Source organism: Schistocerca piceifrons, chromosome 2, assembly GCF_021461385.2.
Source record: "Schistocerca piceifrons isolate TAMUIC-IGC-003096 chromosome 2, iqSchPice1.1, whole genome shotgun sequence".
Taxonomy (NCBI): domain Eukaryota; kingdom Metazoa; phylum Arthropoda; class Insecta; order Orthoptera; family Acrididae; genus Schistocerca; species Schistocerca piceifrons.
The window spans coordinates 968622768-968694856 of NC_060139.1; the positions used below are offsets into that span (position 1 = coordinate 968622768).

Below are 72089 nucleotides of genomic sequence, written 5' to 3' on the forward strand. Positions count from 1 at the left end.
TGCGGATTAATTGCTGCGGATGCGGATACGGTTGCGGATTACGACCTTGCGGATGCGGTGCGGATGCGGATTGCACTTTTCTTATCCGCGCAGACCTCTAGCCATGGGGCTGAGAAGTGACAGACCTTTACGATGAATCCCACTCAGGGGCGTAAAGCAGGCCACACTTAAACTCATGAAATATATTCCTTCCTGCTTTAACATCGCCGGTGTGTCGTGTAGTTATCATAATGGTGGACAACCGTGCACATGCTCCGCACGTTACCAGGAGGGTCGTGTTCACTCCAGTTGTTTGTAGCGCCGGACCACGCAGATTCCGTCAGGTGAAGCAGAACACCATGCTCGTTCTTCCGTTCTATCACTTACTTATGCTCAAGTGACGACGCCTACAACGTGTTACTGTGGGGATCGGTATAAGTTACACTATTGGCCATTAAAATTGCTACACCAAGAAGGAATGCAGATGATAAACGGGTATTCATTGGACAAATATATTATACTAGAACTGACATGTGATTACAATTTCACGCAATTTGGGTGCATAGATCCTGAGAAATTAGTACCCAGAACAACCACCTTTGGCCGTAATAACGGCCTTGATACGCCTGGGCGTTGATGGCGTGTACAGGTACTGTCGCCCATGCAGCTTCAACACGATACCACAGTTCATCAAGAGTAGTGACTGGGGTATTGTGACGAGCCAGTTGCTCGGGCACCATTGACCTGACGTTTTCAATTGGTGAGAATTCTGGAGAATGTGCTGGCCAGGGCAGCAGTCGAACATTTTCTGTATCCAGAAAGGCCCGTAAAGGACCTGCAACATGCGGTCGTGCATTATCCTGCTGAAATATAGGGTTTCGTAGGGATCGAATGAAGGGTGGAGCCACGAGTCGTAACACATCTGTAATGGAACTCCACTGTTCAAAGTGCCGTCTATTCGAACAAGAGGTGACCGAGACGTGTAACCAATGGCACCCCATACCATGACGCTGGGTGATACGCCAGTACGGTGATGACGAATACACGCTTCCAATGTGCGTTCACAGCGATGTCGCCCAACACGGGTGCGACCACCATGATGCTGTAAACAGAACCTGGATTCATCCGAAAAAATGACATTTTGCCATTCGTGCACCCAGGTTCGTCGTTGAGTACACCATCGCAGGCTGCGGAGCCATGGTCACCGAGCTGATAGTCCATGCTGCTGCAAACGTTGTCGTACTGTTCGTGAAGATGGTCGTTGTCTTGCAAACGTCACCATCTGTTAATTCAGGGATCGAGACGTGGCTGCACGATCCGTTACAGCCATGCGGACAAGATGCCTGTCATCTCGACAGCTAGTTATACGAACCGTTGGGATCCAGCACGGCGTTCCCTACTACCCTCCTGAACCCACCGATTCCATATTCTGCTAACAGTCATTGGATCTCGACCAACGCGAGCAGCAATGTCGCGAAACGATAAACCGCAATCGAGATACGCTACAATCCGACCTTTATCAAAGCCGGAAACCTGATGGTACGCATTTCTCCTACTTACACTAGGCATCACAACAACGTTTCACCAGGCAACGCCGGTCAACTGCTGTTTGTGTATGAAAAATCGGTTGGAAACTTTTCTCATTTCAGCACGTTGTGGGTGTCGCTACCGGCGCCAACCTCTTGTAAATGCTCTGAAAAGCTAATGATTTGCATATCACAGCATCATCTTTCTGTCGGTTAAATTTCGCGTCTGTAGCACGTCATCTTCGTGGTGTAGCAATTTCAATGGCCAGTAGTGTAGTACCGCAAATTGACGGAAACTTTATTGAAGAGGCACATATCACCCTCTCGCTGGAGAAGGAGTCGCCAGATAGCCCTGAACAGAAGCTGCCACTGCAGGGAGATGTATCCGGACACGTGTCGTGTCAAGCCATGCTTTCCTCTCAGAAAGCGCGGAGAAGTAGGATCTACACACACATTCTGAGAAGGAGACGTACGTACGGAAACACCTTTCGTCCCGTTAACACGAGAAACGCCAGTGACAACGATCTACGAGGGTCTATTGCGCACAGATAAGGACCATCTTGGTGTAATCACCCTTGTTGCAAAGAAGCCGACCAACATTGCTCCCCCTTTCGCAATTACCACGATGGATACTTCACTTGGAAGTCCGCTCGCAGTTGGAGGGGGCGGCGGAACACCGTCGTAGCCGCGAGGAAGCACAAGGGCCTCCTTCGTGGCCGCTGAACACACCTGCGGCCTGTCTCCAGTGATTTGTGGGTGGACGACGTGGAAGAGGACTCTCTGGCTGGCACAGAACTTGTCTCAGATTGCGCGGGCGCGCGCCCACCCATCATCACCGTCACCATCACCATAACCAACAACACCAACACCAACTGATCGCTCGCGAAGCTGTCATTGTTACGCGACAAATTCTATGCGGTCGACATTGACGGAGCCCTATTGCAATCGGTATACGATCCTGACTTGCCGAACATTTGTGGATACCCGACACGCATAGCTTATGCATCGGATACGAGCAGTGGTACCGCGGTTCTTATCAACAACGTTTCATCAGCCGCCGATGTAAGGTACCTATCGAATCCCAGGGCCATGGCACTTACGGTCCGAAGGTCACATCTCGTCAACTTTTACGCCCGACGGGTATCAGCAAGAGGCATGAACGTTCGCTATTCTTTGCTGAGGAATTAACGCAATTATTCCGTGGAAGAATAAACGGTATGTTGATCGAGACCAATTTTAACTGCACACAGCCTCCCAAGTGCTAAATTCCTCAGCACTCACCATGCCCAGCACTCGGCGCTGTCATTCGCGAGCTTTGCTTGGTAGACACTTGGACATCGTTTATGCTGATCAACGGGGTTTCACAAACTTCACGGAACATTCGTCTAGCAGAATGGACAGGTTATATACCTACCGCTCTCTCAGGGATGCGGTATCGTCCTTTGGGCCCAGGGCGTTAAGCAAGTGAAACTGAGACGGGGTCACGTGACCAGGCAGCCTCAACGTCTCCTTCCAGCCCCCTGTACTGCTCTCTTACAGAACACTAAACACTACTACTTTTTAGTAAGCGGTGCCACACAGATTGTAGATACTTACCCGCCTGAATAAAGAAGCAGTAATAGCAAATGGGTCGGTCGGGAGACCTCAGTGACTTCGAAAGTGGACTAGACAGTGGATTCACTTGAACAACAAACCTGTCAGGTACATTTAACCATTCTAAAGCTGCCCACGTAATCATCTATTGGTGATGTGACTGTGAAGCGGAACGTTAAGGAACAGCCACAGCTAAACCAAGACCAGCCAGGAGGCCTCATGTCCTGACGGACAGGAATCGTCGAGGATTGCGATGGATGGTTGTGGAAAATCACGTGAAATTGCTAGTGAGTTTCAAAATACTACCAGCAATCCACCTAGTACAATGACTGTGCATTTGGATTTTCGAAGAATGGGGTATAATGGTCGAGCACTCCTCATAGCCCACACATATCCGTAGTCAGTTTTAAGTGTCGCTCTAGGTGCTGTGGGTAACGGCCTTGCCGCAGTGGATACACCGGTTCCCGTCAGATCACCGAAGTTAAGCGCTGTCGGGCGTGGCCGGCACTTGGATGGGTGACCATCCGGCCGCACATGCGCTGTTGCCATTTTTCGGGGTGCACTCAACCTCGTGATGACAATTGAGGAGCTACTCGATCGAATAGTAGCGGCTCCGGTCAAAGACAACCATCATAACGACCGGGAGAGCGGTGTGCTGACCACACGCCCATCCTATCCGCATCCTAATCTGAGGATGACACGGCGGTCGGATAGTACCGATGGGCCATTTGTGGCCTGAAGACGGAGTGCTAGATGCTGTAAAGGGAGACGCCACTGGACAGTAGATATCTGTAAACGACTGATTACAAGTGATAGATCACGCTATGGATATTTTTCACAGCGTTGGGTACTGTGTAATGTAGAGGAGCAGTTCAGATATGATGAGTATTTTAGCATGACAATGCTCCATGTCATAAAGCAACATCCATAAGGCAATGACTTGTGTACAATAACAGTTCTGAAATGGCCTGGCATGCTGAGTCCAGACCTTAACTCAACAGAACACCTTTGGGATGAGTTCGGCCATCGAATTCGCTTGAGACCCACGGTCCAACATCACAACTTTTTCTTATTTCAGCTTATGAGGAAAAATGGGCTGCTGAGCCGTGGCGGCTGGCCAGAGGGTGTTCGAATTGCGTCGCTGATATCGATATTCGAATGTCCTGCTATCTTTGACTGCTCACCCTACGGGTTTTCCGGGTGAACGTGTGAGAAGTGAGTCTCCGGTCGGCGTTCAACGAGTCAACTTGTGTTGAAAACAAGCCCGCTTCCCTAACCGTGGTGCATGGGCCTCGCCGTGCTCGCCGCCCTTGCCTTCTGGCGGGCGCCGAATGCACAGTGCCGATCATTGGGCGCCTTGACGTGCAAAATTATGGTGGGTTCGTCGTCTCACGATGAACAGCTTCCAAGCTCGTAATTTGCGAGCTCCCAGTTACGTATGAATTTTATTATGTGTTTAACTAAGAAGACTGTTGAAAGTTATTGTGGCATGGGTAGCTGCCGGAGATGGTTCTGAACTTGGTTCCTCAGTGGCTATTTTAAGGAGGCTGGCGTTCTTCATTCCGTTTTCGATCATCCGTGGAGTGTGTGTTTTAAGTGGTTTTCAAGCGAATTTTAACTTGTTTTAGGACGTATTGTACGTTTTGGGAATGGCTGCGGTTGTGTAAGTGCCCTGCAGCTGTAGAGTTAATGGTCTAATAATTTGTCACGGCCGCATTTGGTATGTTTATTTAATGTTATGCTTTAAGGCAACTGGAAAAGATCTCTAAGTTTCCTGCTAATTTACTGGGAGACGGGTAATGCTAGAGTATTGCTCCATAATAATTTGTGACGTGCTTATTTTATATTCCAGTTTGGCTGTGATTTGACTTTGTCTTCATTGCAATCTATTTGTGCTACAGGCCATTTGTTAAGACTGCTCGTTCCCTGTCGTCGGCACGGTTATGGATTCTTGTCACGACCGCTCATTGTGGGGCCGATCGGATTATATATAAATATATACCGCCTGCTTTGTGACCTGGTGCGCAAGTCGTGGGGAGTGAACGCTCGTATTGCCTGCTGGCCGTAACGTTATTGCTTCCAAACAGTGCTATGGGCCTTAACGCTGTTCTCTAAAGTTAAGTGCAATTTGGGAATCATTCTGAGTCATTATGTCCGTTAAGTGAGACCACCTTGTTAATATTGGCGTTTCTGTAAGTCATTTTATTGCTTATTACTAGCCCTTCTTTTTTAACACTTATGTTAATCATTTGTGTATCTTTAATGAAGTGCAACTTGTCATTATTACTGTGTGCAAGTTTTGCGACCTTGGTTGGCCCCCTTTGTATTTTTAGTATAAGCATGCTTCATTGTGGACCTTTATGTGGGCAGTTCAGTTTTATTAAGCTTTAAGAACTCTTTGTTCTTTATGAAGTTGTAGCATTATGTGGCTGTGTAGCTTTCGTTGGAAGTATAGTGTTATTAGTCTCTTGGGATATGGTTAAACAAGAACAATTGTTTGTGATTGATTATTCATCGTCCCTACTGTCAATGATTTTCGTTGTGGACGCAAAATAATTTGATCCTTATTCGTGTTTATGTAATTCAATCAAAGTGAAGATTTGTATATTGCATCAGTAAGAGGGCAAATGTCCGAATTGAAGTTTATAATAAAGTCTGTTTTGAGTCAAATTAAAATTGTAAAACAATCGCAAGGTTGTCCATCACCAGTGATCCCGGGCTTCCTATTACCTTTAAATAACTGTGGTGAGATTGTAATTTTGATTTTCTAAAGAATTGGGTAGTACCACGGTTCAGCTGCTATTCCTCCACAGACATATAGACACCTTGCTGAAACTGTTCCCAGAGTGGTTCGAACTAACACTAGAGTGAAAGTTGGACACACCCCGTATTAATGTCCAGAAATAGGGTGCTGGATACTTTTGATCAGGTAGTGTTTTATTCTTGTAAGTCTCTAAATAGTTATCAGGCATTGCTTTTTATAAACAAAACATATCATTTTACAAACATAATTGTACATAATCGTAAATTCCGAATAATTCATATACATAAAGTGGTAGTGTATGGCTCAGTAGCTGAGTATTTCGTCCTGGGCAGGAGCAAAGGACAAACACCACGCGCTTCTAGTAAATATTATATCCTTTATATATTTTGCCACAATCTGAGGTTGGATGAATTCCGTTTGTGTGTGTGTGAATTCCTAAGGGACTAAACTTATGCTAACAACAGCACACACACCCAAGGCCAAGGAAGGATTCGAACCTCCGGTGGGAAGGGCACCGCAGTCAGTGACATGGCGCCTCTAACCACTCGGCCACTCCGCGCTGCAACTCCGTCTGTCTGAAAGTCAAGTTCAGCGGCTAACCTGTTGTAATTCTGTCTCTTTTATACTGTTTTCTCATTATTAAATACTTATTCTTTTTATGATTACACTAGCACATCTTTCCGTACGAAAACAGTAAGATCTGCTATTATTGCTTTCGTGTTGGGTTAATGGAACATAGTGGTGAAAAGTACCTAGTTCATTCCTTGTTTCACGCATATTGTCGGTGCCGTAATTTTTATAGAGTGTGTACTTCAGCAACTGGTATATAAACTGAATAAATTGTTTTAAATATTAAGAAAAGAAAATCTTTAATTACGACACTACAGTCTAAAGGTAAAGTCCGGTCCTAACATTTTTTTCTGTTAGCTATCGTTTTCTTTCACCTATGGCAATCATTTGTGTATCTTGAAAATTCCGACTATCACCGTGGTTCCGAGACCATGTAAAACTATAAGTCTAAAAGTCCCCTATGAGCCATTTCGAATGTCAGAGGAAGAAAAGGACGTGTCACTTCCAGCAATAGGACCTAGCCTACAAAGCACTCTGATATTCAAGCCAGTCTTCGGGATGTGGCTAAAATAACATTTTACTTGCATATATTGGTTTGGTGCACAAGTTCGTGGCGTTTCTGTTTTGCATGCAGGTATTCAGGTCGTTAGGTATGCGTTTATTTACCTACTGTCATTTTTTTGTTTGTAGATTTCTGTTGCTGTTTGAGTTGATGCATCGTCATTTTGTCATTTGGAGACAGAGTGGAAGTGTGGACGCTATAAAATGAAGTGCCAAGTGGAGAAATCGGAACATTTAAGACATATTCTCCTGTCTGATTTGAAGAGAGCGGTGAAAGCTACGGAGGAAGCCAGAAACGTTTGAAACGTGTATGAGGATAATGCCATTGGACAGTGGAGACAAGAAAATGGTTTCTCCGTGTTCAAAGAGACCTTCAGGGATTATGAACATCGTTCAGACGCATTAATTCACACTGATCCACGTCAGTGTACACGAATATGATCAACTTTGATCATTCCACCATAGTGCGACATTCGTATCCAATGGGAAAGGTTAAAAAATCGGGTGTATGGCCCCGAATGCACTAAGCCAAAGTCACAAAAATCGGCGGGTGCCCACAAGTGCATCTCTGCTTGATCATCAATTAGCTCGTAAACAATACAGACCATTCCTATCGTGCTCTGTTGCTGGTGACGAAGAGAAATGGTGTCTTTATGTTAACATAAGGGAAAGAAACGGTTGAGCCAAAATAAAGCAGCAACTCCCTGTACATAGGCCGGCGCGCAGCCACTAAAGGTGATGGTATGCATCTGGTGGTGTGGTGTACTACGGACTGCTCCTCCGAGGTGTACGCATCACTGCTGCCATGTACTGTGAACAACTGAGACGTCTTGCAGGCGCAGTCGAAGAACAACGACCAAGAAGACTGCTTGAAGTGATGCTACTCCACCATAATGCCCTCCCGCATTCTGCTAGACTGCCGAAAAAGACGATACGGGACCTCGGTTGCGATGTCACTCCGCACCCACGTTATTCACCTGACTAGCTGCGGTACCCTACTTCGCTCAGGGAGTTAATATAAGATTGTGTAGTAGTAGGAATAAAAGGATAAACTTTAAAATATAAGAGGTAAAACTTTTGTATTGAAAAATAATATTCCAATTATTTACAGTACTTGTTACTAAACATTTTTTTTATTTTGTTACAAATTTTCGAGTTTTCTACTCGAGAGCAAGTCTTTGAGGTTAATGCCGCAATATTTTAAAGTTCGTTCTTGCGCTTTGTTAACTGTAAAACCGTAGGCTAATTTGATTGGACATTGCAGTCTTTAAAATTTGAAACGGCAGTTCTATAGAGATCAGTAGTATTCCGGAGATAAATAGTGTGTGTTCTTTGTACTTTCCAGTCATAAGTTCTGCTTCGATGTTCTTATTCGATATCTGTTTGACGATTATCGTTGGTCCATTTCATAGTTTTGGTGATTTGAGATTTCTGAGTAGTACGATCTGAATCCAATTTTAAATCGAAGGCAGTGTAATGGCATTCCTGGTACTTGCAGAGAGTTTAGAAACTCTGCAGGGAAGTTCACATTTTCTTCAGCGTTTACCGATTTATATATCCTGTCTTCACCGGAAATTTTCTTTTGAATATTAAAGTTGATGTATCCGACAATGTTATTTTTAGTTGCCAAAATTGCCCTTTCAAATATCCAGTCCGGATTCGTATAGTTGTGGATAATGTTTGGATAAATTTGGTCGAAGAGACGGTTTTCAGCAGTGACTATGTTGCAGAAATCACTGTTGTGTTCAATGAGGCCGGTTGTCAGGTCAGTAGGATATGTGCCTTCACCTATTTGTAAAAGCTTTTGAGAAAAATGTGCAGTTGTTTACTTTTACGATAGTTCAACTCTCGCTTTTTTTTAGCAGCAGTATTTGTTTGTGTGGCCAGAGATGTAATTTTTTTAAGCATGCACTGAGCACATCTGCTGGTGTTGATATAGGAACAACTCGAAGTTTTGTCGAATATCTGCTGTGAGTATGAGTAGAGTTCCTCACATCACTTGAGAGTTTCCTCCCAAGTCTTGTAATATTCTGTCCATGCTTTCGAGTGATTTCCTTTCGTCCCAGAAGTTAATTTTAGAGTGCTTTAAAAGTTCATTCCGTCCAGGTACTGCAGTGCCGGAAGACGCCAGTGCAAGTGGGATGTGTTGCTTAACACATATTTCCGCCAGTAATATATTTATTAGAAACTTTTTTCCCAATGCCGCCTGGTGCGTCCAGGTAAATAATTCCGCCAGTGTTTTCGTCGATACAGTCCATGATAACGTTGAAAATTCCCTTTTCATTGTCACTGAGGAGTGGTTTGTTGTGAACATTGCACTGAAGTAGTTCATTGATATAACTTTTTTACTCTGCAATTTCGATGTTTGGCACACTGATAGCGTCTTTTCGTGGTGTTTGCATCCCAAGTTGTACTAAGGTCTGGTTGCCTACAGCTGAACGCCTATCCTCTAGGCGAATGAGTGTTTCATTGAAGATAGCGCCATTTATTTCGGTGGTCAGTTCAGGATGAGCTTGTCGGATTTGGTACACTGTCATCACTCACTCTTTCTGAAGGGTTTCTATACCAGTTTTGGATTCGATGAGTTACATGGTTTTCTGTTTTCGCCGTTTCTCATGATAACTCAAGATCTCCTCCTCTTTCACGTTTGGGCATTGTCTAAAATATAAATCAAATCAACTATTTACTAAAAAATGCACTAAGTACACTTTACACACTTTTCCCACTTTATTTTCGATTCACGTTCAGTGACTGTACCACTTTCATTACTCACATTTAACTGTTTGTTTCTACTCACTCACTGCACTACTTCGGTTCCACACTTCGCCACTCAGACTGAACGCATGACGGGTCTTGCTTAATAGACTCCTACCAATGGCTAGCCCCACCATTGGTGAATTCCATAACATACCAAAAAGCTTCGAAGAGCAACAATGTTCCAGAACATTACACAACATTAGAGAGGGTTCTGGAATGTTTTACAATGTTCTGGGATGTTCCGAGATGTTTCTGAGCATTCTGTAACCTTCCCGAATGTTCCAGACTATTCATGAACATTTCAGAACATCCCGGATCACTGTGAAAGATTTCGGAACATTCTGGAATGTTTTCTCCTCTGCCTGTCATTATTCAATGCATTCCCTTAAAACTACTATTTACATGTAGTTATTCTGTTTGTGCTTTTTAATGTCTTTATGCCGATATAATCCTATAACCTTGTCATTTCTCCCGTTCTTTAGCAAGTACGCTCCTGGATGCGGTATCCCGTGGATTATGTATGGACCGTCGTAGACAAGTCTCCACTTAGTATTCCTATGCATCAGAGCTGAGGATTTGTGCTGAGTACGCAAAAGTTTGCTTGAAGTTTAGTCTTTTCTTAGTTTGTTTACTGTAGTGTCCTTTTCTTATCTTACTTTCCCTTTCCAATGTAATGTAGACTTCTCTTAGCTTGTCTTGTAATGGGATTTCTTCGTGTTTCAACTTCGGTATTGGATTACTCCATTTATTTCTTTCTGCTATATTAAACACGATTTCCTTAGGTGTATAGGTAGTGTCATATATGTTTAGATTGTGCACCTCCTCAAATAAGTTCAATAGGCTTACCAATTAGGTTTGCTTATTTTGTATGTAAATCCTGATAAACCGATTGAGCTCCCTAAATACTCTTTCTGCTGAGTTACCTTGTGGTGCAAATTTACTAATGAATATGGGTTGTATGTTGTTGTCGGATAAAAAATTTCCTCCAACAAAAGCCTGTATAGTATGTGGCATTGTCTGATAGGATTTTAACAGGTTTTCCTACATGTGGCATGTAATCGTTCTTAAATCTCTTGATAATGGCATTTGCTGTTGCAGATTTCAGTGCAAATAAATTTACATGTTTGCTAAAAACATCATAAAATAAAAGTATATATTTTGCTCCTCCAGAGATTGTAGGATGAGGTCCAGATATGTCAGTACTAATTATTTCCAATGGTTTGGTAGGCAGTATTGAATGTAGTTCTGTTCTGTGTGACTGATTACTTGCTTTTGCTTTCTGACATATGGTACAAGTTTTGAGTGTGCTATGTACTTTTCTCCTCATGTTCGTGAAGTAACAGTATGAGCTTAATTTAGAAAAACATTTCTTAGATCCATAATGACCAAAGAGAAAATGTGTATGCCCAATAAAATATCCTTCATATTCCTGGGGAATACAAACGCACCAGTTTTTACTCAAATTTGTGTCTTCTGTAAAATAATACTCCTCTATCTAGTTTATATCTACTACACAGTGTGTGTTGAGGCTGATCTGTGATAACTTTCCTAAATTTTGACCAGTGAGGGTCTGCCATCTGTAGTGTTTCCATGTTTGTACACAAGTCTTTGTAATACTGAGTATAATTGCTATTCTGCTTTAGCAAAATACTGTAATTGTGTAGGTTCTCTGGTTCTGTTGTATCCTTACTTAATCCTTGTGGAAGTCGTGATAGTGTGTCTGCTATGACATTATCTGTACCTTTAATGTGAATTATTTCAAATGAATATGCTTGAAGGGAAATCGCCCACCTGGCTAATCTGGGGTGTAATAATTTACATGATAGAAGAAATGTCAACGCATGATGATGATCTGTGTATACCATTGTGTGCTTGCCAAAAATATAATAGTTACATTTCTTGAAACCCCAGACTATGGCTAATGTTTGTAGTTCTGTTGTTGTGTAAGATCTTTCACATTCAGTCAAAGTTCTGCTAGCAAATTCTAAAAATCTAACTTCTTCCTTGCCATCTTTATTTACAACTTGGAAAAGACATGCTCCTAAACCATAGTTGGAAGCATCACAAACTAAACAGAATTCTGAGCTTAAATCTGGGTGGCATAATATGTCTGCATTCATTAGTGCATGTTTAACTTTCTCAAAGCCTTCCTGACACTGCTTACTCCAATGATAAGTCTGGTTTTTCTTAAGTAGTTTGAGTAGATGTGGGTTGTTTAGAAGTGGGTGAGGTAAAAATTTTCTAAAAAATGAGAAAAACCCAATTAGTGACCTTAGTTTTTTTGTTCTGGGTGCTGGGAGGTTCTTCAGTGCATCCATCTTCATGGGATCTGGCATTATGCCTTGTGCATTTATTATGTGTCCTAGAAATTTTATTTGTTCACAAGCAAACTTAGACTTATATAGATTCACTGTAACACCGCATTCCGATAATCTGTTTAATAGCTTGTTAAGAATGTATGAATGTTCTTCCCATGTGTGGGTGGCTATCAAAAGGTCATCCACATAGTGTGTGACAGAATGTTTTAAGTCTTCATTCAGTACCGTCTCTAAGGCTGGGATGAAAACATCAGAGCTGATATTCAAGCCAAAAGACAGTACACAAAATTGATAACTCTTTCCATTAAACGAAAAAGCTGTGTATTTTCTACACTGAGGTTCCAGTCTTGTTTTCCAGAAGGAATTGACCAAATCTAAGGAACTAAAATATCTTGCATCTAGAAATTTCTGCAGTTGCTCTTCAAGGTTCTCAGGCTTAGTTCTAGCAGGTAGTATAATCTGGTTTATTGTCCTAGCATCTAACACAAGTCTAATGGCACCATTAGCTTTCCTTACAACTAATAGTGGGCTGCAATATGAAGATGTGCTGGGCTCAATAATATTACACTCCAGCATCTCTTTTAACTCTTTCCAAACTGCTGCTTTCTGTGAGTGTGGTACACTATATGATTTGTGGTAGAATACTGTATGAGGCTTCACTTCAATGTTATAAGAACATGTGTTAATTACTCCTGGTCTATTTGAGAAAACGCTGGCATATCTATGCAATAGTTCTGCTAGTTCACTTCGTTCATCCTCAGATAAGGCCGATGATTGCTGTACCTTACTCTGTATAATTGTAGCTGTCTCAAACATGTCTTGCTTAGGTACTGGTGTGCATGTCTCTGTATCATCATGTTGATGTATTATCTGTAACTTGTATCCTGGACAGTGTTTATCATGGGTTACTTCTCTAGATTCTAAGTGCATGGTATACTGACTGCCAAAAACCTTAAAACTACATGTTTGTGCAGAAAAGTCAATTATAGCGTCCTTTTCACACAAGAAATCCAGTCCCAGTATAGCATCACATATTAAATTAGATACAACTAAGAATGCCCAACTGATCGATCCATTCTCTACTTGAACTGGTATATAAACTTGCTTCTTAATACTAATAGGCTTGTTACCTACAACAGTCAGTATATTGCATCCTTGCACTGGAAACACATCCACTTGTCCATGTTCTTGCATTAAATTGTAAAAATTCTCAGATAATACGCTTACAGCTGCACCAGTATCTAATGTGAGACTTGTAGTTATACCTCCTACTTTTGCTTTAGTGGAAGCAAGTACTACTATTTTGTGTGATGAACGGCAAATATTGTCATTACTTTCAGTGAGTTCATCTGATAAATTTTGACCATAATTGTAACGTAAGAATAACACAGGTTTATATTTGAAAATACTTCTTACTTTTTCTTGTTCAGTACTTACTGTGTCAGTCTTAAATAATTCTTGTAAATCAAAGTCGCCCCCATAGTATTCCTCAGCCACAACTTGGGGTTTAGTAATGGCTGTCATTAGTTTAAATGTCTGTCTTGTGTTCCGTCAGTCTGTCTTGGTGTAGGTGGGTTATTGTCTACCTCTATTATGTTTACATTCGGATACTGTCTATTCCAGTCACCTGCATTCCTTCCTTGTTGCTGTGTAAAAGTTGCATTAGGTGTCTGTTGTGTTTTGTTCTGTACTGCATTGCTGTAATTCCTTTTCGGCGGTGGCTGTGATTGAGTTTGATGTTGCCATGCGCCTTTCTTTACATTCTGAAGCTGCGGATATGCTGGATATTGCATTCCGTAGTTTGGGTTACTGTTGTTGTTGTGGTCTTCAGTCCTGAGACTGGTTTGATGCAGTTCTCCATGCTACTGTATCCTGTGCAAGCTTCATCTCCCAGTACCTACTGCAACCTACATCTTTCAGAATCTGCTTAGTGTATTCATCTCTTGGTCTCCCCCTACGATTTTTACCCTCCACGCTGCCCTCCAGTACTAAATTGGTGATCCCTTGATGCCTCAAAACATGTCCTACCAACCGATCCCTTATTCTGGTCAAATTGTGCCACAAACTTCTCTTCTCCCCAATCCTATTCAATACTTCCTCATTAGTTATGTGATCTACCCATCCAATCTTCAGCGTTCTTCTGTAGCACCACATTTCGAAAGCTTCTATTCTCTTCTTGTCCAAACTATTTACCGTCCATGTTTCACTTCCATACATGGCTACACTCCATACAAATGCTTTCAGAAATGACTTCCTGACACTTAAATCTATACTCGATGTAAACAAATTTCTCTTCTTCAGAAACGCTTTCCTTGCCATTGCCAGTCTACATTTTATATCCTCTCTACTTCGACCATCATCAGTTATTTTGCTCCCCAAATAGCGAAACTCCTTTACTACATTAAGTGTCTCATTTCTTAATCTAATTCCCTCAGCATCACCCGACTTAATTCCACTACATTCCATTATCCTCGTTTTGATTTTGTTGATGTTCATCTTATATCCTCCCTTCAAGATACCATCCATTCCGTTCAACTGCTCTTCCAAGTACTTTGCTGTCTCTGACAAAATTACAATGTCATCAGCAAAACTCAAAGTTTTTAATTCTTCTCCATGGATTTTAATACCTACTCCGAATTTTTCTTTTGTTTCCTTTACTGCTTGCTCAATATGCAGATTGAATAACATCGGGGAGAGGCTACAACCCTGTCTTACTCCCTTCCCAACAACTGCTTCCCTTTCATGTCCCTCGACTCTTATAACTGCCATCTGGTTTCTGTACAAATTGTAAATAGCCTTTCGCTCCCTGTATTTTACCCCTGCCACCTTTAGAATTAGAAAGAGAGTATTCCAGTCAATATTGTCAAAAGCTTTCTCTAAGTCTACAAATGCTAGAAACGTAGGTTTGCCTTTCCTTAATCTTTCTTCTAAGATAAGTCGTAAGGTCAGTATTGCCTCACGTGTTCCAGTATTTCTACGGAATCCAAACTGATCTTCCCCGAGGTCGGCTTCTACTAGTTTTTCCATTCGTCTGTAAAGAATTCGTGTTAGTATTTTGCAGCAAACTGATTGTTCGGTAATTTTCACATCTGTCGACACCTGCTTTCTTTGGGATTGGAATTATTATATTCTTCTTGAAGTTTGAGGGTATTTCCACCTGTTTCACACATCTTGCTCACCAGATGGTAGAGTTTTGTCAGGACTGGCTCTCCCAAGGCCGTCAGTAGTTCCAATGGAATGTTGTCTACTCCGGGGGCCTTGGTTCGACTCAGGTCTTTCAGTGCTCTGTCAAACTCTTCACGCAGTATCGTATCTCCCATTTCATCTTCATCTACATCCTCTTCCATTTCCATAATATTGTCCTCAAGTACATCACCCTTGTATAGACCCTCTATATACTCCTTCCACCTTTCTGCTTTCCCTTCTTTGCTTAGAACTGGGTTTCCATCTGAGTTCTTGATGTTCATACAAGTGGTTGTCTTATCTCCAAAGGTCTCTTTAATTTTCCTGTAGGCAGTATCTATCTTACCCCTAGTGAGATAAGCCTCTACATCCTTACATTTGTCCTCTAGCCATCCCTGCTTAGCCATTTTGCACTTCCTGTCGATCTCATTTTTGAGACGTTTGTATTCCTTTTTGCCTGCTTCATTTACTGCATTTTTATATTTTCTCCTTTCATCAATTAAATTCAATATTTCTTCTGTTACCCAAGGATTTCTACGAGCCCTCGTCTTTTTACCTACTTGATCCTCTGCTGCCTTCACTACTTCATCCCTCAAAGCTACCCATTCCTCTTCTACTGTATTTCTTTCCCCCAATCCTGTCAATTGTTCCCTTATGCTCTCCTTGAAACTCTGTACAACCTCTGGTTCTTTCAGTTTATCCAGGTCCCATCTCCTTAAATTCCCATTCCCACCTTTTTGCAGTTTCTTCAGTTTTAATCTACAGATCATTACCAATAGATTGTGGTCAGAGTCCACATCTGCCCCTGGAAATGTCTTAAAATTTGAAACCTGGTTCCTAAATCTCTGTCTTACCATTATATAATCTATCTGATGCCTTTAATATCTCCAGGGTTCTTCCATGTATACAACCTTCTATCATGATTCTTAAACCAAGTGTTAGTTATGATTAAGTTGTGCTCTGTGCAAAATTCTACCAGGCGGTTTCCTCTTTCATTTCTTAGCTCCAATCCATATTCACCTACTACGTTTCCTTCTCTCCTTTTTCCTACTGACAAATTCCAGTCACCCATGACTATTAAATTTTCGTCTCCCTTCACAATATGAATAATTTCTTTTATTTCATCACACATTTCTTCAATTTCTTCGTCATCTGCAGAGCTAGTTGGCATATAAACTTGTACTAATGTAGCAGGTGTGGGCTTCGTGTCTATCTTGGCCACAATAATGCGTTCACTATGCTGTTTGTAGTAGCTTACCCGCATTCCTATTTTCCTATTCATTATTAAACTTACTCCTGCATTATCCCTATTTGACTTTGTGTTTATCACCCTGTAGTCACCTGACCAGAAGTCTTGTTCCTCCTGCAACCGAACTTCATTAATTCGCACTATATCTAACTTCAATCTATCCATTTCCCTTTTTAAATTTTCTAACCTACCTGCCCGATTAAGGGATCTGACATTCCACGCTCCGATCTGTAGAACGCCAGTTTTCTTTCTGCTGATAACGACATCCTCTTGAGTAGTCCCCGCCCGGAGATCCAAATGGGGGACTATTTTACCTCCAGAATATTTTACCCAAGAGGACGCCATCATCATTTAACCATACAGTAAAGCTGCATGCCCTCGGGAAAAATTACGGCCGTAGTTTCCCCTTGCTTTCAGCCGTTCGCAGTACCAGCACAGCAAGGCCGTTTTGGTTATTGTTACAAGGCCAGATCAGTCAATCATCTAGACTGTTGCTCTTGCAACTACTGAAAAGGCTGCTGCCCCTCTTCAGGAACCACACGTTTGTTTGGCCTCTCATCAGATACCCCTCCGTTGTGGTTGTACCTACGGTACGGCTATCTGTAACGCTGAAGCACGCAAGCCTCCCCACCAACGGCAAGGTCCATGGTTCATGGGGGGGTTTGGGTTACTGCTGCACCAAATCTGCCCTGTTGGTTTTGGTTACCATTGTAGCTAAAATTTTGTCGGTTATTTTGCCAGTTTTGGCCATTTTCATAATTGCCGTTTTGTTTATTGTTCCGCCTGCGCTTGTAGCCATTGTCGCTAGGCGAAAATGTGGGGTTAGTGTTCAAGATGGGTGGTTGCATATTAGGTACACTGTTGCCAGCATAATTTGCATTCGCTGCAGGGCCAAATTGCGGCGCAACATATGCTACGGTAGGTGGTGTTTATTGATGAGGTTGGCTATACTGCTTGTTTTGGTTGGAATTACGACTGTCATATTGTTTGTTGTCATGTCGGCTGCTACGCTGATCTTCAAATAACAGATCAACAGTATCTAGAGCTTGGAGAAAATATTCTATGTCGTATTCCAGTATATGTAACAATTTCTCTTTGATATAGAACGGTAAGTGTGCTTTCAACGCACGGAACAGATCTATAGACGTGACAGGTTCTGACAAGAAATGCGTCATATTTATGTACTTCTCAAAGTAACGTCTCAGATTTCCGTACTTTGGATTAAATGGTTCGGGTTCTACGATCTGTCTCCTTATTCTCTCCTGCACGGTATGTGACCAGAATTTTGACAGGAAAGCATTTTCGAATTGCTCAAAAGTTTGGCTTCTGTCTACCTCATTACAGGCCCAAATAGGTGCGTTTCCTTGTATATAAGATACTGCAAAATTAATTTTCCTCCTCCTCACTCCACGTGCGAGGAAATGCGTCTTTGAAAGCTTGAATGGGTGAATGGTTTACTTGTCTGAAGTAAAAGGTTGACAGGTTCGGTGTTATATAAAACTTTCTTGCTGTCTGTCAGATTGATCTATGTTTCCTCTTCTCGTCCTTCATCTGATACATTTCAGGACAAGAAGACTGTAGGTCAGAATCATTTCCGAAATTTCGGTTTTGTTCTACTTTTCTGTATTTACATCTGTCTGAGTTGTCTGAACAAGTTTCTCTCTTATGTCTGTTACGTCTCGACAATTTATGTCGGTTGTGTGTTTGAATGTAACTATCACTGTGATCTGAATTGTCTGTACTGTCAACATCGTGTACACGTTTGTTTACACATATTCTTGTGTGTGCGGCATCAGGTACTTTGCTCGCTTTCGATACAAAATATTCATCTACAGTCTGTTTGACTACTGCCGGTAGGTTTTTCCTAATGCATTCGTCAAGATGTTTGTCTTTTCTGTCAATCCGCTCATGAAATTCTTCATTAATTTTAGAAAAACGTCTGTCTCTAATTTGACTGTCTGGTCAATTGTCTTTGTCACGGTTTCTAAATCTGTCTCTACTTGTGTGACACGCTTCGTGATGTCATCATGAGCAGTGACGCACTTTTCTACTTTTGTCGTCACGGTGTCACACGTGCTACTTAACTGTTTGCCATTGGTTTCAAGAACATTGATTTTGGTTTCATTATGTTTTCTAAAACTGTTAGTTTTGAAACTTTCGTGCCCTTTTCATCGATCCTTTTGTTTAAGCCAATACCAATTTTGGTTAATTCAGCGTCATTATCGTCAAGTTTTTGTTTATTTCCTCAAATTTTTCCGTAAACTGTTTGTCATTGTTCTGTAAACTTGTATTTATCTGCTGAAATTGTTGCATGACTGCATTGATAAATTGTGAGAAATTTATTGTTTGAACATTATCTGCCCTCCGGTAAATCGTGAGAATTTACTGCTTGTGATTCAGTTTCCATATCTTGCGACTCTGTGTTACTGTCTGTTGCTACGGCTGGATTGTTTAGGTTCTGCATTTCATTTACTGTTTCGCTTGTTTGAGCATTAGTGTTTTGAGCAAGCGTAATTGGATTCTGTGCTTCTTCATTGGATACAGAACTTGCAGTAGGCGAACTGTTTGTTATTCATTCTGTTTGCCATACTAAGAGTCGTGACCGTATCAATAGCAAAAATGTAATAATTTTTTTTTGAAAATTCAGTAAAGTAAATGCGTGAAATATTTTTAAACTCGTCTCTACAGCAAATGAGTATCTACAATGTTTAGATTGTATGTAACTGTTATTCAAACAATGCATAGAGTTGATCTATTATTGACGATGTATCTACACGCCATGTTGTCTCTACTAAGCTGTGTATCGGCCATATTGCAATAATTATTGTCGTACTTCGAAAACCTGCATAAAATTTTGAAAAACTAATCACACTCAGTAGTGAAAATAACTTTTTTTAAAACTTTTGCAAAACTTCACTATATATCGTGAGTTAATGAAAGATTGCGCCAGAGTCAAATGAGGTAGATATGACAAGTCTGTCCTACCTTCTCTGTTGTGGTGATTGTTGTCACAGTCTGACCAGATTTACCATTATGCTTTCTGGATTTAATATTCTTTCCATTCCTTCTTGGTGATTTCTCAGAGTAATGTTTGCGATGAAACATGAAACAAAAAAAAGCATTAGCTCACAAATAACGTCCTGGCCAACGTGTCGCCAATGTAAATAAATTATGTATATGTATATATTATTATTATAACGATTGTTCCCCTTTAGGAGAGTGATTGAACTTGAATTAGTAATTTCATCTTCGGATGTTTTTCTTCTTTGCTTCCCAAAACCTCCTCATCCTCTCAGAATGCTCCTTCTTCCGTTCCTCTATCCATTTTTTACCAGGCTGACGCGATGTTCTTTCCCCAAACTTCACACTTATGATTTTATGCCGGCACTCGGTGCGATCTTCGAGATTTTTTATGTTGATCTGCTGTAGATCCCTCTGGACTTCTTTCAGCCATTCTGCGCCACATTTACTCCTTGTTATAATATTGAATAATTTCTTTGCTGTTCTGGAGTCTTCCATCCTGTTGACCTTTCTATAGAGTTCGTTTGGTGGTCTCTTCATCCCAATGCCATTTTTGTTGATTGGACCGTAAATCTTCCTGAGAATTTTTCTTTCCTGCTTTTCTATTTCCTTAATTTTTGAATGACTATCAATCACCATTGTTTCAGCTGCATAGATTGCTTCTGGAAGAATCACTGTTGTATAGTGCCTTAATTTTGCGTCTGTCGAAATGCACTTCTTGTTGTAATGCGTCCTTGTTAGCTTGTAGGCCTTCCGGAGCTTGGTGATTCTTTATTCATTGGCAATTCGGTTTAATCCTGAGGACTGTATAGTTTCACTGATGTATTTAAAATGGCAGACTTGGGCAATTTTACCATATTTTGTTATTAAGGGGGATTTATTTTCTGGCTGCCTTTCCATATATTGGGTTTTTTCATAAGATATCTGTAGTCCGGTTTTTTGTGAAATTTCATGTAGTTTTTCCACTGCGTGAATCGCTTCTGTTCTGTTGTTGGTGATAATTGCAATATTGTCAGCGAAAGCAAGGCACTTGACTTTAATTCGGTTCTCTTTCTTGATACCAATTTGGATACCCTTTACATGAGGTTCCCATTCCCTGATTATCTTTTCTAGAACAATATTGAAAAGGATTGAGGATAGTCCGTCCCCCTGTCGGACTCTAGATTTGATTTCGAAGGGTTCTGATACTTCGTCCATGAATTTCACTTTGGCCGTTGTTCCTGTAAGTGTCTGTTCTGTGATTTTTCGTGTCTTTCGGTCGATCCCAAATTCTTCCATGGTTTTAAACAGGGTTCCACGGTCCACTGAATCATATGCTTTCCTGAAGTCGATGAATGTAACTACTGTGTTTCTGCATTTCCTCATTTGTAATATTGTCTTTAAGCACTAGATCTGTTCCGCACATGAGCGTTTTTTCTGAATCCGGCCTGGTATTCACCAATTAGTGTATCTGCTTGGGATTCTATCCTGTTTAAAAGCGCTTTGGAAAGGATTTTGTAAGCGACTGGGAGCAGGGAAATTCCTCTGTAATTGTTCATGTCTGTCTTGTCGCCCTTTTCGTGTAGCGGGTGAATTAGAGCGCATTTCCAGTCCTCTGGTATCTGCTCCGTTATCCATATGTATGACATTATGTGGTGTAATTTCTGCCTAAGTATAGAATCGTTTAGTTTCCAGAACTCAGCAATGATCCCATCTTCTCCTGGTGCTTTATTTTTCAACTGCTTGACTATCTCCATAATTTCTTCAAGATCCGGGGCATGTGAGTCTGGGTTTGTGAATACTGGAGAAGAGAAGACAAGTTTTTCTTGGGGTGGTTCGCAGTTGAGGTGGGAACTGAAATATTGGGCAAAAACTTTGCAGTTATTTTTCGTGTTGGTTTCCAAAGAGCCAGCGGGTTTCTTGAAGCACAAGCTAGGCGCTTGGTATCCCTGTAAGTTTTCTCTGAAAGTCTTATAAAAATTTCTTGTATTATTTTTGATGAAATCCTGCTGGATTTCAGTGTGTCTGTTGTTGTCATATCCCCGTTTTTCTTTTCTACTTATTTTTGAGGTCTGTTTTTGAGTTTTAAGAAAGTTCTCCCAGTTTTCTTCAGTTTTGTGACTGCTAACTTTTTTCCATGCAGTTATTCGGTTGTCGACTGCCTCATCACAGGTTGCATTCCACCAGCGATGTTTCCTGTTGCGAGGGGGTTGTCCTAATTTGAGGGCTTCCTGAATTTTCTCTGTTAGTTTCTTACAGTCTGTTGATTTTTCCTGATTAATTTGCATGATGATTTATTCTCTGTTGAGTTGCAGATATTCCGGATCTGGTTTGGTACTTTTGGGTGGCCTTTTTAGCATTCTGTTGGGTTGGAATTTTGTTTTTATTTGGAGAAGATGATGATCTGATTCAAAGACACCTTTGCGGGTTCTGATGTTTTGAATCTCTTTTGTTTTCTTTGGAAATTGCGACATGGTCTATTTGGTATTCACCCTGTCTAAGACTGGGTGATCTCCATGTGGTTAATTTATGTGCAGGTTTTTGAAACTGGGTACTCATTATTTTAAGTCCAAAGTTTCTGCAGAAGTCGATTAGTTTTTCACCATTCTTGTTGGTACGTTTGTGTTTGGTATGGGGTCCAGTGGTATCTCTGAATTTTTTTCCTTCCCTAATTGTGCGTTAAAATCGCCTACTAAGATTTTCACATGGTGCCTAGGTACTTTATATGTTGTTTCTTCTAGTGTTCCCCAGAAATTGTCCACTGTTTCAGGGTAGATTTTATTGTGGTGATTTGTGGGGGCGTGCACATTGATCAGAGTGTATGCTTTATTAGCTGATTTTACTGATAACAGGGAGACTCTTTCATTGGGAGACGTGAAGTCAATAACTGAGTCGAGTACGGAAGTGTGTACGGCGAATCCTGTTCCGAAAAGTGGTAGTTTGTCTCTTACTTTTATGGCAGGTTTGCCCTTGTAGATCCTGTAATTCTCTGTGTTAAAGTGTCCTTCATCTGTGAATCTTGTCTCTTGCAGTGTAGTGATTTTCAGGTTAAATTTTCCCATTGCGTTGGTAAGTTGCTTTAATTTGCCTAATAAAATTTTTACGTTCCGTTTTGAGAGTGTGAGGAGTTTTTGAGAAGCTCCTATTCTTCTCCGGATGGTGTCCCTGATCCCCCAGAATCCGATGATCAGGTGAATCCAGTCTATCGACTGGTGCCTAGGGTAGTGACTCTGTGGCCGTCTTTTCCATCATGCGTTCAAGTTGAATTTTAGTTTTTGTGGTGGTCTCTGTTGAGACCACAGGTATACGACTCGATTTTTGAGTTCGAGAAGATTTTGTGCAGCCGCCTCAACTAGAGGAATAGACGCTGGCCACTGGCCGCCAGATGCTGAACAGACACCACTGGGTTTATTGGATTTTGGTCCGCCCTGGGTATTTCATTTCCCCAGTACCACCTATATCTAGGAAGCTTTCCCCTATCCGCCACCCGGGGAGGCGCCCGATGGGGGTACAAACAACCCCACACGGGATATATATATATTTTTGTTGAACTGAATTGAGATAGATGGAAATATTTAAAAAATCAGTGAATATATTTTTAAACCATGATAAGGTGGCATCGGACATTTACTTTGAGAATTTTGTCTCCGTGAGGAGGTTCGAGGGCCACGTTATTTCTGAGCTAAAATGAGATAAATACTGAAAATACGGTTTACATATAATGTTGAAATTTTAGGATCAGGGATTAAACAAATAATGAAATCACAATTAATCATAACTATAATTACTGAAGTGCGCTATGCTACTTACATTGGGAATACAATATTAATCACTAGTGATATGTTGATTATCCGCACGTCGGTATTTCGTCCGTGCGCAGTGGAAATTTCCTTACATAATAACTATTATGCGCGAGTATGCGCCCTGCAGTAGGCAGTGACTTTTTATAGAATTAAAGAGTTTAAAGCCGGCCGAAGTGGCCGTGCGGTTAAAGGCGCTGCAGTCTGGAAACGCAAGACCGCTACGGTCGCAGGTTCGAATCCTCCCTCGGGCATGGATGTTTGTTATGTCCTTAGGTTCGTTATGTTTAACTAGTTCTAAGCTCTAGGGGACTAATAACGTCAGCAGTTGAGTCCCATAGTGCTCAGAGCCATTTGAACCATTTTTGAAAGAGTTTAAATTAGAGCGGCCAGTCTAACGCGCGAGGCTCTCCCTCGACTCCATTCCAGAAAAGATAACAGAAGGAGTAATAAACAAAAGACTAGACATCCTTTCTGTGTCTCACCAGCGATCACATGCGATCGCGCACAAGATAACTTGCATTGGCTTTCATGCTTTATTAAACGGGGTTCTCTGATTTAAAAAAATAGATTTACATGTTATGGCTAAAAATGTGTCTTTAAAGGGTATTCCTTTCATTGTAAAAAAATTATGACTACCTCCCTAATAGCATGTTGGCAAATTTTTGGAATACAACTGCGATTCTGTGTGGCGTCAATTCAAGGATCGTTACGAAGTTTTTTGAGTTGTATGGCGCTAGATGTCTATCTACACGTCACACAGTTTCTGTAACTCACGCCTCCCTGTAGCGTCCTAGATGCGTTTTATCGACTTAAGAACAGATGCTAAAAAAATGGCTCTGAGCACTATGGGACTTAACATCTATGGTCATCAGTCCCCTAGAACTTAGAACTACTTAAACCTAACTAACCTAAGGACATCACACAACACCCAGCCATCACGAGGCAGAGAAAATCCCTGATCCCGCCGGGAATCGAACCCGGGAACCCGGCCGTGGGAAGCGAGAACGCTACCGCACAACCACGAGCTGCGGGCGTAAGAACAGATGCATTCGGTGGCCAAGATGTAAACATTAGTTCAAAGACATGCCCCTCAAACCACTGTAATACGGTTTTGTCCCTTGTGACACGGAGAGTTATCTTGAAAGAAGATGATGCAGCCGTCGGTAAATACATCTAGCATGAAGAGTTCTCCAAGTGATCGACGACAACGTTCTCGTAGTCCACAGTTGTCATTACGATCACAAGTCCCTTGGAAGGCAGAGTGCGACCTCCCACCTACCACGGGCCTGTCTGTGTGGCGCGATGCGCGTTACGAGCACCCTTTCGAATGCACAGTGGTGTTTCCGAGCACAACCATCGACCAGGCGTAATTCGATTGGAGTTACGACAAAACGGATTTTTCCAACAGATAATGAGGGTTGCTACTTTTCTGTAAAAATGTTGTTGTTGTTGTGGTCTTCAGTCCAGAGACTGGTTTGATGCAGCTCTCCATGCTACTCTATCCTGTGCAAGCTGCTTCATCTACCAGTACGTACTGCAACCTACTCCCTTCTGAATCTGCTTGGTGTATTCATCTCTTGGTCTCCCCCTACGATTTTTACCCTCCACGCTGCCCTCCAATACTAAATTGGTGATCCCTTAATGCCTCAGGACATGTCCTACCAACCGATCCCTTCTTCTAGTCAAGTTGTGCCACAAACTTCTCTTCCCTCCAATTCTATTCAATACCTCTTCATTAGGTATGTGATCTACCCATGTAATCTTCAGCATTCTTCTGTAGCACCACATTTCGAAAGCTTCTATTCTCTTCTCGTCCGAACTATTTATCGTCCATGTTTCACTTCCATACATGGCTACACTCCATACAAATACTCTCAGAAACGACTTCCTGATACTTAAATCTATACTCGATGTTAACAAATTTCTCTTCTTCAGAAATGCTTTCCTTGCCATTGCCAGTCTACATTTTATATCCTCTCTACTTCGACCATCTGCAGTTATTTTGCTCCCCAAATAGCAAAACTCCTTTACTACTTTAAGTGTCTTATTTCCTAATCTAATTCCCTCAGCATCACTCGAGTTAACTCGACTACATTCCATTATCCACGTTTTGCTTTTGTTCATGTTCATCTTGTATCCTCCTTTCAAGACACTGCCCATTCAGTTCAACTGCTGTTCCAAGTCCTTTGCTGTCTCTGACAGAATTACAATGTCATCGGCGAACCTTAAAGTTTTTATTTCTTCTCCATGGATGTTAATACCTACTCGAAAATTTTTCTTTTGTTTCCTTTATTGCTTGCTCAGTATACAGATTGAATAACATCGGGGAGAGGCTACAACCCTCTCTCACTCCCTTCCCAACCACTGCTGCCCTTTCATGTCCCTCGACTCTTATAACTGCCATCTGGTTTCCATACAAATTGTGAATAGCCTTTCGATCCCTGTAAGTACATGTCGCTTTAATTCTGAGTAATAAATTTTAACTACTATGGAGAGTATAGTAAAACTGTGCAGTCTTGTTAATTATTCTTTTATTAATAGTGGGTCAACTGTCCATCGTACAACTTTCTGTCGCATCTTAACTCAGTCAGAGCAAAAAAACGTACCTCACTATGGAATTAGATTTTAGCCAACACTAGATATGTAAAATTCGTATTGCTGAACTGAGAGAAATTCTGAGTTTAACGAGTGGAAATTAGTTACTAAGGATGGTATATAAAGATCGATAAGAGGCTCCAGTGTGCACCCTGTGAGCAGTCTATGTGGCAACTGAACTACATGATTCGGTTTGAGCATAGAGTAGGTCGTCCAGCTGAACCCAACAAGGACTATTTGCTCACTTTCCAGATGTGGTTCTATATTCAAAGACTTGTGACTAACAGGAAATGACGCAGTTGACCGTGTCATGCGTGCTCCGCTTTCGTGAGGACCGGGAAGGTGATGTCGTCGCTTTATCGAATGACATGTGCGTATCAAAGAAACAAGAGTGTCTGCTAGTGACAGCCAGAAAATTACGTGTTACGCAGAGGCGTGCGTTCCGAGAATAACCATTGTAAAACAAGCGAGATTATTTTCATGAGGTCGTGGTAAGAGCACGCAATGTGCAGACGTATAAAAGGTGTACGTCTGCAGGAATCAGGCACACATCTAACAGCATGAGGGCCACAGTAGCAGCTCTTGTCTTGTGCCTTGCGGTGAGTAACTTTGTCCGAATGGTTTCGTATAAGGAAAAACTAAAGTAATCGTAATAGTTGTATGTTTCAAGAACGCCTATAAAGGAGTTCTGCCATTAGCTCACGTTAGTTTGATACAGCCGAATGTGGTCTCTTAACTCTGGAAAATTGTGTGAAGTCAAACATACAGGGTGATTTTGCTAGTCCGCAGCTCGTGGTCGTGCGGTAGCGTTCTCGCTTCCCGCGCCCGGGTTCCCGGGTTCGATTCCCGGCGGGGATCAGAGATTTTCTCTGCCTCGTGATGACTGGGTGTTGTGTGCTGTTCCTAGGTTAGTTAGGTTTAAGTAGTTCTAAGTTCTAGGGGACTGATGACCATAGATGTTAAGTCCCACAGTGCTCAGAGCCATTTGGACCATTTGATTTTGCTAAATGGACATAAACTGCGGGAAACTATTACTGTGAGTATACGGAGGAAAAATTGCATCTGGACATATGGCTGGAAATTTACATCAAGGGATGTAGAACCGCTTGAAGGTGGAGATAAAAAAATCTCAGACAGTGTCGGTTTCAGCGGCTGAAAGCACACACAGACCACACCAGGAGAGATAGCATGTTCTGTCTTCTGTACTAGTGTTTTAGTGGTAAGGTGCCAGCGAACCATCAGCATCGGTTCAGCCCAAACCTGTGGGCGGAGATTATTGGCGACTGCCTCATGCGACGAGGCATCCTTCCATGTATCACAGGCGAGGCAAATCTTCTCTTTCTGTGGGTGACTCCGCCTCCTCTGATAAAAGATGTGAGTTTGTTGGTACGAAGGATAACGTAGCTGTTACAAGATGGTACTCCAGTTAACTTCAGCATTTCCGTGCAGAGTCATCGCGTCAACGTCTACCCCGCCCACACACTGAGGCTCAACATGTGCTGATGGTTCGCTGCCATCAAACCACAAAAGTACTTGTACAGACAGGACATATCACTTACCTGAACTGTTCTTGTGTGTGCTTTCCACCATTGAAACTTACACTGAGAAACACCTTTTATCTGCACCTTCACGCGGCTCTCGTACCTTCCTTGGGACGTATCTCCGTCTCTGTTCTCACATGACATTTTTGCTGCTTATATTTTAAGACATAGTTTCCTGTAGTTCGTAGCCATGTAACAGAATCACCCCGTAGCATGGCACTGTGAAATGTCATCAAAGTATTTCTCTAGAGTTCAGTTCTCTCCAGCTCCTAGTGCATTCTTCAGTAATCGATTTCTGATCGGATAAGAAAATATTGTTGAAACTATAAAAATTGTTTAATTTCGCCTTTAAGGCCTTGACATATTCAGGTTTCCCATTGGTCCGTCCATCTTGTCCATGTCTTTGTAGACTGACTATCAAACTGTTTTGGCATTGTTTTATTCAAGCGTTCTTGTACGCACCGAAACTGGTTGTTGGCGATTTTTATTCTTTTATCGATGATGCTTTCAACTTTAAGCTATTCACTTATGACTTCGCATAGTTTGGAGTCAAGCAGCAAATAATCCGCTACGATCACAGGAAAAGTAATGCAGGTGGCTATATTTGTTTCAGTACGGTAGATATTTTCCCTCCCGTAAAGAAATGTAGGTACACCAATTATATTCTCTAGCTTACGTAGAGTTTCATCCAATTTATGGCCCAGCGTTCGTTGCGTTAAACGTCTAAATCTCTCAAGTATGATACAGGAATCCTGTGAGCTACTATATTTTATGGAAGCCCAAATACAAAAATTTCGAGACTTCTCAACAACAAGTTTTCCCATTATTAGGATTCCACCATTGAACAGTATTGTTTAGCTTTGCTTCATAAATGTTTTCACCATATATTCTTTGACGAAGTGGTGCGTCATGATATTCATATTTCGAGCTATATATAATTTTCACTATAATTTTTATTCAAACCGTTAATGACATCTGCTTCAATGAGATTAAAGAGCTGTTACTGCCCTTTGACCAGGATACGAGGTGTCTTCTTTTAAGTACGTAGCGTTCTTATACGAGCGCTGATCATACAGAATAAGACTTTTTTTACAGATGCTTATTTTCCATTTCAGTTTTTACATGATCTTGTTCAAAGTACTTGCCTATTACTTAAACGCACTTTTCATAGCGCATGTGCCGGCCGCTGGTGGCCGAGCGGTTCTAGGCGCTTCAGTCTGGAACCGCGAGACCGCTACGGTCGCAGGTTCGAATCCTGCCTCGGGCATGCATGTGTGTGAAGTCCTTAGGTTAGTTAGGTTTAAGTAATTCTAAGTTCTAGGGGACTGATGACCTCAGATGTTAGTCCAATAGTGCTCAGAGCCATTTTGGAACCATGGCGTGTGTGCCAGTCCTAGTACACATGGTGCATACTATTCCTTGTCTTTCCTTGAGAATCGCCTCGCTCTTACTGAACACTGCTTCAGAGTTCTCAAATCGAATTCCCCATAGCTTTGCCTTTAGTGATGGGAATAATAAAAGATCGGGGCTATAAGTCGGATGCCACACCCAGGTAATGTTGAATTGAGCCAGAAACTCCATGACTTGATTTGTGACCTGAGCCAGCGCATTGTCATGTTGAAGCCGCTACCCAGTTCGAGAAACTTCTGATCGTTCCACTGCAATACGCTTCCTCAGGTTAGCCAATACTGACGTGTAGTATCAGGCTGTAACCAGTGTGAGGGGAAACTACATGGGGATGAATCATACCGTTGCTCACCATTACTTTCCCTGCGGATAGAACAACTTTCGCCCTTTTTGGTATTGGAGAATTTATGCTGGCTCGTTTTCCCTCAGGATCATAATGATGCAGCCACGACTCATCACCGGTGGTAATCGATTCCAGAAAGGCACCTCTCTATCACTAAAGAGAAGCAGCACATCACGGCTTGTCTCCATTCGCACACCCTTTTCTTCGGGAATCAAAAGACGTGCCCTTGACGACGGGCAGTAACACGCGATATACACTCCTGGAAATTGAAATAAGAACACCGTGAATTCATTGTCCCAGGAAGGGGAAACTTTATTGACACATTCCTGGCGTCAGATACATCACATGATCACACTGACAGAACCACAGGCACATTGACACAGGCAACAGAGCATGCACAATGTCGGCACTAGTACAGTGTATATCCACCTTTCGCAGCAATGCAGGCTGCTATTCTCCCATGGAGACGATCGTAGAGATGCTGGATGTAGTCCTGTGGAACGGCTTGCCATGCCATTTGCACCTGGCGCCTCAGTTGGACCAGCGTTCGTGCTGGACGTGCAGACCGCGTGAGACGACGCTTCATCCAGTCCCAAACATGCTCAACGGGGGACAGATCCGGAGATCTTGCTGGCCAGAGTAGTTGACGTACACCTTCTAGAGCACGTTGGGTGGCACGGGATACATGCGGACGTGCATTGTCCTGTTGGAACAGCAAGTTCCCTTGCCGGTCTAGGAATGGTAGAACGATGGGTTCGATGACGGTTTGGATGTACCGTGCACTATTCAGTGTCCCCTCGACGATCACCAGTGGTGTACGGCCAGTGTAGGAGATCGCTCCCCACACCATGATGCCTGGTGTTGGCCCTGTGTGCCTCGGTCATATGCAGTCCTGATTGTGGCGCTCACCTGCACGGCGCCAAACACGCATACGACCATCATTGGCACCAAAGCAGAAGCGACTCTCATCGCTGAAGACGACACGTCTCCATTCGTCCCTCCATTCACGCCTGTCGCGACACCACTGGAGGCGGGCTGCACGATGTTGGGGCGTGAGCGGAAGACGGCCTAACGGTGTGCGGGACCGTAGCCCAGCTTCATGGAGACGGTTGCGAATGGTCCTCGCCGATACCCCAGGAGCAACAGTGTCCCTAATTTGCTGGGAAGTGGCGGTGCGGTCCCCTACGGCACTGTGTAGGATCCTACGGTCTTGACGTGCATCCGTGCGTCGCTGCGGTCCGGTCCCAGGTCGACGGGCACGTGCACCTTCCGCCGACCACTGGCGACAACATCGATGTACTGTGGAGACCTCACGCCCCACGTGTTGAGCAATTCGGCGGTACGTCCACCCGGCCTCCCACATGCCCACTATACGCCCTCGCTCAAAGTCCGTCAACTGCACATACGGTTCACGTCCACGCTGTCGCGGCATGCTACCAGTGTTAAAGACTGCGATGGAGCTCCGTATGCCACGGCAAACTGGCTGACACTGACGGCGGCGGTGCTCAAATGCTGCGCAGCTAGCGCCATTCGACGGCCAACACCGCAGTTCTTGGTGTGTCCGCTGTGCCGTGCGTGTGATCATTGCTTGTACAGCCCTCTCGCAGTGTCCGGAGCAAGTATGGTGGGTCTGACACACCGGTGTCAATGTGTTCTTTTTTCCATTTCCAGGAGTGTATGAAGATAATCATGCATAATCGTAAAGACGCTGCATATGAAATTGCCAACAGTTCACTGAGGTTAAGTAATGTTATCCGCTGATCCTCGCGGACAGTCACAGCAGCTGTGTTGATGTTGACTTCAGTCACCGCAGAAGCCGAAACGCCAGGCCCACTTGCTTAACACAGACAAATCAGCCTTCTTTGAGGTCCTTGAATCACCTAAATACTGTTGCACGAGGTTGTGCATATTCACCGTACGTTTGCTACAGCTTTTCGTAAGTCTATGTGACTGTAGCGAACATAGAATTTTATTCCGCAGTACTGATCATCTTACGTCTCTCCATTGTTTGGTAAGCGAAATACAAATAGCATCTACAAACTGGAACACTATACGAGAGTGCTGTCGCATTTGGATAGTATACATAAAAAACACTCTCTTCAAATATACGTTGTACAGATAGGCAACTAATATGGAAGCTACAGGAAAAAATGAGTCTGTCTTTGCTGATCAGCCATCGCACTAAACAAACACAAAAGAACATATTATCGCATGAACAGCAGTACCTTAATCTTTACTCATACTCATAAATTAAGGATAATTGCAGAATGTGGTGCCACACAACGTGGCAGTAGCCCACATGCCGCACAACGGGCTGGCATACTCTCAATCAGGTGGTCGAGCAGTTACTGGGGTACAGCCTCCCATTCTTGCACCAGTGCCTGTCCGAGCTCCTGAAGTGTCCTAGGGGTTTGAAGACGTACAGCGAGACGTCGGCCAAGAGCATCCCAGACGTGCTCGATTGGGTTTAGTTCTGGAGAACAGGCAGGCCACTACATTCGCCTGATATCTTCTGTTTCAAGGTACTCCTCTACAATGGGAGCTCGGTAGGGCCGTGGGTTATCATCCATCAGGAGGCTGGTGGGACCCACTGCACCCCTGAAGAGGCGGACATACTGGTGCAAAATGACGTCCCGATACACCTGACCTGATACAGTTCCTCTGTCAAAGTCATGCATGGGTGTACGTGCACCAATCATAATCCCACCCCACACCATCAAACCACGACCTCCACACAGGTCCCTTTCAAGAACATTAAGGGGTTGGTATCTGGTTTCTGGTTCACGCCAGATGAAAATCCGGCGAGAATCACTGTTCAGACTACACCTGGACTTGTCCGTGAACGTAACCTGGGCTACTGTTCCAATGACCATATACTGTGTTCTTGACAACAGGCTTTATGGGCCCTCCTGCGACGAGGATTAGTAGAATGCACCTTGCATGTCTCCGGGTGAGTAAACCATCTATGTTCAGTCGTCTGTAGACTGTGTGTCTCGAGACAACTGTCCCAGTGGCTGCGGTAAGGTCCCGAGCAAGGCTACCTTCACTACTCCGTGGCCATCTGCGGGCACTGATGGTGAGATATCGGTCTTGTTGTGGGGTTGTACACTGTGGACATCCCGTACTGTAGCGCCTGGACACGTTTCCTGTCTTCTGGAATCGTTGTCATGATCTTGAGATCACACTTCGTGGCACACAGAGGGCCCGTGTTACGACCTTCTGTGTTTGACCAGCCTCCAGTCGCCCTAGTATTCTACCCCTCACAACGTCATCAATATTTCTTTGAGCCACTTTCAACACACAGTCAGCATTAGCACGTCTGAAAATGTCTGCACACTTACTCGCTGCACCGTACTCTGATATGCACCAACACACCCCTGCATATGTAGACTGCTGCCAGCGCCACCGTGCGACGACTGCAGGTCAAATGCACCTCATGGTCATATCCCGAAGTGATTTAAACCCGTAAACCGCCCACCAGAGCGTTGTTTCACCATGTATTAGCATTATCCTTAATTTATGAGCAGGAGTGTATCTTACAATATATGTCCATCAATATCATAAGGACCAAACACCTACCCAAATGTTTTTTAAAGTGCACGATCTTGGCTTTATTACTGTAGTGCCCAGGGAAATTCAAATCATTAGCTAGTCGATTGTTTTTGTGCATTTCAGTTAGCATTTTTGGTCCAGTGTGAAAGGAATTTGCAATAACTGAAGTGTAATGTAAGAATTCCACAAAGGACAATTATTAGAAACTCATTTGATAAAAACAAAATCTAGAAGTGTCTGTTTTCTTGGCTCTTACATCAACGTCCAAGTCTTCAGTACCGCCACATAGTCACTAACTTCACAGTACATCTTGGACATCAGTAGGTCACGATTAAATACTCCATCTTCTCGCTGAGCAATCGTAGTGCTTTATCCATACATTTACAATCCGCATATGAATTTCGAACCCTTTTTGCGTCTTCTACGTACAGGAAAGGAATCACTACACGTATTTCCTCCTCCTCTAGATTTTAATTAATAGAAGCATTTTAAATAACAACAAACAAAAGAAGACTCTGACAAATACTCCCGTTATAGCGTCTATGGGCAGCCAATCAACGCATATACTCACCACACTTGCGCGTATTGCCAAACACAAGGCTCGGTTGTGTAGAGCTCACTACTTCTTTCTCTTAATTCGTATTTGGTTTATCTGTCCTTCCTTTAAATATTTTTTTCCTTAACAAACTGTGAAGCTTAGGAGTACAAAATTTCAGTACCAACACAGAGGCTGAAGAGATTATCTGCGATCACTCTTCGAAATTCTTCGGTAGTATGGATGACATATAACGAGCGAAATGTTATCCATAGTTTTACAGAAAGCGCGTTGCACTTATAAGAATCTAAGGTCATGAAGAGAAAGAAGTTACTGAGAATTGAGTGAGACATGGCTGTAGACTATGATCGAGGCTTTCGACTGTACACTGAGAAAGCTACCAAGGAAAATTGCAGAGGAAGGTCAAGGTTCCAATGTATTTAACTTTCATGATATTATTATTATTTTTTCTTCGTCCAGTGTCATCCTTTTCACATTAGAGTAGCACCTGCGAACTACATCCTCAGTTACATGCTGGATATATTCTAATACCAGCATTGCTCTACAGTTTTTACACTGTACAGCTCCATCTACAACCAAGGAAATTATGTATTATCGTCCTGTCCCTCCTTGTTGTCAGTGTTTTCACGTATTCCTTTCTCGCCGGTTCGATGGAGAGCCTCCTCATTTCATACCTTATCAGTCCATCTAATTTTCAACATTCTTCTATAGCACTGTGAAATGTCACCTTTCAGGGTGCGGCTTAACCAGACCAAGCACTTGAAAAGTCTGTCCAAGGTTTTAAGTACACATCATTCACCATTTGACAAATTTACTACCATTAAGAAAACGCTATGTATACCAAGAGATGTAATTTATGAGATCAGCGACAATTACCTTAAAGACTAATTAAAAAATGAACAACAGTTTCGATACCAACAAGTGTTATACAATAAAACAGTACCTTTTATCAAATTATAGCTCTTTACAGGCAAGCCCATAAATTGGAGACCTCTAATGTCAAATTACGACCAAATGTTATCGTTTATAACCACAGACTTGGGAGAATGATAACGGTCTCAGTTAAGTTGCATACAATTTTCGATTGCCTTTGACAAGAACGTTACAAACATTCCGCACTGGGTTGACTCAACAGTTAAACAACTATGAAACCGGCGGAAGACCGGTCACAGTTAACAAAGCGCGGCTAGAATATTCGGCAGAGATAAATCCTTTGAGTACGACGCTTAAGGCACGCAATGCAGATTACATGCCTTTCTTCTTACAAGATATGAGCGGTAACATCAAACTCAAAAGAACCCAACAGGACGATGACTAAAAACCACCTGTTTACATCTATGCACCACGCTGACGAAATACAGTCAGCTTTGGCCAAACCAAGCACAAAGTTGCCAAAGTCAGTGCCGTTACAGTGCCCGACATTAAGGAAGCAAGCAATAGGGGGAGGGGGCACCTGTCACATTAAATAGACTACTATCACAAAAGACTGAGCAGTCTACAACAAGAGTAGCTTCCCATAGTAATTTTAAAAAATGTTGCGCAAGTTGAAAAACGCATTACACTGTTAAAACAAGGGGTACCAAACTGGCATAAAATAACTGCCCATTTAGTCACTTAGAATGAGAAAACAGCAGTTATGTAAAAGAGCTACTAGATTACAATTAAATAAGTTCGCGAGTGGCGACCTCCACTGACTGCTTAGGTCTTTAGAATGAGGAAAACAATAGTTACATGAAACAGTTAATGGATTACAATTACATAATTTGTCGAGCAGCGACTTCCATGGCGGAGATGGTACAGTCTGGCGTGGTTTGTGGAAGCACAGATGAGAAGACACTACGGTCGAAGAGTCTCATAAGGTGGTGACGCTGGAACAGACTAAAGGCACCTCTAGGTCCAGGGAACCACTGCACGCTCAACACTGCCTCACTTCTTGTGCTCAGTGCTCAGTGAGTAATCACTATAGGAGACATGCACTGTGGTCACATCACAAATAATGAGTGAATAGAAAAATAATTCCAGAAATACTGCCAGGCGTGGACTAAGAACTTAAACAGCCAGATATTTGCAACTCAGCACGGCTCCTCTACTACACTACTGGCCAATAAAATTGCTACACCAAGCAGAAACGCAGATGATAAACGGGTATTCATTGGACAAATATATTATACTAGAACTGACATACGATTACATTTTCACGCAGTTTGGGTGCATAGATCCTGAGAAATCAGTACCCAGAACAACCACCTCTGGCCGTAATAACGGCCTTCATACGCCTGGGCATTGAGTCAAACAGAGCTTGGATGGCGTGTACAGGCACAGCTGCCCATGCAGCTTCAGCACGATACCACAGTTCATCAAGGGTGGTGCCTGGCGTATTGTGACGAGCCAGTTGCTCGGCCACCATTCACCAGACGTTTTCAGTTGGTGAGAGATCTCCAGAATGTGCTGGCCAGGGCAGCAGTCGAACATTTTCTGTATCTACAAAGGCCCGTACAGGACCTACAACATGCGGACGTGCATTACCCTGCTGAAATGTAGGGTTTTTCAGGGATCGAATGAAGGGTAGATTCAAATGGCTCTGAGCACTATGGGACTTAACTTCTGAGGTCATCAGTCCGCTAGAACTTAGAACTACTTAAACCTAACTAACCTAAGGACATCACACACATCCATGCCCGAGGCAGGATTCGAACCTGCGACCGTAGCAGTCACGCGGCTCTAGACTGTAGCGCCTAGAACCGCTCTGAAGGGTAGAGCCACAGGTCGTAACACATCTGAAAAATAATGTCCACTGTTCAAGTGCGAACAAGAGGTGACAGAGACGTGTAACCAATGGCACCCCATACCATCATGCCGGGTGATACGCCAGTTTGGCGATGACGAATACACGCTTCCAATGTGCGTTCACCGCGATGTCGCCAAACACGGATGCGACCATCACGATGCTGTCAACAGAACCTGGATTCATCCGAAAAAAATGACGTTTTTCCATTCGTGCACACAGGTTCGTCGTTGAGTACACCATCGCCGGCGCTCCTGTCTGTGATGCAGCGTCAAGGGTAACCGAAGCCATGATCTCCGAGCTGAGAGTTCATGCTGCTGCAAACGTCATCGAACTGTTCGTACAGATGGTTGTTGTCTTGCAAACGTCCCCATCTGTTGATTCAGGAATAGAGACGTGGCTGCACGACCCATAACAGCCATGCGGATAAGATGCCTGTTATCTCCAATGCTCGTGATACGCGGCCGTTGGGATCCAGCACGGCGTTCCCTACTACCCTCCTGAACCCACCGATTCCATATTCTGCTAACAGTCATTGGATCTCGACCAACGCGAGCAGCAATGTCACGATACGATAAACCGCAATCGCGATAGGCTACAATCCGACCTTTATCAAAGTCGGAAACGTGATGGTACACATTTCTCCTCCTTACACAAGGCATCACAACAACGTTTCACCAGGCAACGGCGGTCAGCTGCTGTTTGTGTATGAGAAATCGGTTGGAAACTTTCCTCATGTCAGCACGTTGTAGGTGCCGCCACCGGCGCCAACCTTGTGTGAATGCTGTGAAAAGGTAATCATTTGCATATCACAGCATCGTCTTCCTGTCGGTTAAATTTTGCGTCTGTAGCACGTCATCTTCGTGCTGTAGCTATTTCAATGGCCCGTAGTGTACTTAAACCTAACTAACCTGTGGTTCCGGACTGAAGCGCCTAGAATCACTCTGCCACCGCGGCCGGCAAAAGATGATTTCCAGGACTTAATTTCCGCACGATTTCACAGGGAAAGAGGAATCGCTGAGCCAATTTACTACAGTAACATGACTCTTCTTTTATGGTGAGTTCTGGGTTCCACACAAAAACTCGACCTCCTATTTTACATTTACACTCCTTACAGCCACGACTGTAACGCCACGTTTCTGGAAGATCTCTACCTATTCGATACCGGTGAATAATTTCCGTAGTAACCTGTTGTGAAAGAAGGTCATTAATAGACCATAAGTTAGCTGAAGGGTACTTCATCTGACACTGAACACAAAACTGAGCAAGGGTATCGAAAGATCCGACTTCTTTTGAGAACTTCTATGAAAAGTGATCAGTGCTGCCTTCAGATTACGATTGACTTCCCCTACAAAGGAGGGCTCTGAGCACTATGGGACTTAACTGCTGTGGTCATCAGTCCCCTAGAACTTAGAACTACTTAAACCTAACTAACCTAAGGACATCACACACATCCATGCCCGAGGCAGGATTCGAACCTGCGACCGTAGCGGTCGCGCGGTTCCAGACTGTAGCGCCTACAAAGGAGGGTAAGCATAGTATAGGGTGGTGACGATTTGTTTAATGGCATTCTCAAAACAAAACCTTTTAAACATTTTGGAAGTGAAAGCTGGAATGTTATCACTCACAAGAGATCTAGGTAGTCCAAAGGTGGAAAAAATGTGTAGAAGGTGGCAAATGGTCAAAGGAGCCATAACCCCACTGCTCGGAATCAACCAGCAGAAACGGGAAAAAACACCAACAACCACCATAACGTACCTATTTCCAGCACGATTACGAGGGAGGGGTCCTTTCTAAACAGTGAAAAGTTTCGCCATCGGACTATTCTCCCAGGTCTACAGTAAAAGCCTCTGAAGCAAGTCAGAATTGGGCTTAGCACTCTGGCAACTTTCATACTCCTCACCAATATCGTTTTAGAGGTTTTATGAATACCCAAGTTACCACCCATCACTGTACAATGAAAGTACCAGAATACGGGACCGACAACTTCCATGGGCAAACAAATCTTACGTTCGCTCTCGCTGTGCCAACTATAACGAAGTAGGCCTTTGTTTAGGCTATACCCAGAGATCTGTTCCTTTTGTTATAACCTACGTTTAATCCTGGCAATTCTAGGGTCAAGCTTCCACTTCAAATTGGTAGAGTTCAGAGACCTCCGTCAACATCCCTGTTGGTCAATGCTTGGAAGAAACATCCTCCCCCCCTCCTCTGCTCCATGTGATCAAGAACTTCGCCTTATAACATGCGGCTTAAGGCATCCACCACCCTGTTGGGGCCCCCTCATATGGCTAACATTAAAACGAAAAGTGGAAACCCAAATCGCTCAGAGCGCTATTCTCCCAGTTTTGCAGGGATGTGCCACAAGCCAGCTAAGGGACTGATTATTCGTCTATAGAAGAGATTTCCTGTGCTCAAGATAAAACTTAAATTTTCAAGGGCAAAGAGAACTGCCAGTGTTTCCCATTCATAAACGTAATGTTTAGTTTCAGGTGGTAACAAGTTCGTAGAACCGTAAGCTATGGGATGCCGCTCCCCGTTTTGTTCTTACAGAAGAGTAGCCGCTCTTCTACAAGTAGAAGCATCCATTTGGATACAAACAGGTGGTCAAAGTCGTGGATAGCCAAACCGGGGGTAAGGGCCTCTTTAATTGCCTCAAAGGATGCCTGATGAACCTCGTCCCCAAGGAAAACAAATTCTTTCTTACAAAGGTCAATAAGGGACCCAGGTAACTGACCAAAATTGGAACAAACTTCCGAAAAAAATTGCCATGCCTGTAAAATTAGCCACAGCCTTCTTATTTCTGGCCGCAGGAGTTCTATGGAAATCCTAGGGCAATCTTGATCGATCCTAATACCATCGGCAGACATTAAATGCCCCAAAAATGATCTCTTCCGACATCCCAACGTAATTCTGGCTGATTTGACGGTCAACCCTGCTTCCCTAAGAAGCAGAGTAGCCTCCAGTGGCTGGCTCTGAGCACTATGGGACTCAACATTGTAGGTCATAAGTCCCCTAGAACTTAGAACTACTTAAACCTAACTAACCTAAGGACATCACACACACTCATGCCCGAGGCAGGATTCGAACCTGCGACCGTAGCAATCCCGCGGTTCCGGACTGCAGCGCCAGAACCGCTGGACCACCGCGGCCGAGCCTCCAGTGTTTCAAATCATCAGCGAACGTGGCACTATAAACCACCACATAATCTAGACAGTTATACACATTTAAATTTCAGATCACCCACAACACAGTCTAGAAGGGGGTACAAAGCAGCTACACTAGTGGACAACCCAAAATGAACACATATAGGTTCCAGTTCTTACAGAAGCTGGTAATATGTTTAGAGTCCTTGGATAACGGGATCTGATAATATACCTGACTAAGATCAAGAACTGTAAAGAACTTGGTCTCAGCAAATCACTTAAAACAATTATATAAATCAGACAAAAGTACAGATTCTAAAGCAACCTTCTGGTTAACTAATCTATACTCAACCACCGTACGAAACTTCCTACTCTTGGCTTTGCGTAGTACAAATATGGACGATGCATACGGTGATATACGGGGTCTGATCACTCTGCCATGTAACATGCCACCAATCAAGTTCTTTATTTTCGGAGGGGATAGCCTATATCGAGTTTGCCAAACCAGCACCTCATCAGTAAGGAAGAACTTATACTGAATCTTATCCGTTATGCCCAGCTTGTCGGTTAGGATCTGTGGGAAACGACTAAGAAGCTGCAAAAGTTATTTTATACCCACACGCCACCGTGAAAGGCTCCGAGAACTCAACTGTAAATCTACATGACCACTTTGCAGTTTACATTTAAGTGCATGTCCGAGGGTTCAACAACAACCTTAGGACTATTTCCCTAACGTTCCACTCCCGGACGGCGTATGGGAAACATGGACACTTAATACCTAACGTACAAGCTGTGAATTCTCTTACTGTATTACCATTTCTCTTTATGTAGGGTAGCACCAATAAAATATTTTCGCATTCAGAGGAGAAAGTTGCTGATTGTGAAAAAGTCTCGTCACAACGAAAAACAGCCTTGTTTTAATGATTTCCATGGCAATTCGCTTATCGTGTCTGTGACACGCTGTCCCCTATTTGTCGACGATACAAGATGGGCTGCTCTTCTTTGGACTCCTTCAAAGTCCTTCTCAATCCTGTCTGTTAAGGATCCCATACCTCACAGCAGTACTCTAACAGAGGACGGACAAGCATAGTGTAGACCTGTTGCACCTTCTAAGCCTACTGCCAATAAAACGCAGTGTTTGATTTGCATTCCCCACCATATTATCTACATGATCGTTCAGATGTAAGCTGTTCTTAATTGTAATTCCTATGCATATAACTGAACTGACAGATTTTACACGTGAGTGATTTATCGTGTAACTGAAATTTAACGGATTTCTTTTAGTACTCGTGGTATGACTTCGCACTTTTCCTTATTTAGAGTCAGTTGCCACTTTTTTCACCATACAGATATCGTGTCTAAGTCATTTTGAAGTTGATAAAGGTAGTCAATGTGGCCCAGCGTACATCAAAACGACTGAATATTGTTTTTAGAGGTAGTGTCACCAACGTCTTTCGGAAAGTGTACTGTATGTAATTTACAAACATATTCATTATACTCATTGCCTGTTGAATAGCTCGTCCTTTGTCTAACAGTCGTTTCCGACCACTGATTCTGTACTCCAAAATACACACTTTACAAAGCACTACTTCCTGCATAATTATGACGCTAACGATTGGATGGCACACAATTTTAAACGTAGACATAGATCTTCCATGAGAACGTAATTGAAACATAGAAACTAATAATTAGTTAGCGATTTATGTGGGAGTAATATGGAACCAGTAACTGTTCTCAATTTTGATACGACTTATTTTTTCCATTATTAGGTAATTGTCAAGCCACTGCAAGCTCATCATCAGATGGAGGTGTCACACGAACGTTATGTGGACCATATGCAGCTAGAGGCTATAGTCATGGTGATTCCACTGCCTTGTGGAAAATGACAGATTTTATGTATATAGACGGAAGCGGTGAGTTAAAATTTGTATCAGGCCGAGAATCGAACCCAGGTCTACTGCTTACGAGGCAGGTGTGTCAGCCACTAAGCCACCTTGGCCCATCAGTTTACACAGCTGAACCGAATAGCCGCCACCTCATCACAGCAGTTTATACAGCTGAACGGAATACCCTGGCACGCCTCTCTCCTCGATCGAAATTCTCACAGCCACCCCAAACTACTTAAAATTTCCCCTTACACACGAGCAGAATTGTCGAGGTTCTCCAGATTAGTGGCTAATGCACCTGCCTAGTAAGCAGGACACACAGATTTGATTCCTGGCCTTAGTACAAATTTTCACTCGCCGCTTCAGCACATAAAATCATATCTGTATGGGACCAATAAAGTCTCTGAAATTGTTGTCATTCCATTCGTTTAAGCACATGCACCTGGTTTTCAGGGTGCACCCCTGAACCGTGGATTTATTTTCAAAGAATATTCTTAAAAATTTATTCTACTTACTAGCAATTCATCAAGAACATTAGCACATTTAATCAGGCTATGTGAGCGTGGAAGTAGTTGCCAGAGAGTAACTGATGAAATCATAAGCAAATTCCTTTTTAACAAATGGTAATTTATTCACATTAATGAAGCCTAAAGCATTTTTTGAGAGAAATAGATTTAAAATTATAATCAGAAAGCAACCTCTAAATATCAAGTTACAATTTATTCAGAGGCAGAAAGAAACAAATTTTTGACCTAATGAGCTTTCGGGCTGAGAACCTTGCCGCTCCCTTTTGGCACGGTCGCAGTTACGACCGCTCAAAACAACCTCTGAAAGGCTACTCTGGTGCAAATCTGCAACACACCAGATTACTTTAAACTAAAAGTTTTAACAATTCACACAAACTATGCACCCCGTAGAAGGGATGTAAATGGTATAAAACACTAAAATTAAAATATTAACTTTGCCACCCAAGGTGCAACTTGATTTTAACTTCTAAGAAAAGCCTTACGGTGAAAGGGTGGTAACTTTATATACTAAAATGACCATTTAAATAAAATCCCATGAAATGAAATCTTATATAAAATTATACAAGTTTGGCCAAACACGTTAACATGCTCTACAGTACACAGATACCACCTCTCAAGATGATAGGCAAGGTCAAAATATATTTCAGAAATTAGGCCGTTACACTCCAAGCAATAAATTCGTTAACACCAAATCCGACAAACATGACAGAGGCAGCTGCTAACGAATGGTATATTGATACGGAGATTACCAAACAACCCGAACCGCAGGTTGCCCTAACCCACCCCTAATCCACAAAGGAAAAACGGACCATACAATTCATGAACAACCACCTTCCCGCGGGTGGGCAAACGGAGAAGAATGGTGGGACGACCCCAAAACAAGATGTCTGGTGACCTCACCAAGAAAACAAGTAGAATTTAACAAGTAAATGAAACAACATATCACGCATTACTTAACTTCTAACAAACTGCGATTTCTGGAGAAGACCTGGCGCAGCACCCCCGAATCGCTCTCCCGAACCGTCCGCTGCCAGTCGCTTCAATGGACGCACGAAGGCGCGCCGATCTCCCGTTTCACGGCGTCGCAGCTCGGACCGGCCAGACCGATGTCGTGGGTTGACTCCTGTTGCTCTCGTGTCGACCGCGAAGTCACTACCCCTCGCTATACGGCGCGGCCCACTGGAATCACGTGGCGACTTCACATGCGCCGATGCTCAAGACGGACAAGTCATCTTGTGTCTCAGTGCGCGACCGACCGACCGATCGATCCATCCGCCTTGACCATTGCCGGAGCAGACTGGCGGCCTAACGCGCAGACTCAGATGCAGGAACTAAGCCCTGACCGAGCGACCACTCGCTGAGTTCTCTTACTGGCGTAGTGGAAAGACTCTCATTTTGCCGGCTTTAAAGGTTGATCCGAACGAAAGACATACTACGAGTAGCACTCCGGACGACAGACCGACACTAACTGCCTCACAAATTCGGACGAGAGACAGACTAGCAAGCTGGTGACGAGAGACAGACCCAGACTGACCCCAGACTGACTGCAGGCGAGCTCATAGCGCCCCTTAAATCCACGTGAACTGTCTACCTTTCCCCTTTCCCACCAATGGGAGACACTAAAGATGCGATTGCCACAGCGGCGCCACCACTAGAAACGGAGGGCGACTGCTTCACGCTACGCGCTGTGGCGCGCTCTTCAAAACGCAATTTTTACCACGGCTCAACCCCCATTTACGTTTGATGCTGAGGTGCTATTCCAGAAGATGGAGAGGTTTGGCAATTCTGTTAATGTATACGGAGGAATTTAAATTAGGGTAAGGCGGCAGTGAGAATTTGGATCTAGGAGGTAGGTGTGCCAGGGTAATCTGTGCAGATGTGTAAATCACTGTGCCAAGGTAGCTTAGTGGCTAACGCACCTGCTTAGTAAGAAGGAGATCGAGGTTCGATTGCTGGCCTTGGTACAAATATTCAGTCGCCACTTCAAATGGTTCAAGTGGCTCTGAGCACTATGGGACTTAACATCTATGGTCATCAGTCCCCTAGAACTTACTTAAATCTAACTAACCTAAGGACATCACACAACACCCAGTCATCACGAGGCAGAGAAAATCCCTGACCCCGCCGGGAATCGAACCGGGGAACCCGGGTGCGGGAAGCGAGAACGCTACCGCACGACCACGAGCTGCGGACGGTCGCCACTTCACTTTATAAAGTGTATAAAGTGTATCTGTATGAGATCAGTAAACTCTGAAGCTGTGCCATGTCGTTGAAATAACGAATTCATTTTTATAATGAACATTTTGCAGGTGTTTCATCCACACAAACTCACTATTTACTTGTTTCCTGTTTCATATAGCCCTTAAAATCGGCACATGGCCGATATAATGTTCCTGTAACTCCTCGATCTGATTCTGAGCCTGCAGTAGCTTGAAAACTACTTCGCGGTACAATAGCATGGAAAAATGCACCTGTCACAGACGTTGACACACATTCTCCCTCATGACAACTGTAAACATTCGACATTCCATAGGTGAGGTTGTCTGCCTTCAGGCGCTGGAGCAGCGCTGAAGCTCCACTCATCTAAAGGGGTGTCCGGCTTCTGACAGATACGTTTAAAACGTGTTTAGGAAAGGTGCATGAGAGTCACCGCAAGTGTTTGCCGAACAAGGGGTTGGGAGAGGGCAGGGGCTCAGAGGGACCCTTGGCCGTTTTGTTCATGCAGATGATAATTTTGCATCCCTTCGCCAAAGGAGGAAGTAAAACAGAGTGATCACCCTTTGCTGCTTTGGATCAAGTTCATATTTCATCGAATAGTTTTGAACGGTCCTTAGTAGTTCCATCCTGAGACCGCACTACACACCAAAGCGCTTACATTATTTCAGTGTGGCTGCAGCCTCACTATATCGTTAGAAAAAAAAATGGTTCAAATGGCTCTGAGCACTATGGGACTCAACATCTTAGGTCATAAGTCCCCTAGAACTTAGAATTACTTAAACCTAACTAACCTAAGGACATCACATACACCCATGCCCGAGGCAGGATTCGAACCTGCGACCGTAGCAGTCCCGCGGTTCCGGACTGCAGCGCCAGAACAGCTAGACCACCGCGGTATCCTTAGACTATGGTTGAATCGCCCAGATGGTGACATCAGTGTCGAACATTGTCAAGAAAATTGTCGTGTTGCTCGTGGCACAGCAAACTGTAGTTTCGAGTGCGAAATGTATAGGAATTAATGCCCCAAGGGAAAGGGTGGTTTCACTGACGCCCATTATGCCACCACCTGAGGGCTTCTAGTGGCGATTCTGAGAGTCGGTGTGCCTGAAATGTTGTCCTTGGCAACGCATGAGAAAACCGCGTGATAAGAGGGATGAGTGTCGCGGTTCTGACCTCTACCACAGAGTCATTGGAACGAGGGGTGAAATGTGAGTAACAGTGGGTATGACCTTCCCGTCGTGTGACACGTCTAGATAGCGTTGGGCAGAATTGTTGTGAAATTTGTTGCCAATCTGACATCATTAATTCACATTAATCCTCACATGAACTAATGTGTGACCTATCTTCTGCGTCTATCGACAGTACGCTGTGTGAAGCGTCCTCAAGCGCGAGGGTGTCGACGCTGAGCCCCACGCCTGCGCACCACTACAGAGGACTGTCGTAGGCACCTTACAGCCAGGTTTCAAACCTAGGCACAGAAATGGGAAGCAATTACAACGATTCTAAAAAGCGATCATTAAATTTTGTTTTACAGTATACACTGTTATGAGGAAATGAAAAGAGCCGGTTTTGACGAAATAGCTGAGATAACAGTATATATCTCAGTTATTTCGTCAAAACCGCCTCTTTTCATTTCCTGACTTTGCTTAGTGCCACTACCTGCTGCCACGCCGCCATATTGTGCACACTCGTTCATACTGACTGCGGGATGTAAATGCTCGGAGGTGGTACAAACAGTTAACTGACTTAGTTACGTTTTGTAATTGCAAACCACTAGCAATAAACACTATTTCTTTTTATGAAATTAGATTCCAGATGAGGTAAGGTGAGTCGTTGGCTGCAGTTATGGACGTTTGCTGAATGTACTGCAGAGTGACCTGGTATGTTAGAGAGTTATATGTGGAGTACATATTGAGGGGCTTTCTAACTACAATATTTGGTGGAATTCATGTTATTAACTTATGTTCTGATCTTAATTCTTCAAGAAAATGATTTCATATTCGAGGGAGCATCCTTAATTGCACTACTTAGAGCTAGAAGCAAAGAAGTTACTCAATTTTCTGACAGTTTCTTGGCGAATCATGACTTATTGTTTGATATATGAACAGTAAGCGATGCAAAATTCATTTCAACTGAGCCTAGTTTATGTATAGTTTAGGTAAACTTGTGTGTCAGCGACTATTCCGTTAAATATTCTAGGTCAGAAAGAGTTTCCAGTCTGTTTTCTGGGGCATAAAGTTTCGTATATTACCGCGTATCTTGATTGCTCACGTTTCTAATCATTTTTCAACACACTCACTTCACAATATGTACCATGATGTACTCCTCTAGAAGTTTATTGAAAGTATGTGCCTTTGTTTACAGGTGTCCAAGTGCACCAGCCAAACAACAGAGCCAGTTCCGCCATCGACTGATCTGCCGCCCCCTGCGCCGACTGGTACTGGCCTGCCACCTCCAGAACCCACTGGCACCGGCCTGCCACCGCCAGAACCCACTGGCACCGGCCTGCCACCTCCAGAACCCACTGGCACCGGCCTGCCACCGCCAGAACCTACTGGCACCGGCCTGCCACCGCCAGAACCAACTGGCAGCGAGCAGCCACCACCTCCTGCCAGTACTGAGGCCCCCGCACCTCCCGCAGAGCCGACGACGGCGCCTGCAGCTCCTCCCCCACAGAGAACCCCTACTGGTGGGCGCGGCCGCCGTCCATCTGGTGACCACTTTGGCTTTGCGCCAGGTTTCGGCACCGGCTTCTTCCCAGGATTCCGCCAGCGCTTTCCTTCCTTCAACACTGGATTCTTCCCAGGATTCAATGGCATATTTCCAGGCAACAGGCCGGGTTTCTTTCCTGGCTTTGGACGCTAAAGATTATTCCATCGACTACTGAAGTTCTGTACACAATGCTGTTAAAAATTATGAGTCATTAAAGAAGCAATGAAAAATTAACATACACTATTTCGATCGATCTGTTCTTCTTGAATCCATATATTACTAACACTGTCATAAGTGTAATTCAAAGACAACTTAGATGTAAAGAAAAATTTATAAAAATGATATAAATTTCGTTTTCAGTTCGTTGCTCCTACGTTTAACCGTCTAATGACAGTGAAAAACACACCGTTCGTTATACATGTGCTGTATCCGTTATTTCTGATATGTCTCAAAGAAAAAGACACAATTTTGATCCACTAGTCACTGCCAATTAAGGCACAAAGGAATTACAGATCTTGGTTGCTAGTGGGTGTTGATTTAAATCAATGGGTCATGTTGAAATTTTGTGCTAACCGAGATCCAGTGCGGATGCACCTCAGGGTCGAACTGTACGGGAATTCTTGGGTATTGTGCTTTTTCTCCGCTCAAACAATTAATCGAAAAAGGACCGTATCAGTTCTTGAAACTTTTGATGAAAAAGGAGTTCAGTGAGCAGCAGATATACGTTGCTGGCCATTGAAATAGGAACAACAGGAAGGGTAGTGAATTATTGTGTGTATACATTGCAGTACAAAGAATTCATGATTAAAATTATATGCTACTCTCAGGTGCGCAGGGGGCAAAATTTATTACAGAGCTGCCACCTCAGGCAGCTACAGTTTTTCTGATTCTTCTGGGTATCGAATCGAACAGCTTCGATGGGTGAATACCATTCCACGCTGCCTCAGCTCTGTGCCATCGAGTATCAATCGCATTAGCTAAAGGGTGGTTCGTTCCATTCTCTCGGAAACGCATGACTAGTGGTTTTAAATGGATGGTGGTGCTGCCCAGGGCAGCAATCGAACTCTCTCTGTATCGAAGTAGATCAGCACAGCAAGGACAAAATTCAGGGTTGTGTTATCTTGATGGAAGATAACGTCACGGGGACCTCGAAGATATGGCACGACTACTAACATCAATACACAGCAAATGTAGCGTCTGGTGTTCGAGTTGTGTACCCACTGGCCCCCAGTACAGTTGTGACCAGACGAAACTACAACTGTACAGCCATGACTGTGGGTTCCTTGGTTATTTAATTGCTCTGAGAGAAGGCTCATCAGACTGCGACACATGAAATATTAGTTCAGTTCATTACGTTTACACACGTCTTTGCCACAACAGCACTGTTTGATTTACGACTCTGATTGACTACCAAAGCGTCACTTGATGCGCTGATTAACAAACTGTCCACTTGAGGTAAAATGTTCCACATTTACGATAGTACATCTTCCTATCAAACTGACAATTCGTTTGTCTTGCACAGTGATGTTAACTCCTTCAGTTGAGGTTACGAACTGCGTGAGCTGTTGCATGCTTGACACTATGTTCACCTCAGCGTGAGGGTACTGCTGTACTGAGGGGGAGATATGGTGTTTGAGTGTGCTTCCCACTAGCTGTTGAGAATTGCAGCGGGCCCTCCGTATTGTCTGTGGTTTTGATTCATGTGGCCGACTTTGGTGTGGCACCGCGAAATGCTTCAAATGGCTCTTGGCACTATGGGACTTAACATCTGTCAGCAGTCCCCTAGAACTTAGAACTACTCAAACTTAACTAACCTAAGGACATCACACACATCCATGCCCGAGACAGGATTCGAATCTGCGACTGTTGCGGTGGCGCGGTTCCAGACTGAAGCATCTTGAACCGCTCGGTCACTGCAGCTGGCGGCTCAGCGATCTCTGGATATCTCACATAAAGCCATATCAGGTGCTCGGGCCTCATGAGGACGCTGCATATGGCGACGTCCGTTCTCTTAGGAGCACTCACAGATGGATACACCTATCACTTACGTACTCAGAACTAGAATTAGTATGAAAAGACTACGTGGAGCTACTCCTCTGTCGAGTGCCGTCTTGGGCGCATCATTGTCGGCACGCCACTTTCTGCATCTGTGTCAGGACAAGCCGCAGCGATGATCGCCATGAAGAAAGTCCGCAGCGCTACAGGAGTCATCGTGCTCCCCACATAGATAACTATAGTCGACACGGCCTAAGAATATGCCTGGGAACTAGCAGCGATTTTTCCAGCGAAGAGCTAACTGTTGCAGGAGAAATCAGAAGGCCATCTACAGAGCAGTGACAATAAAACGTGACCGTAAAGACTTTTATAAAATCGCGTTGTAAGCCTGGTTGAGGTAGGCCCGAGAGGGTGGTACGCGCAGCCTACTGCAACTGTAAGGGACCAACGTACGACATCGCAATTATAACTTTGCTATTGCAAACCCATTCCTTGATTCCAACTGCGAGACGTAGCTGTACGATCCTGCTCGACTGAGCAATCAGTATGCCTGTCGTCTCGCGCACTAGTCGAGAACAATGTGGCCAACCTTAACCCAGTGATTCGGCATTAACGTCACAGTCTTGGGCTCTTGATCAGTAAGAGTGTCAATATCGCAGAATGATAAACCCTAATTTCGATAGGGCTCGACCCAGCTGCTGTCGTGCTCGGATGCATACTGGCTGGCGTTTCTTCATTGTACATGTAGTACCTGAAAGTCAGTTAACATTTGAAAGTGTACTAATTCACGAAATAACGTAGGCACAGAGGTAAAAGTTGACATACATGCCTGAATTGATGTGGAGTTTTTTTGAAACCAAAAAACGAGTGTAAAAACTGGCCAACAGACGGCCCTGGACGGCAACACGTCAGTGACGCCGCAAGAGAATCATGTATAAAATAATCTGCAATGACAGAGGGCGTCAGATCACCCCTAGCCTGGCTGATAAACACCTGCTGGAAGGCATAGCTTTTATGTAAAACGGAGCTCCACCCATATTACTCAAGTATGAAAGATCTCTTGCGCACATTGTTTGGCGTGGATCGAGTGCTGAGCTACCGCGTCTGTCATGCTTCGTCTCCCAGGTCCCCAGACGACCTAAATCTGTGTGATTATTGGTTGTGGGGTTACCTGAAGTCGCAAGTCAACCTCGATCGTCCGATCTGATTGAGAATACTAAAAGACAGCATCCGACAGCAAGTTGTGGCCACACCTGCTAATATGCTGTACAGCGTTGTTCGCAACATTACACCTCGACTACAGATGTTATTGATGAATGACGGCCGAACTATAAAGCATTTGTTAGAAATAACATCTGTTAGAAAGAACATCGTCTGTGCTAAAGCTCAGTTGATTATTGCTTTTGAATCTTATGAATTGCCCTATGTTGGCCATTATGTGCACTTTTTTTTTGCTTCAATAAAACCCCATGTCATCTCAAGCATGTATGTCAGCTTTTACCTCTCTACCAACATCTTTCCGTGAAGTATTGGATTTCCAAATGTTAACGGACTTTTGCTTCAGCCTATACTTCATGCTAATTTCGCGTCTGCAGCATGCCGCCTTCATAGTATTACAATTTTAACGACCAACAGTACAAGCAGTTGAGTGAACACTAAACTAGAAGAGTGTGAAATAATCCATACCTAACACTCTTAAATGTTCAGATTATAGCCCAATAATAAACCGCCTGCTACATTCCACTCAGCCAAAAAAGGAACACTTGTCTTATCAGAGCATAAAGTGCATTTATTTGCAATCTGTCTTGCTGACAATGAGTTATGTACACCGCACTTCCATTGAGGAAATCGACCCTCAAGCCGTTTGAAGGAAACCAAGCAAGAACATACTGTGCCCCATACGAAGACAGCTGTGAGCGACCTCATCATGGCTCTGTGTTGCAGGAATGAGGGACGATTTGCTTGGATCATGGCTTTCAGCATGATGTGCAGCTCATCGTACCTCACCTCCAGTTAATCATTCAATGGATGCATCAACATTGCGCATCAACAACGAGATTTCCGTCAGGAGGGAAGCAGCATTTCGTTCAACTGTACTGATTTCGCCCATTAATACAAATAAGATAAAAACAGTAGTGCTGAACTTTACTGTCGCACATTCCAAGTACGACAAAAGCGCTCTGCCTGGTGTTTAAAACACACAAATGTGGCACTTAGATAATTTCAAACAGAGGCACCACGAGGTAATTTAGCACTTGGGACAGAGTGGTGGAAAACCACAGGCAATCCAGCATAGGGGGAGCAACTTCAACATGGGAGCACATGTGTCAATCAAGAAACGAGTACCTTATCCCAAAAGGTCAGAACAGACGGCACCAGAAAATGAACGGCACTCCAACACCATCAGCAACTATGTCTTCATATCCAGGGCCCAAGTATTGCCGACCAACACAACTCTACCGACCCCCGGCCGCTTAGACATTCTCCGTGAACAGCTCACCGTACGTCACATGTACCTCTTGTCTTTGTCTCCCTGACTGCGACCAAATCACCTGCCCCTGCGCACAACAACCTGCTCCAAGGAACTACAGTCAAAGACTCAACTAACAGGCGGCCGAAGCGCCACCCAGCGACTAAACAGAGACAGCTAGGCAAAGATGTAAAAACATAGGACAAGCCGACACGGCTCAGGTAGCACATCTTCCTTGTAAACGGGAGTCCTGGGTTCAAGTCCCAGCCTTGGCACAAATCTTGAATTATTACTTCAGCTTCTATCGATGATAAACTTAAGACTCAATATGTCTCCAGGAAATTGCAATTCCGTTCTTCGGCTCGCATCGTTGATGAACTTGATATTCAGCATCTCTTCAGGAAATTTTGATACCATCCTTTCATTGTATCCCATAATCAACGAGTTCGGTGTCTCTTTTTTAGGCAACTACTCAAAAGGGCCTGCAAACATTTTGTTTAACATCATGTACAAGCTCTGTTGCGCTAAGTCAGTGCTCGGCAAACTCACTATCCAAAAGAGCGAAACACAAACACTGCTCCGACTGAAATTTATTTCGACTGACAAATAATATATAGATAAATATATAGTTATTAACTGAATTAGCGTACTTGTAAGCTGTGCTTCGCTGAAAACGTCCTCATTCTGATTGCGGTACGTTCGCGAGGTCGACCTCTTACAACTCTCCCATCCACACTTGTCTTGTACACTTGTTTCGCGTATCTGCTTTCAACTATCTATATGTGGACTCAAATTCGGGAAAACGACAGTTGAAATCCCGTCTGGTCATCCAGGTATAGGTTTACCGTGGTTTCGCTAATTCGCTCCAGGCAAATACCGGGACATTTCCTCTGAAAATGACACGACCGATTTCCCTCACCAGCTTTCCGTAATCGGAGCTTGTGCTCCGTCTGTAATGACGGCGCCGCCGACAGGAATTTAAGCTCTAATATTCCTTTCTTTTTTCTCCGTATGTCCAATCTCAATATACCTTTCTAAATACTCGACACTACAACTTCTTTCATTCCGTGAAGCTCCCTAAAATAAACTTAGTAAACTTTACTTACAATTTTAAAGCTTACCTTGAATAAAACTTGAATCATATATAATTAAGATATTATTAAGATATTATTTATTGCTAAAATTAAATTGTAAGGTAATCATAAAAGTAAATCATGACAATGTCTGACAGAAACTAATGTGAACAATGACGTTGTATATCCTTGGGAAATATGGGCAAGTCATGACTGTGCGTTGTTTTCAATTGTAGGTACGATTCCTGGTTCTTAACAATAAGACGACTTTTCAATTTACCTTTGATAAGGACATTCTTGTGATTGATTGTTCACATATACACCTATATGTTGGCACAAACAAAGTAAGAAAACAGAGCGCTAGTTTTTCAGGTGTTTATAAGTCACGAATACTATTCCACGTGTTAAAATTCAACATATTTTAGCTTCAGAGCACTCGCATAAAGATAAAGTGATGCACCAGCTACGTAGAAATAGAAATAAGAAAACTATTCATATCTACACATTTTTATTTGTTATTAGACAAGCTTATATTTCTTTGTTACTATCTTCCCGTGCTTGACTTATTTCTGGAGCAGAGTTATTAAATCGTTTTCCAAGTGATTTCTTGCTAGTTCATTACTGACATAATTGTCTTCTTCTTTCGTCTCATCGAACGGTCTTCCCTTTTTCTTCTCCTTTGTTCGCGACAAACAATTCCACAATCTTCAAATGAGTAGATATTCCTTCCATTGCTTCATTTTGCATATACTCCGTCCCCACCCCCATTTCCACCGCTTTCGAAGACATTGTCACAAGCGCCAATAATGGTGCGGGTGGTAGAAAGGGCGCGTAATCTCGAGTCGGCAATATCTACGTCTTCAAAACACACACACGTATTGGCCGAAAATGGATTTCTGTGCATGCACCATAAAGTTGCATCCGCTCTGTACGTACGAACGCGCATGTGATATTTTGTCGTAGATCCTCTCTGAAAAAGTAAATGTTTAGTAATGGATCAATGGTTTTATGTGAGAGTGATTTCCAAACAGAAACTGGGGGGTTAGCCATTGTGGAACTCTGCAGTCTACTATAAGTTTCGTGTGCGACAAAATTTTTCTTGGCCGTCACCCAGTTTAATAAAAATTGGACAAATGTAATATAAGAACTGAATTAACCACTGAATTGGTAAGCAAAGCTAACGTCTTAATTTTAAGATCCAAATAAATATATGGAATGAGCGTTTGGGAACAATTTAAGAACAAACGTTAAATCGAATAATTTAGAGTAAGCAGGAGCTTACGCTCCAACAAAAAGAATAAGATAATCAGACAAAAGTTTACTAATATAAGGCCTGCCTTTTGCGCTTCAGAAACGGCAGGTGGGATGTATTAAAAATAATCTTAGATAAGGGGAGGGGGCGATCTGAGAAACAGGCATTACAGATTAACATAGTTTATTAAAATAAAACGTCATATTAAAAATTCACAAAGTAATTCTAAAGTATGATCTGTCGTTGCCTGTTATGTGATTAATTAACTAGCTTACATTGCTATTATACCGAGTGTTGTGGTACACTGTAGTGATAAATGAAAAGGCGATCTTACGCGCGCATGGGAATAGTTCACACAAACATACACGATTCACACAGAAGGACAGAGATAAAAAGAGTCTTGCCCATCACAGTAAGTCAGCGGCTCACAGGTTGATCCCTACTGCTATGATTCAATTATTGTGAATAACAATACTATGGAACATTTGCGGCAAAGAAATTTATCTGCTTCACCTTGCACATCAAACCAAGCTACACTCGCGTGGAACATCTGTAAATGCCGTGAATATCCATGAACAAAATTATTAAGACTCATGAAAGCTTCAAGAACACAAATTCAAACCGTATGGACACAAACAGCAATAAAATATCACGCGGAATAAAGAATAAAACTTATTCGTGATGGCACTGAAATTACAGATGGTGAAATGACCACCACGTGGTATGAAAAAGCTATACAATCTTAAAATTGAAATGAAATAAAAAGTAGAAGAAATGAAACACATAGACACGAGAAAATTTCACACATTCATTCCAGTTAAAGGAGAAGTCAGACAGCCGGCCGAAGTGGCCGTGCGGTTAAAGGCGCTGCAGTCTGGAACCGCAAGACCGCTACGGTCGCAGGTTCGAATCCTGCCTCAGGCATGGATGTTTGTGATGTCCTTAGGTTAGTTAGGTTTAACTAGTTCTAAGTTCTAGGGGACTAATGACCTCAGCAGTTGAGTCCCATAGTGCTCAGAGCCATTTTTTGAAGTCAGACAACTAATGTGCTGGAGTAACGAACTTCCTACACCACGTGTTATGCTTACACACAGGGAAGACCAGAGAAACTTATTACATACACAAAAATATACTCCTGACTACACTCTGAAAAGTATAAGGATCCGGCTACCGAATATTAAAACGAACTACTTGTAGCAGATCAATCGTGTACATCAGTTGGAATAGCTGGACATCATCACACACGAATACATTCAGCAGCGCGAAGTTGCGTTTAAGAGCACCGTCTTCACTCACCAAAGGTCCCGTCCCGGGTGACAAAGAGTACCGGTACACTTTCCGTGCAATGCACTTCCCCCATGTAGCCGGAAGAGACCAGAGGGGTCCTTTCTGCCACCAACTTAACTACTGTCGAATGACTACCGAAGGGGTACAAATCTCTTTGCCTTGACTGAGAAAGATACTTTGGCTACACTGTTGCGGCCACGGCAGACAGCCAAGATGCTGTACTGCTACCACATATAAGACATATTCAACATACACACTAAATCAATCGTTCATACAAATGATAAAGAGAGAAAGAAAATTTGGGACCACAAAATATAGGTAATGTACATTGGATTAGATGCTTATTGGAAGAATTGCTACTTCAATGTGATTGTGTACCACTGAAGTACAAAACTAAATTTCAAATAATTGAGCGCAACAGCACGAAATACAAGTTAAATAGTATGAAACGAATCTAACAGAGACGTTTCAAGAGATAAAGATCAGCATGTGGCTCGCGAGCAGCGATTTGTCGACCACTGCGCTAAAGAAACCGATTCCGTTATATCTGCTCAGCTTCTGCCTCAGCAATCGAAAACAATAGAACACTAACAACATTTCTGATCTTACATAAACATTTCAGCCGGCCAGAGTGGCCGAGCGGTTCTAGGCGCTACAGTCTGGAACCGCACCACCGCTACGGTCGAAGGTTGGAATCCTGCCTCGGGCATGGATGCATGTAATGTCCTTGGGTTAGCTAGGTTTAGGTAGTTCCAAGTTCTAGGGGACTGATGACCTCAGAAGTTAACTCCCATAGTGCTCAGAGCCATTTCAACCATAAACATTTCAATTGTTGTTACTTCGCTCTTTCTTCTTAACCAATAAATAAATAAATGAATGGATAAGTTTAGTTAGCTTTACGTAAGCAAGTAGAGTAAATGTAATTGTTCAACTTCCAGTACTCTATCTTTAAATAAATAAAAGTCTATTGCCAGTTCAGCCACTAATTAACATGAGGCCCACAACATTCACTGCCGGCCGTAGTGGCCGTGCGGTTCTAGGCGCTGCAGTCTGGAACCGCGAGACCGCTACGGTTGCAGGTTCGAATCCTGCCTCGGGCATGGATGTGTGTGATGTCCTTAGGTTAGTTAGGTTTAACTAGTTCTAAGTTCTAGGGGACTAATGACCTCAGAAGTTGAGTCCCATAGTGCTCAGAGCCATTTGAACCACAACATTCACAACGATCTTAGGTGTCTTCTACAAGAAATCTTAAAGCCAACAATAGAATCTAAAGAATAAATGTACCTTAACTCTCTATCCACCACTTTTCCATTAATAATACGCTTCTTACTAGTAAATACAATGTAAACATGTAACGTAGCATGTGTGACAATACAGATGCTAGTACCAATAATTTTTTGGGTTTCACACAGAAACGTTTACAAATTTTCTCACCGTATTATCAAGGCTCTGCACATGTATCAATAGCTTAGTGATCTGTTGAGATATCAATTAATGTCCGTATGCTTATTACAATAACGCTTAAAACAGGTTCACAGTTTAGTATCACCACTAAAATCAAACTTCCTTGACACACACTATATTCAAAACTGAAACTTCCTCTGAGTACTCATTACAGTTTAAATATTTTCAAAAAATTTACGACAGTATACTGGCTAGGACACAGAAATCATTTCTGAAATGTTACTTGGAGCTTATCCAGTGCTTTAAAGTTACAGTGCTTTAAAGTTACATTGGTACACCCTGAGAAAGGCCACTTACAATAGTGGCCGAAACGTCGGAACTTTTGCGCAGACCCAGAAAAAATTTTACTGGCTGTAACAATGGCCTTGGAAGCCTACGTTCACGTTCCTCCACTAGCCCTCTCTTGGACACAGGTTTAACAAATAAAATGCATTAGATATATTTTTCACAATAGTGAACTGACTTTTATGCTTAAAAGCTGCCACTTGTTTAGTTTCTGTTGTGGCGTAAGAAGCTTGCTACGCCACACTGGGAAGGGAGCCGAAAGGCACGCGTACACACACGCCGACTGGCGTCAAGTCTGGAACAGGATACGTTATGACTGCTATAAAGAAAATATGTAGCTTTGGAATATACTTAACTTTTAATCTTTGTTGGTTTACAACGTTCTTCTTGAGACATTTATACGATAACTCTCAAACTAGGTAAGGCTAATGGCGCCTTGCTAGGTCGTAGCCATGGACTCAGCAGAAGGCTATTCTAACTGTCTCTCGGCAAATGGGAGGAAAGGCTTCGTCCGTATAGTGACTAGCAATGTCGTCCGTACAACTGGGGCGAGTGCTCGTCCGTATCTCGAGACCTGCCTTGTGGTGGCGCTCGGTGGCGACACGCGAGTCCGACATGTACTAAATGGAGCGCGGCCGATTTAAGCTACCACCTAGCAAGTGTGGTGTCTGGCGGTGACACCACAGTTTCTACATACGTCACTTGACTAAAATTGTTAAACGGAGTTTCATTTGCATATTCAGGTACTACTCTTTGACCTACGGGTGTCCTCTTTACAAGAAAATATGACATTTCTCTACTATCTCTTTTTCAGCTATCCTGTATACATTTTTTCAGTTGACTAGTTCCAGGTTTCAACACTTTTGTTCGGAATGGAGGAAGGTCCGTTTGACATATAACGTCGTATTTAAAGAGGATAGTTCACACGGGTTACTAAGAGGGCCACAGATAAGAATTAATAATAGGCCGATTACATTCTTCAAGATGGTACTCACAACATAGACTAGTACGGTCATAAACAAAGTTAAAAAAAAAAAAAAACGCGCGAAGTGTTTATGAGCTAATGACATGAAATTAACCGCGGAATGAGGGGGCTTTGTGCCTGAACAAAGTAAAAACAAAAGATTAATAAAGACAAGATCTTTCCAAAGCCACCAAAATACCGAAAAATAACGCAAACGAGGAAACCGAACGAAAACAAACATACAGAAAGCAGGAAATTGGAGTTGAATAATTCACTTATCCTACATAGATCAAGCGAAGACAGCGATACAAGATACCACTCTCCCTGCAAAAAAACAACCACATAAGCGATAAACTGCACACGCGAATGCCTCTAAAACAATCGGACAGAAAATGCAAAAATGGCATAATTGTAATCGAATTTTTCGGAGTAAACTGAAATAAAATGTAAACAAGACACGAGTGAAATCACACTGTATGCTGAACCCCTATAATTCAAACGAGGATAACGATAACCGACACCCTCCGCCCAACCCCACCCCTCTCCAAAAAAATTAAAAATAAAAATAGAAAATCTAGAAATGACAAACAGGAATTCCTTTAAAATAAATCGAACAGAAAAAAAATTGGGATCATATATTTCACCTCACCTTTGTAGTTAAGACGAAGACGGTTGCCAAAAACATCCCCATTAAATTATGACTTTATTGGAAATTAGCACACACAAATTCTCCGAAGTCAATCAAAAAGAAATGCAGTTTTAAAAAAACTGGACTCACTAAGAAAGAAAATTAGCAGATCAAAAACAAAAAAAATGTATAGCCAATAAATACCAAAGACTCGATTCCTTTGAACATAACAATCATTACAAACCGCATCACAAAAGAAGACATCCATCAGAAGCGTGAGCCACTGGTAACAACACGACCCCTAGGAGAACACGCAATTTCACATACGCAGTGTATGAACGACGAGACATTCACAAAAAGGGTCAAATATTTGTAAGAACGACATTTTAAATAACGTAACTACTCGTATCACAGACATACCATTTGACTTACGTACTTATGTTCCTGGCTAACCTCGCCCTCAGCAAACTTGCCACATTACAAAAACAGCCAAATAATTGTGAGAAACATGATAGCAATAATCACTATTCGTTTTTGTCCCAACAGTTTAACTTGTACTCCTTTGTTTCCGCCTATCATTACCCTCGGAAAGCGTGCCAAATACAGAAACAAGCAGCCAAATAGTTGTGAGAAAACACAAATCGCTATTAGTGTCTCTGTCGACAGTTTAAGGTGTACTCTCAGGTTCCGCCAACACCAAACTCTCGTACATCACGAGATATTTAGAATAAACAGTACATTTTACAAGAATCATAAATTACACTAATAACAAAGACAACCACAAGTAGCTTTAAATAACAGTACGCTTACATCCTTCGTAACGTAATCTCGTGATGTTACACGGGACGCCATGGATCAAAGCAGACGTGTGGAATCAGTCCGTGCGCTTGACTTCTTCGATAATTTCCAAGAATCGTTGCATATCGAAGACGCGAGCTGCCTCCTAGCGACATACGGCGGTCAGCCAGAAAATTATGACAATCGACCTGCTATCGACATAAGCCTGTCCAGGCGATAGCAGCGTCACCTGACGAGGAATAGCTGCTAGTCAGACACATGCACAGTGCATGTAGTACCAGTGAGTGTGCTGTCCGTGTGTAGAAAGAGGAAAATGAGCGATCTATTTGACTCTGAGTGTGGGCAAATTGTGATGGCACGGAGGCTCGGCACGAGCTTTCGGAAACGGCACGACTTGTCGGGTGTTCGAGGAGTGCTGTGTTGAATGTCTTCAACACGTGGCAAAACCAAGGTGAAACCACGTCCAGATGTCGTGGGGTTGGGCGGCCACCTCTCGTTACAGAATTGTCAATGTCAATGAAATTCGCCGACAGCCGTGTAACTTAAGATGCTATTTTATTTTAGTTTGAAGGCTACCAGTCTCTGCGTTTCATTATGCCATCTTCGGGCCCCGTATGCACCTCTCCAAATGAACAAAAATGCGATATGTAGCCATAAATCACTGGACGTCGCGAATCCAATAGTTACACCAGTACTTCATTCGAAGACTTGATGGAGGGGTGCAATGGGGCCTGAAGATGGCATAATGAAATGCTGAAACTGGTAGCCTTCAAAATAAAATAAAGTAACATAATGGAGTTACAGATATGGGACGCCGTAGCCTGGGCAGACTGTTAAGACAGGACAGGCGGCGAACTGTGGCGGAACTAATATCAGACTTTAATGCTGGGCAAAGTACAGGTGTGTCCGAACACGCAGTGCCCGAACACTCCTAATGATGGGCCTGCACAGCCAACGACTCATGTACAGGGTGACAATTATTAAACTATATGAAAAAAAACGTAAATTAGTTACAAAGTACAGAGCGCACACACTTTACTTAATATGTAAACGTCACTACAGACATTCGATTTTAAGCTATGACATTTTCTATCTGGCCAACAGCATGACGATGATGTGGCGCAGACGAATAGCGAAATTTTGCATGACCCACTGAAATGTCGGAACATCGATGCTGCCGATGATCTCCTGAATGGCTGTCTTCAGCTCAGCAATGGATTTGGGGTTATCGCTGTAGTCCTTGTTTTTAATATAACCCCACAAAAAGATATCGCATGTGTTCAGATCCGGAGAATATGTCGGCCAATCGAAGACCATGCCAGTGGCCTCTGTGTAACTCGGAGCAAGAATGCGGTTCCCAAGATGCTCCTTCAGGACACCAAACACTCTCCGATGTGGTCGACTTCCGTCTTACATGAACCACATCTTGTCGAAATCAGGGTCACTTTGGATAATGGGGATGAAATCATCTTCCAAAACCTTCACATACCGTTCGGTAGTCATCGTATCATCAAAGAATATCGCAACGATTATTCAGTGACTGGTTATATCACACCACACAGACACCCATTGAGGATGAAGAGATTTGTCGATCGAGGAATGCGGACTCTCAGCCCCCCAAATGAGCCAATTTTGCTTATTGACGAACTCATCCAAATGAATGTCGGTTTCGTGACTAAACCAAACCGCTTGCACTACTTAAACCGGCCAACCGTCTAATTTTTACGTCATAACGCAAACCGTTCATACATTATGATTATTTTATTTCATATAGTTCAATAATTGTCACCCTTTATCTGCCAATCTTAACACCACGACAACGGGAACTACGACTGATATGCGCAGGTGTCCATCGACGCTAGACTTGTGAATCCCGAAACCTTCTTCGTCATGCGGATGGCAGGGACGAATCCGTCGTCTTCCAGGGGAACAGTTCCTTGACGCATGCAGAGCGAGACGTAGACAACTTGCGGACAGCTTCATTATGCTCTGGAGGACATTCACGAGAGCATCCATAGGTCCACTGGAGCTCGTGCTAGGCACCATGACGGCCAAGCAGTATCGTACACTGGTTGCAGACGACGTATAACTCTTCATGACAATCATGTTTCCTGGCGGCAATGGCATTTCTCACAACACGATAATACGCCATGTCACAAGGCCAGGGCTGTGATGGAGTGGTTCGAGGAAGAAAGTGACGAGTTCCAATTCATGAACTCCCCCCTCCCGCCTTCCTACCCCCCCCTCCCCCCCCCCCCCATTCACCGATCGAACATATCTGGGATGTGACTGAAATGGCAAAAGAGGTCATCGATCCCCTTCCCGGAATTTTCAAACTATGTGACTTGCGTGTTCCGATGTGATGCGAGTTCCCTCCAGAGACCTACCAAGGAACCATGGCTTCCATGCCACGACGCATCGCCGTTGTTATCCGTGCCAAAGCTGGGCCACCGGGTATTAGGTGCGTGGTCATAATGTTCTGACTGATCAGTATATATCGAACGCGTGAATCTCGAGCCGGTAAATATGGATATTGTGTACAGCGTAAAAAAAGTGTCCCCAAATGACGAACGTTGTGCAACGAATTTATTTGTACAAAGCGAACTAGTGATTTCACTTACTTTACTCATCAGCGACATCTTCAGCGTGGACAGTTTAGTGAGTAGTGCAGGCAGCTGGGAGCAATCCTTTTTCTCCATAGCCAGGGGACACTGTTGATAGCCGCACGGTGTAGCCGAACGGTCTGGGGCGCCTTGTCACGGTCCGCGCGACTGCCACCGTCGGAGGTTCGAGTCCTCCCTCGGGCATGGGTGTGTGTGTTGTCCTTAGCGTAAGTTAGATTAAGTAGTGACGGAGATTAAGTAGTGTGTAAGCTTAGGGACCAATGACCTCAGCAGTTTGGTCCCATAAGACCATACCACAAATTTCCAAACACTGTTGATATTTCTCTTAAAAATAACGGCAGAATCTCTCACGGAACAGTTTTACCGGACATCCATAAACTGTGGATTACAGATAGTTACTCGACCCTTTCTATTAATTTTGGATTTCAAGGATACCCTCAACAACTCATTATTCTGGTTGAGGAGAGATGTTGATAGTGCCGGCCGGGGTGGCCGAGCGGTTCTAGGCGCTTCAGTCTGGAACCGCGCGACCGCTACGGCCGCAGGTTCGAATCCTGCCTCGGGCATGGATGTGTGTGATGTCCTTAGGTTAGTTAGGTTTAAGTTGTTCTAACTTTTAGGGGACTGATGACCTCAGATGTTAAGTCCCATAGTGCTCAGAGCCATTTGAACCATTTGTTGGTGGCGTTGTTGATAGCGGAGTCGCCAGTAGCCGCCACCGTCAGCGACGTACGTCAGCGATTGGCTGATGATACGTAGGGGAAGTGCAGCATCTTGTCCCGGTTGGTTCTGGACTCATCAGACATGGCACGGACTCGTTCTCATAGCCCGTCTTGGGACCGTAACGGTTAAGCCGTCCGTGCCGCCTCAGAGAGCACGCCCTCAAACCACGGACCTATGTCTTCAGAGACACTGGAGTACACCCAGTCTCGCCCAGCGCCTCCGTTGATCCCTCTACTCGCCCACTGCAAGTTGAAATTTCCTCAAAATACCAGTCGACTGCCTGTATTCCTGTCATCAAAGTCACCGTGGTGGCGTTTCTCCTATCAGTGTGTGTGTGCAAGAATATTCAAAGCTGTCTACATAGACGCTTGCAGTCCTCCGTGCGGAATGTTCTAAGAAGTGTTGCCTACCATTCGTCAGGCTCCGAACGATATGCACCGACGGAAAAATATCAGATCACTAAGAAGGAGCTATATCACATAAACGGAAGTTGGTAGGCGTGTTTCCATGACAGAAAGATCATGTCCATCACATTTCACACGAGTCGCATAAGAGTTGCGCTAGTAGTGCCACTATGAGGATGCAAATCAGGTTTGCTTCAAATACACGCTGTAACTGCTGTGAAAATTAGTTACCTCAGGGGCTGGACGTGATGAGTTTCTGTTAGTCAAGAATGCGTTTAAGGCGACAGAAACGACATTATCTACACCCCATTGAGTTTGAAAGCAGTCGCGTAATACGGCCACGAGTAGCTGGATGTTCCATCTGCAATATTGTTGAAAGACTTGGCAAGATAGTCACGAGAACGTACGGTTGCAAGAAGATCGGAGTCTTGACGGCCACGTGGTATTACCAAGAGGGAAGACCTTCGTGTTCGGTGTAAGGCTCTGGCCCGTCGTACTGCAACTGTAGTAGCAATGTGAGCAGCAGTTGTAACACAGTGACGCAATGAACCGTTACAGGTCGGTTATCTCAAGGACAGCTCCGAGCCACACGCCATGTAGCTTGCGTACCACTGGCCTCAAACCACCATTTGTGGCTTCAGCGATGTCAAACGAGAGCTCACTGGAGTGCAGGGTGGAGGTCTGTTCTGTTTTCTGATGAAAGTTGGTTCTGCCACAGTGCCATTGACGGCCGTGTGCTCATTAGAAGGACGCCAGTTGGGGGCCTGCAAGTAACCTGTCTGCGTGCTAGACACACTGGACCTATACCTGGAGTTATGGTTTGGGGTGAGATTTCGTATGGCAGCAGGGCCACTCTCGTGGTTATCCGACTCACCTTGACTGAAAAATTGTACGTCAATCTGTTTATTCGACTTGTTGTGACAGCGTCGTCTACAATCTGCATTAACCGTCGTTGAACTGACCGACCAAGTGCAACAGGCGTGGAACCCCATCCCAGAAACTGACAGCCGGCACCTGGAAAATACAATGCAAGCACGTTTGTATGCTTGCATTCAACATTATCGCGTTTACGCCGGTTGTTAATGTATCAGCGTTTAACATTTACAATGACTTATCTCACGTTTAGTTTAATCTGCGATACACTTAAATATGTTATCTAGACAAACGTATTCCCGAAATTTCGTTACCCTACATTAATTCCTTTCTGGTGCTGCGATTTTTTTTCAGTCAGTGGATATCGACCGTGCGAGCCTCCTGGCGGCAATATGGATATTTACTGTGGTGATTAGAGCAACGACAAAGGACGAACGTTTACTAAGTTAACGTTAGTTACAAACGAAACTAATGATGCTCAATTCCACTTACTTTACTCCTCAGCCACATCTTTTTCATGGGCTATTCCGTGGGTTTTATACGCCGCCGAAATCAATCCTTGTTTCCCGTAACCCAGGCACACTCTACTCTCTGAGGAATACTGAGAGAATCTCAGAAGATTGAATTTTCGCACGCATCCGCAAACTGTGGAAGTATAGAGACTGGAAGAGGTACAGTTCGTCCCTGTATTCCGGTTGGCCCTCTCGTTTAATCGGTGATTTGACAGATTTCCACAAACTTTTTACATTCTATCTGTGAGCAGACGACTTACCTGAAGAGTCAAATTCCACAGAATAATTTACAAATTCATGTTGGAATCCTCCTTTCTTCAAGGTGTTATAGGACTTCAAGCCTTCTGTTATAACTTTGGTCCCGGGCAACATGAAGTGCTCGATGAGAGGCACCAAAGTTCTGTTGTCCCTCGAGTATAATCGAACTATGAAGTACACTAGTGTCCAAAATTAAAACAACAAACCGCTATTTCCCGGTCCTTTGGCTAATTCCCGATATAATCATACAAACAGTCAACCAGACGTCCGTACGATCGTATTCTGCACGGAGGATGGCACTGCGGTCAACGGACAACCATGCCATCGATGACGTCAGAGCACCTGTGAAACGAGGTAGTGTTTGCCCGGTAGCTCCAATTCACAGTCGCTCTGTACACAGTCACAGACAGTGCACGATGGCACAGAGAAGACGCATACAAGACTCAGGTGGAGAGCCAGAGAAAGAAAGGAAGGAGGACAGTCGGAAACTGATATGATACGATGGCTTAGTGTGAATCGTTCTATTGATTCTCCCATGTGGCGACAGTGTATACATATCGAAACTGTATCCCGAAGACCAGGGCAGAGCCGACCACTTGTGGCTTCAGAAGAGAGGGCTGTTATTTGGCTGTAAGGGCACGACGGCACTGTCTCAGTGCTACATGGCAACCGGCATGTGAGCTCGCAGCATTCACTGGATGCGTTGTATCGAGGCAAACGGTGGGCAGAATTATTCGGCAGAGTGGCCTTTACTGTCGGAGATCTGCTGTATGTCTACCTCTGATGCGTCTTCACAGAAGGAACGTCTAGATTGGAGTCATCGATATGCCACCTGGGCGCTCGAACAGTGGACCAACGTTGTTTTCTCAGATGAGACCCGATTCAGTCTGGAGAGTGATTCTCAATGAATACACATCTGGAGGGAACGTGGAACACTATTTCGGGACCCAAACGTTGTGGAAAAAGTCCTGTACTGAGGAGGATTCCTAATGGTGTGGGCAGGGATTCTGTTGACCATTCGAACCCCTGTTCTTGATATTGTACAGATGAATCTTCAAGCTTTATGTGCTGTCAGGTATCGTGACGACGTCTTGGGATCTTATTTGGCGTTATTGCGAGGTGCAGTGAGCCCAGATTTAGTACTGATGGACGATAATACTCGGCCTCATAGAACACGGGTGGAGATGTTTTCTTGGAAACGGAAGCTATTACACGCATGGCGTGGACTGCTCACTCTCTCGATTTGAATGCCATACAGCATGTCTGGAATGCACAAGGGAGACGGCTTGCATCACATCAACATCTACCAACTATTCTCGAATACTGCGAGCAGCTCTGCAGGAAGAATAGGTGTTACTGCCTCAACATGAGATTTGATGTGATCTGATTTATTTCTCAACATGAGACTGATGACATAATTCAAAGCATGACCCGTCGTTGTCAGGCCTGTATTGCTGCCAGAGGAGGTCACACTCCAATACTGAGCAAATTACCCAGTTGTCGGAATATGTACGCAAATCCGTTAAGTTGGAAAAAACGAAGACCGCTTTTGTCTACCGTTATGCATGTTGCATTTGTTTACGTTCTGTATTCTTTACATTGTTTCTACTTCACTACCACCTGTTTACACCGTTTGGATGCAAGATTAACGCAACCTTGCCAAATTTACGTTTGTCACTTTAATTTGGGGCACCAGTGTATTTCCGGGATTCCCTTTCAGTGCCTCCGAAGATCGATGTGTGTTCGATTAGGATTTTTAGTGGTTGTCGTTTCTTGTATTTCCAAGCGGCTATATGCAGTTCGTCTGTTTCAACTACCTTGCTTTTCCACCGATAGTAACTCACCTGTCACTATTAGATAGTATACTTATCGACAGAACACGTAGTTGTTACAAACGGTGTTTGTCAGAGAAGTCAGTTTCAGAAGCGGTCGGGTGTAAGGTGTAGTCTGTTACCAAACTCGAGTCTAAAATAAAGCTCTATTCGATGGTCAGTTGTCAAATGATGTATTTTTCGTCATCGATGACCTTTTGTGACACCGCTCGCGGTACAATTCAAACGGGAAATCACCATGGACGGCTTTCTTACGAAATTTCACCCAGTTGTCTCCATGACAATTCACTTAATTCCTGAAATCATCATTTGGCAGCAGTCTATTTTCCCAACAGAAATCTAAACAAGATTGCCCACTGCAGAATCAAGGAATTACGTTTCGCCAGGTAAGAGTATCGGATCTCGAGACTAAAACGGCTTCACTCATTCCTCTTCGCAGCCCCAAACGTAACACGATAAATTTCGTTACGATATACATCGTTTGGAGCCCCCGGGTTCAATAGGCTTTTTGAAAACTACCCTCATTGCTCATGATGTTATTAATGTCTCTGACCCAGATGAGACCAAGCGCAATAAAGACCTAATATTGAAATCCCCAGACTACGCAGAAAGAATTACTGAGCTGCAGTGTACACTTATATGCCTTGTATCTGCACATGACTATGTTTTTAAAATCTCATTTTTCACACGCGAATCTAAAATTCAAGTCCTCAGGAATCACTGCTCTATCAAGGAACAAAAGTTCTTCGTTCTTTCACGATTGCTTTTAACGTACAGTAGATTGTTGTACTGATTAGTAGTCGTCATTTCACATCACACAGTTCCCTGTTAACACACAAATATCCTATCAAACAAAAAGAATCAGTTATCTGCTGTAACGCACTTTAGACATATTTCCGTAGCATCACTATGTGCAGTGCAACTTGTATCTTCCGCGCCTATCCTTTTTAAGTATTTTAAATCAAATCAACATTTAGTGCAATACAGGACTGCCCTATCATGGCGGCCGGAGTATTATAGCCCTGTTGTCACTGCACAAGCAATCCAAGCTGCTTGGCGTCGTTAGAATTCTTTCGCTAAGACAATTTTTGGAACATAACTTGTGTCTTCGTTCGATCGCTCAACATAGTTTTTCAGTACATTTTACTACCCTTACTATTCATTAGAGAAGTATAGAAACCGGACCATCTACACATTTCTGTGTCTGAACAAGATCACGTAACGAGTACTGCACCCATCATGTTTGTTCGTAGTTGTTTAGTTGTGAATTGTGCTATTGTTTCCAAATTATGATCTTATGTTAAATGCAGAGTTAACAAAGGAATAAACTTACAGTTGTTACTTGATATAGCTGTCTCATTCACATTCTTCTTTGTGAATCTTGGATAAAGGTGCAACACGTTCATCCTTAATAATTTTTAAAAGTCAGATCCTAGCGAACCATCTGCAATAACTAAAAATATATAAACAATTAAAAGATAAAATAAAAGATAAAAATATCTAGGCAGCTCTGGTCCGGATATAAATTCACTGAATGAATCCAGGACTCTAATCCATACATCCACTGTCTCTGATGTGGAAAAAGAAGATGACAGAAAGAGAGCCGAAACATTCATCTCCCATTCCTGGTTTTCAGATCCGCATGTTATGCAAACAACTGTTTTTTTTATGACCGTCCAAACACGTTGCAACACCTTTGTGGCATCGTCACAGGATATATTTATTCGTTATGTGCGACGCTCTTTATATTACCTTATATGCATAGCTTTTGACAGTTTAGAAGTATTCGTTCTCATTTGCATTCTCATTTGCTAATTTACTCATTTACTGGAAGCAAGGTCCGTTTGCTCCAAAGTATTGAAGATATTCGAATCTCATCCGAATGGATTAATGTCAGACTGGTAGCACGCATCAAATGACGTCAGTCGAACGTAATGGCTGACCCCGTGGATTTGTAGAAGGCGGAATTTTTTAATTATGACGAGAAAATTCAGTCAGACAACGAGCGCGAAGGTGAAATACAGTACTGGTTCTTGTGGAACTTCACTCGGAAAATACATTGTTTCACTTTAATAAACACAGTGCTGCTGTGTGTCAAGTCCCTGTTGTTAATGTTGACCATGTGTTGCAAACAGATGATGTAGGTGACGAGGTTCATCCTGTATGCCTAAATTTCTGAAGACGTTCGAGACTGTACCACATTAGCTACCAATAACAAAAATGTGATCGTATGGAGTATCTTCACTGAAACGTAAATGGCTCAATGAATGTTTGATAAATAGGACCCAGTTACTTAAGCCCCAGGTGGAATATTCAGCAGAAACAAGAGTAATGCCTCGAGGAAGTGTCATAGCACCATTAGAACTCTCTGAGTGGCCTCTTTGACCACTAATCCAAACATCATGAAACTCAAGTTCCAACCCGCTCACTGTTAAAGTTTGAATAAAAATAATAAGTAATGGTGGCCGTTAACTTCCGCAGCACGAATTCACAATCATACAGACAACGATCTTGTCAAAAAAGGCAGAGGAAAGGAGAGGACATCAGGGAACCCTACTGATCTTCGGTTCGGAAACCACACCTGATGGTGGAAAAATCAGCAGTGATCAACAGTCTAATGGTTCAGACATAGAATTAAGCTCATCAGAATCCAAAACAAAAAAATATCAAGAATTGCAGTTCACATATATCTCCCATCTTCACTAAAAGGAGATGACGAGCTAAAAAGTGCAAGATGGAACTGAATGGGTACCTCAGCACGTAAGGGGATGTGAAACCTATTAATCACGAGGAAATGGAGCACAGACGTGTGAGAGAATACAAGCGCAGCATCAGAAATGAGACAGAAGGGAGTCTTGTCGACTTATGCAATAAATTTCACCTAAGATTACCAGATCCACATAAAAATCTCAACAGGAGTTATAGCTGGAGACAAGACATAAGAGGATACTAATGTGATCGCATAATGGCGGGGCAGAGGTTCCGAAATTTGATACTAGACTGTAAGAAATATCCAGAAGAAGATTTAGTGATGATGAAGAGTTAAGGGAATCGTTCCGAAGAATCATGGTACAAGGAAGTGAGATACTGAATTATTGAGGAACGACTTCGTGCGTTCTAAGTGCTCTAGCGTAGTAAATACTGTCACAAATAACATCATAGTACTAGTAAGTAGTTTAGCGGAGGAGGAATGGACATTTCTAAAAACGGTAATCACAGATGTTGGACTCGCGGATATAGGCGGGAGAAAGGTAACTGCAAAGAGATTGTGGACAACAAGAGAAATGCTTCAACTGATTGAAAAAATTGCAGAAAAAGGAATACACCAATATACGTAACTTTTAAATGCAGTCATTAGGAAGTGAGATGAAGCTAAACTGAAGTCACTGCAGGAAAAATTTGAGGATAATTTTAGCAAACAGAAAAATCAAAAGTACTATTGAAAAATTTTTTGGAAGATCAGCGACCAAACAACTCAGAATAGACAAATATCTTTCCCTCGAAGGTTCTAAAGATAGTAAGCAAGTAAAATCTATGAGCCTGGGCATTTGCCATCAGACTTTGTAAAGGAAGTATCCTATATAGTTTCGATGATAGCAAACATAGGCAACTGCGATAATTCTTGCGCAATCAGATTAACAACTTACGCGTCCACGTTGCCTCCCTCAACAGAGTACAGATGACTATTAGTAATGATGTTGAAGATCTGCCAACCAACGATCAGGTTTTGATTTCGGAAAGGTAAAAGCACGAGAGAGGGAGTTTTGACATTACTTTGATAACTGAAACAAGTCCTAAGGAAATTCAAAATACCTACACACGTTATTTGACCAGAAAATGCTATTGACAAGATGAAGTGGTGCAAGATGTTTCAAACCCTCACAAAAATGGGTGTACACTGTAGAGAAAGAGGGGTAGTATACGATATGTATAAACCAAAGAGTGACCAATGAGAATAGAGGACCGACAGCAGACTGCACTGTTTAAAAAAATTCGTGACGCAGGGAGGCAATCTTTTTCCTCTGCAGTTCTTCCTCTTCATCGAAGTGGCAATGAGGAGCATAAAAGTTTGGAAGCGACATTAAAAGTTATGGTTAATCGATATCAATGATAAGATTCGCCGATGACATTGCCACCCTATGGAATGTGAGCAAGAACTGTAGGACGAGTTGAATGGGGTAAACCGAATCGTAGTTTTCCAGAACTTGTATTACAGAAGAATGTTAAAAGTAAAACTGAAATGGTAAGACAAGAAGAGAAGGGGCAACAAAATTCACCAGGAAAGAAATGTGTAGGAAACATTAAACTGAATAAATAGCAAGACGAAATGTGTTAACACATCATGAAACTACTAGAACGATTCGTGGGGGGGCAAAAATTGTGTATTGAAATGTGTACATCAAACAACTGAGGACATTTGATGGTGTCGTGTATGCTACGACGAAGACGTTGGTACAGAAAATGGAATCTTGACGAGCCGTGCGGCAAATGATTTCTAAGTTTTTTCATGAATATTTGGAAAACTCTGTCGCAATTTGCGCATATTTTAAATCAGTATATGCAGATATTTTCACCACACAGCGTAAGTTATATTGAAAAATTAATGTATCATTCTTTAGGCTGTGTAGAATTTACGAGAGTGTAACATTTCATTTAAGCTCATCACTACCGGTCACCGATGACAACTATACCAATGCCATCTGGCAGTGAATTGTAGGACTCTTAGGAACGACTTGAGCTATGGTTGAATTGGCGTGTCGGCATATACCAACCAAAGATATCAGTGCCTCTTCAATTCTACGGCAGTTGAGAAACAGAAATTAATAATGAAATTTTATGTCTGCATTATGTGACTAAGAGATGCAGGTATTAAAATTTCCGTCTTCTTTTGTTAGACGTGCAGTAGGTAAAGTCTGTAATCAAATTGCATTTCTGTAGGAAATGTATTTTGTTCCGCAATCAATGTACAACACGTAAAAATTCTGTAACAATGCAATCCAACAATTCTTATTTTCGCTATAAGAGAGCGTAGGATATCGGATGAAATCTTTGCCTTCTTGTTCAAGTATCTAACATTTTTGTTGTTATTAATGTACTTGAAATTCTGTGGAAATTGTGTGAAAATATTGTTACAAAAATATGAATAAAGAAATGCAAATTCTGTTTTGTTATTATTAAGGGAGGAATAAGTATTTCGGACACTTCTACTCCTCAAAGCATTTTAATATTATTACTCGTGATTTGTCTTATACTGTTCTCCCGTTATCATGGTATTTGCCTGGGATTATGCAGAGAATTTTGTTGACTGGAAGCTGTGTTGATGGAGACCAACGAGGTGTTTTTCGGCAGAATGGATCTCATTAGTACTGGCGCAAGTAGAAAGTTCGCTATAGAAATATATTTGTAGTTGAGGCTATCGAAGCATTAACGTGTATTTCATTCTGTGTCCCATAGCCATATTGCACATAAGTGGTTACAGCAGTTTCTAAATGATGAGATTTTTATGGATTGCAATTTTTTATTTATTGTGCAATTGGTAGTGAAAGATTCTGCCAATTATAAGAAAGTGTGTGCTAGGTGAATGTTTCTTGCAGAAACAGAACAACCGCACTCTTCCTGAAATTTGAATGTTAGTGGAAGTAGCTGCCTCGTAGTGTATGATACTGACAGTGCAGTATTAGTTGCGAAGTTTTGTAGAGAGAAAAACAGACTCTCTATGAAACCACCACTAGTACCTTCGGCGAACATATCTTCCAGATAATATGTACCCAGTTTTGTTTTTCCATTTGAGTATTTCACTTCAGTATTTACCGAAAGTGGTTTCATTACTTCCCTTCATCTTGAATTTTATTAACAGTGAGATCTCATTGATTTCGGGTACAGGTCTACTCTCCTTGGCGAATGTATTACATATTTTTAACTTTTGGAAGGACAGACTTAGCACATAGAAAGGTCAAACCAACCTTCGGTGAAATTAAAAGCAAGGGTGATAACATTAGAAGTACAATGCGGATTCCACTGCTAAATATAGAGGAGAAAGCGGATAGGTGGAACGAGAACATTCAAGACCTCTATGAAAC

The 72089-nt window shown here is 43.0% G+C and overlaps 1 protein-coding gene and 1 pseudogene across 1 annotated transcript; both read left to right on the forward strand.

Annotated features, from left to right (window-relative positions):
• The first annotated feature begins 3528 nt into the window (after nt 1-3528).
• LOC124778636 lies at nt 3529-3646 on the forward strand (annotated as a pseudogene).
• Nucleotides 3647-26390: 22744 nt separating this feature from the next.
• LOC124776724 (branchpoint-bridging protein-like) lies at nt 26391-46801 on the forward strand. The gene is made up of 2 exons (XM_047251843.1): nt 26391-26497; nt 46220-46801. The coding sequence occupies exons 1-2, from the start codon at nt 26459-26461 to the stop codon at nt 46718-46720; spliced, it is 540 nt and encodes a 179-aa protein (XP_047107799.1). The 5' UTR covers nt 26391-26458; the 3' UTR covers nt 46721-46801.
• Nucleotides 46802-72089: the final 25288 nt, after the last annotated feature.

Coding starts and splice junctions, on each gene's coding strand:
- LOC124776724 (XM_047251843.1), top strand. CDS start 26,459: ATGAGGGCCACAGTAGCAGCTCTTGTCTTGTGCCTTGCG. Junction 26,498..46,219: donor CTCTTGTCTTGTGCCTTGCG/GTGAGTAACTTT, acceptor CTTTGTTTACAG/GTGTCCAAGTGCACCAGCCA.